The sequence below is a fragment of the Ochotona curzoniae genome, unplaced genomic scaffold, assembly GCF_017591425.1.
Source record: "Ochotona curzoniae isolate NIBS_2020 unplaced genomic scaffold, NIBS_Ocur_1.0 contig_908, whole genome shotgun sequence".
Classification (NCBI taxonomy): domain Eukaryota; kingdom Metazoa; phylum Chordata; class Mammalia; order Lagomorpha; family Ochotonidae; genus Ochotona; species Ochotona curzoniae.
In genome coordinates this window covers 8,291,803-8,363,371 of record NW_024466607.1, presented here as the reverse complement: position 1 = coordinate 8,363,371, position 71,569 = coordinate 8,291,803, and the positions used below count along the sequence as shown (strand labels likewise).

Sequence of the window (71,569 nt, the reverse complement as noted above, 5' to 3'; positions counted from 1 at the left end):
CTGGTGGTTGGCGAATCTAACATTTTGGTGAGCAGTGAATCTAACAAGGGGCGTGAGGATGACTCCCAGAACGCCTAGAAACCTGCTGACAGTCTCCCCCTAAGCTCCCCCAATGTCCCTCCTTCAACCTGCTAACCTGTAGATGGACTGGAAAAAGCGCTTCTGGCACTGAAGAGCCAAGATGGCTGGCCTCTTGCAAACACCTCTTCCCTTGCGGTAACCAGTAACCATTAACAGTAGGAGTCACCAGGACTTTTAACGACATCTTCTGATCCTTGAAAAATAGATATGGGATGCAGCATTCCCTAAACTGCTCCAACTCGGGACTCCTTTTTCCAGAACACCTTGAGGGATGAACCTCCAACTTCCACAGGTGCTGGCAATCAGCGTCATAACATCCCATTGGTGTGTGACGAGGCAGCTAACTGTCCACAAACTTCTCCTTCTTCCTGGAGAGCTAGACTCTGTTTCCCAGCATTTCTTTCTCTTTTTCTCTGAGACTCTCTGGGGAGCAAAAGCTCCTTTATCCTCCCGACGTACTCTCAGTGTGGTGGGAACAAATGGAGTAATTTCTGCCTTGTGCTTGGTGATTTGTGGCTTGGCACTGATGGTTGCTGTGGCTTTTTTAATGGTGGCTGTGCTTGTATCATCTGCTTTGGGTGGTTGAATCAAATTGGGTGGGACACGCAAAACCCCTGGGTTCAGCAAGGGAGCTGATAGGAAGCCCAGGAGGGGCAGGTCCAAGTGGAGGCACCAAAGGTGGGCCCCCATCATGTCAGGACGAGGTGGAGGGATACCTGGAGGTGCAGGGAAAGGTTTAACTTTGGTGAGGTCCCCGAGGTGAAGGGACAGGAGGAAGACCTTGGAAGTGGACCTCGGGGTAAATGTTGGGGTAAAATTACATACAGTTTTTCCACGTCCTGTGTAATCTGCTTGGGATCCTTCATCTTCAGAACTCAGCTTGCACCATCACGTGCTGTATTTTGTTCTTTAATTCTCTCTTCTGGGCTTCCTTTCAGGCTTGGTCTGTGGAATTCATAAAGTTTCCACTCTTGGCGGATGATGTAGATTTTCATCCAATGTTGACAATATGTATGGTTTATTTCTTCACTTTCTGTGGGGGTCTCCATTGGTTGCATTTTCTATCTGCTTTCGAGTCCCTGTTCACAGCCAAACTTGGTGCAGTGAGCCAATAGTCATACACGTGGACTGCTGAATGATGGTCAGTAGTTCTCCCAGCACGTCTTGTAGCTAGGTGTGGCCCATTAGGAGAGCAGGTTTTGCCTCATTCATATCTGACCCACACAAACCTCTCACTCAGGAACCCTTAGAAGAGCTGACAGCGCCACCATCAGCCAAGGCCTCCAGAAGGGCACAGAGAAGGCACTTCCTGGCTGAGCTGAGCTCCTACCCAAAACTGCTGCCCCACGGAAAGATGCATTTTCAGTGTGCGTAGCCAGGAAATGGTAAGGCTTGCTGCTGTCTGGCCTCGGTCTACACTGCCTTTTCTCTGCTCCCTGTCACGTACCCTCTGAGTCCTTACTTGCTGCAGACATGAGCCTTGAACCTTGTCCGTGACCTCTGAGTCACACCCTAGGGCTCTGTCCATTCCTTAGCTAATTCACATAGGTGGATGCTCTTGGCCACCTTGTCCTCTCCTCTGGACAGTGGTAGTTGCAAGCTGGCTCTTTCTCTTGATCTTAGGTTATGGAACATTCTGTTTTCTCCTACCCCTCCTGCTCACTTTGTTGGTCCTGGCTGTTCTAACACAGCGTCCTCTCTTATCTTGTGGCCTCTAGCCTCTCACCCTCATAGTCACTCAGGCCCTTAGGATGACGGCAGATTGTCAGGTGTATCCTTCCTGGCCCCCTGGCTGTTAGGTATACCCCTCTTGGCCTCCATTTGTACACAAGCTCCTTCTCTGTGGCCACACAGAAAGTTCTTTGGGATTGCCCTGCCAATCCCCACCTCCTTGGTCTCTGAGGTTACCTCCTCCCAGAAGCCTTTTCTGTGGCATCACCCTCTCTCTGTCCCCTGACCTTGTGGTACCCCAGAGCTCTACTGCCACTGATACACACACACACACACACACACACCATAATCTTGTTGGCGACTTCTTTGCTTCCTAGAGTATGAGGATTTCTTGTTTTGCTGTATCATTGGTACCTGGGACAAGCTTGAGGCAAAGCAGGTGCTTAATAAAACTGGGGTAGAGGGACTGATGCTCAAAGGGTCCTCAGCTGTGAGGCCTATAGTCAGTGATGGAATCCAGGCAGACAGAGCCTTCTGCCTCCATCTACTCACATCCAACCCGCAAGGTGGAAAGCAGGAGCTCTGGCCCTGGCCCATCTCCATCACGGACACCTTTGTCCTTTCAGGATCCCTGGCTGAAGGCCCACAGCCCTACAGGTGTCTCTCTGCCCTCGTTTGTCCTCCAGGTCTGAGCCTGTGACATCTCCTTTCTCTCTTCAAGGTATCTCCTTGCGGGCCTGGCACGATGGCTCAATTGGCTAATCCTCCACTTCCAAGTGTGATATCCTATATGGGCACTGGTTCCTATCCTGGCTGCTCTACTTCCCACCTAGCACCCTGTTTGTGGCCTGGCAAAGTATAGAGGACGGCCCAAAGCCTTGGGACCCTCTACCCACATAGAAGACCTGAAAGAGACTCCTGGCTCCTAATTGGCTCAACTCTGGCCATTTGCAGTCATTTGGGAAGTGAGCTAGCAGTGGATGCAAGATCTCTCCTCTCTGTAAAATCTACCTTTCCAATAAAAATAAACAAGCTTTTTAAAAAGTCTCCTTGCCCTTTTGTCTCTCATCCTTTGACCCTTTGTGACCCCAAGGAGCTGGCTGATTTTCCTGCTTCCATTTTCCATCCACTATAAAGCATCCTGTGACCTCTAAAGATGGATTCCACAGAGCATCTGTGGCAGGAGGTCTGGAAGGAGCCCTAAGAAACCGATAAGAATCCCTCTGATGATGAGGAACTGGGAGCTTCAGGAATTGGTACCCTCTTCACTGTGTACACTTTTGAATGGCATATACGTTCATCAGCTGCATTATTTATTTTGCAGTTTAAAAAAGATTTTAGTGAAAGTTGATTGTTCAGATTTATTTTACAGGCTCATTTTTTTTTTGAGAAAAGCATAACTCTCAACTCATCCAGGCTAAAGATGAAATGTGACCTCACTGACAGATAAAGCATGTAACCGTTTTAAAATGGAAGGGTGTGACCTGTGGTTAACAAGCTTGAGCAGAGGGCATCGGTTGGGCTGAACCATCCGTGGCCATCAAAAAGGCAATTTGCGCAGAGTGGTGAGGGCAGAGGCAGAGAGGGCACAAGTGGCAGAGATGACCACAACCTGCACAGGTCATAGGTCTTAAACTTCTGATGAGGAAAATTACTGGGAAGGGCAGCAGGGGGAACTGGGAGGTTTTGATAAGTTAAGATTGAGAAACTGGTGCACATAAATGGGAATTAAGATGTCATAGATGGAGCCTCTGTCCCTGCGCTGACCCTCCAAGGGACCCTATCTGTTTTACTTGCAGCTGCTCTCACCATCATCTGGCTACTCCTGGCACAGAATCGATGTTCAGTAAGTGTGTGTTAAGTAACTAGAGGAATTGAAACTGGTGTCAGGCCAGCAACCCATATGGGTGCCAGCTTAAGTTCTGGCTACTCCACTTTCAACCCACTCTCCACTAATGGCCTGGGAAGGCCGCAGAGGAAGACACAAGTCTTTGGATCCCTGCATCCACATGGGACACACAGAAGAAACTCCTGGCTTGGGCTCGACGCTGCAGCATAGTGGTTAAAGCCCTTACCCTTGCACGTGCCAGGATCCCATATGGGTGCCAGTTCATGTCCCCACTTCCCATCTAGTTCCCTACTTGTGGCCTGAGAAAGCAGTAAAGGACGGCCCAAAGCCTTGGCACCCTGCGCCTACGTGGGAGACCCACAAGAAGCTCCTGGCTTGGGCCTGATGCAGTAGCCTAGTGATTGAAGTCTTCGCCTAGCAGCCTTGCTTCCCATCCAGGTCGCTGCTGGTGGCTGGGAAGGCAGGAGAGGATGGCCCAAAGCCTTGGGACCCTGCAATGACGTGGGAGACCTGAAAGAAGCTCCTGGCTTCAGATCAGCTCAACTCCAGTTGTTGTGACCACTTGGGGAGTAATCAGTGGACGAAAGATCTTTCTCTTGGCCCTTTCTTCTCTCTATAAATCTGCCTTTCCAATAAAAATAAATAAATCTTAAAAGAAGGAGGAGAAGGAAGAAACAAAGAAGCTGCTGCTCCTAGCTCCTGACTTCAGACAGCCTCAGTTCCATTGTGGCCATCTGGAAAGTGAACCAGCAGATGGAAGATCTCTATCTCTCTTTCTTCCTCTATAACTCTAATATCTTATAAAATGCAACTAGAGAGATGGAGAAGGAGATGTTGCCCTCCCGATGCCAATGCCAAGGGATTCTAGGAACAGGAAAGGATAACATCCAGAAATCAAGTAGGCATTCAGAGAGGAACAGAGCTCACCTGGGTCACACTGCACTTGGGTGGTATGCTGTATTGCTGCAGCTTCTCTCATGCAATATGGGATGAGCATCTCTGCTCATGCTGAGCACTGGCAGATGGAGGACAAGGGCAGGGGGCACAAACATAGCAGGGACAAGCAGTGGTGGGCAAGGGCATACCTGGGGGAATGGAAGCTTCCACTGGTTCTATAGGAAAACCATTCATTTCCACAGATCGATTCAGGGCATGGTCCCTATACTAGTCTGCTAACTGCTTGCTATAACAAAACAGTCTAGGCTGTGAACAAAGAAGGGAAATGTGTCACTCACTGGGGAGGGGCTTTTAGCTGCATCTCAAGGACAGGCGGGCTGGGTAACTGTTCTGTGAGTGGCCCACACTCGAGATAATGAAGCCCCCCTCCACTACAGTTGCCTTCATTCATCGTTGAATCCAGGGTCCCACTTTTGGCACCATCATCACATGGGGCAATTAAATCAGGACATGAGTTCAGGAAGGGACATTCAAAGCCTGGCAGCCCTCCCATGTTGGTCCCTGGGGACACAGGATGCAGGGGATGGCTCTCTGTCCTGACAAAGCCCATCATCCAGCAGTGTAGGACCACTAAAGTACTATAGGGTTAAAGGCCGTCTCCCTGCAGCAGGGCAGAGCAGGAGTGCCCGGGGAACATGGGGGACAAGGGGAATGGCAGCGGCAACTCTGCTGAGGTCTCCTCCAGGAAAGGCACAAGGAAGAGGTGACATGAGTTGGACTTGGCGAGCAGCAAGAGGCTCCTGGGGACACTCACTCGTTTACTTGAAAATCCACTCTACATCAGACACTGGACTTGACTCTTACGTCTGACAGGTGGATGCCCAGAAACAGCCCCTGTCCTCCAACAGTTTGGAGAAGAGGCGCCTTCCTCTTACAATGCCACGAGTAGATGTCAACTCTATGCTTTGGCAAGAGCCAGAAGGAAGTGCCAGGCTTCAAGAAAGGGGAAATACATGAAACTATGGAGTGCTGGCTTTGTCACAATGCCCTCCTCCCTTCTGCTGAATAAAACACTGGCTACCTGATAGACTGCATTGCCCCGCCCCATGGCTTTGCAGCTGGGTCTGCCCAAGCAACTCAATTAAGGCCAATGGTCCAAGAGCAGGAGCAACACACAGGACTTCAGGTGTACTCTCAAAGTGAAATGCCTGTCTTCCTCTACTCCTCTTTCCCCTGTCTGGAGGTAACGGTGAACATGTGGACCAGGGCAACATCCAAGAAGGCAGATAAGAAAGGAGTAGCAGCCAGGCCTCCAGCAAACACTGGAGCCTTCTTTGCACCCTTGGAATGTTCCTACTCCAGCCACTATACAAGAGCAAAGTCACCGTACTCTGAGTTAGGGAACTCTCATGCTATTTCTTCGTTAGAACAGCCAAGCCTGCATTACCTAATGTGCATAGATCGGGCATTGCTTAGTAATCAGTCAGGCCTGAATTAAACAAACCATGTGGCTTTTGTTTCTAACAGTTTGAGGGATGGGCATTTGGTATGTTAAGATGCCACTTGGGCCATTTGCAGCCCACATTGGAACGCCTGACTTCACTCAGATTCCAACTTCCTGCTGTGCATCAAGGGAGGCAGCAGGTGACAGCTGAAGTACTCAAGTGTCTACCACCTGCATGCAAGACCCAGACTGAGCTTCCAGCCTTGGCCCTAGCCTGACCCAGCCGCAGCTGTCACAGCAATGTGGGGAGAGTGAACGGCCTTTCAAATGTATAAAATTAATCAATTCAAAATTCCTTAAATGAAGCAACTTTTGAATATTCATACACTTAGGATTTGGGGAATGGATTTGCTGAGGAAAATGAAATAGTCTGGGAATATGTCACAGAGTTTCAGCTGTTACAGAACCTCTTATCTCCTGGATGAAGCTATTTGTGGCCTTGGGTGTCCTGGGGTGGACTTTGTGCCGTGGCTCTATCACCACGGAACTGGGAACAAGAACCATGGCAGGTGGAGAACAACTCCATCCCCCACACGGCCTGTGATGTTTCTTAGGGGCAGGAGAGCTACCACAAGATACCTGGTCGAGGTCTCACCTCACAACAGGAGGAAATGATCAGCAAGGGATAACCAGCCAGGGATGGCCTCCCTGCCCATTTCAGAGGGAAATGATGTGATGTTCTATCATGGTTTATGTAAGCACACTTGCATCATTAACTCTCCCACTGCATCCCTTGATCATCTTCCTCCTCTGCCCTGGGGAGGTGACAGACTCTCAGCCACGAGGCCCCAGGAAACAGAGCAAGATGGGGACACACTGGTGCCCCCGGCCCAGCTTCCTTCTCCACATCACTGCACACTGTCACCATACCTAAGAGTCTACTCTCTTGTGGGCCTGAGCTGGCCATGAAAACAGGCCAGAGAAACTTGGTGGGGAGACATGACAGGTATGTGAACGTGGCAGCACAGGGGAGCTTCCCAGGGGAGCACCTGAGCCCTTCCGATCTGAACAGCCAGTGAGGACGCAAAGAGGGCGTCAGAGCTGCTGCAGGGCCTGCCCTCCCACGGGGACTCACGCTCCCTGTGTGTGCGTGCATACACACGAGACCAAATCCATCAGGCCAGCCAATCTGGCTTTGGAAGTGAACTTCAAGCTTCCTCGTCACAATTTTGACTAAATCATTCTCTTTGATGAAGAGTAATTCATTCAGGGCTTCACTCATCACCTAGCAAATGGATGCTTTGATAATGAAGTGATCAAACCCAGAATTTAAATTAGCCACACCCACACTCTTCCCTTCACACCCACTTCCTCCTGATGCAATTGAGAAAGGTGAAATAAAGCCATCTAACAGGAAATGAAACATCCTTTCACGCAGGCTGAGGACCCACCTCACTAACTTCATACAAACATCTCGGAAATCAAGCCAGGAGCAGGAACAAACTTGCAGGCACAGGGCAGGGCCCAGGTTCTGGGTGCTGGCAGGGGGAAGGGATGGAAAGCCATTGCTTAATGACACAGAGGATCGAATGGTGAATTTCGTGTTTTGTGTCTTCCCACAGTGGTAGTGGGGGCGGGGAATCATTCATAAGGGTTCTGGCACTGAAGATGGAGGTAAAGGGAGGACCCTCTGGGAGCTGAGCCCCCTCCCCGACCCACCCCCAGAGGAACAGCCTCATGGACACCTTCAGGATAATCTGGGGTGCATTTTGGACTTGGACCTGCAGGGACGCTCTGAGCTAATAAAGGTGCCGCTGACGCTAAGACCAATTTCCTTGTGTGCTGTTTTAAACCAGCTGACCTAATCCTTGCGTGCTGCTGCCCTAACCACTTGGGAGACGCGCAATGACCCTGTGCCAGGCTGTGGATGGCCAGCCAGTCCTTTCTCAGGACTCCAGGACGCCTCCCACCCCGGAAGCCTTGGGCAGAAGCCACAGGCTGATGGCTCAGTGAAGCTGCCAGTTGCTGCAAATAAAAAAGCATGACCGGAAAGAACTGAAGCAAAAACTGGAACTCTGAATGCGTGGTGAGCTAACTTTTCATTCAGTTTTGGAAATAAGGATACTCAGAAACACCTGCAGACAACTCCCCACCCCCCCCTCCCCTGAAGTGCACAATGAGCTATTGTATCTGGCACCCTGACCCTGAGGACTAGCCTTGAGAAGGTCATACACACAGGATCACTTCTGTGATTATAAAATAACAATGGGAGACTTGTCATTTTAAAAATATTATCTGAATTTTCTTGAGAAGTACATCCTTTTTCTGGAAGCAATGCTGGTCAGCAGGGTAAGAGTTTGTGCTGTCACGTGGTGCACCTTTTGCCTGTCATGGAATGGTGGTGTCCTCCCATGTACTCGGACTCTGTCCTCTCCACACCTTCTATTTATATCGCTCAGCCGGCATCGGCCCATATTGGGCAGTGTGGTCAGTAGGCCTGCGCCCTGCCTGGCCGGGAGCATCTGGCAGGTCCAGGCAGGTCCCAGCGGCGCCATAGCTGGCGTCCCTGCAGAGCAAGTGGGGCCGCACCTGGAACCAGCCCAGCAGTGCTGTAAGTAGGGGCCAAGCCATGTGGGCTGCAGGCCTGGGCAGACCTGGTTCCCAGCTCAGTCTCTGAGCCCTGGATACTGAGTCCCTCTTGTGTGGTCTGGGGTGGCTGCAAGGCCAGATACTGTCACCAGGTCTCAGAGGTGCTTCCCCCTGCTGGGTCCTCCTCCTTCCTGTGGCTTGCTTCTGCCTCCTTTCTTGCAGCCCCTGGACGGTAAGCGTCATAAAGGTAGGGACGCTGGGCCTTTCTGTTGCTGGTGTCTTCCTGGAACCCAGAAATAGGGCCTGGAGCTTAAAAACGGTTCCTTTAAATTCAGCAACCATCGGATGTATCCCTGGGCAACTCTCAGCACTTTAAAGCCAGGAAAATAATTGCCCTGCATTTTCCCCGCAGGATGTTAAGAGGAACTAATGAGCTGTAATGCGTCTTAGAGCACTTTGAAAGTAGAAAGCGCTGGGAGAATGCAAAACATCATGAGCTCAAGGCAGGGGGAACTGGGGCCACCCCCACCACCCCCACATGCCTGTGGTGGAGGCCAGTGGTTAGGGCCACCTTTCACCCCAGGGGAAAACATGGAGGCTCCCTAGAGGAGGAGTGGTTGCATGTGTTTGGATGTGAACAGCAGCTGTGAAGGCAGAATGCAAGCAGGATGGTGAGGCCAGGGACACAGTGGTATGAAGACGGGCTCCCAAGCTTCTCTGCAGGGTAATGCAGATGGGGAGGGGGCAAGGGAAGCAACAATCTAAGGATCAGTGAAAACTCAGGTATCAAACTGGAGGGCCGGGCCAGCACACCTGGAGAGGAGCTGGTGAGAAGGATGGCTAACCACACAGCTCACCGCCCTGGGTCCCTTGGTTGCCACTTTTTCAATAAATACAGGGATGCTTCAAGTTTGCATGTTGATGGATAATTTACTGAAAAAGTTCTCTGGGTAGCTGACATGTGACCTCCGCCAGAAGGGAGGCCCAGGCAGCTGGGACTTCAAGTGCTCCCCAAGCAGAAGACTGAACCCCAGGCAACAGGTGAGGGGCAGGGGTGAGGTGGGTGGGGGTCGTGTGGTGATCCACCCAGCTACCAACAAGGAAATCAAGGTAATAATGCTGAGTGCCTTCTCACACTTAAGCCAGAAATGAACAACTTAGAACATTAAATATTACTTTTCCATAGAAAAGAAAAGAAAAATTTCAGGATACTAGATTAATTAACAAATCTATGTAAGACCAAAATGACCCACCCCCAAACTTAACATGAACTTGAAGTTTAGGATAAAGCAAAATCTTAATTTAATTGAGCAAACCATACTGAGCATCTCTTATATGCTAGGTATCTCTTTGTAAAAAAAATTAATGTATGTATGTGTGTGTGCTTATATATATATATACATGTACTTGAAAGGTAAAGTGACAGTGAAGGAGAGGCAGACACAGAAATATTCCATCCATTGGTTCACTGCCTAAATGTTTTCCATAGCCAGTCCAGGCAAAGCCTGGGAGCTGGGGACTCCAACCTTGCCTTCCCAGTGGCTGGCAGGGGACCACGTACATGGGCTATCAGCTACTGCCTCCAGGACACACTAGCAGAAAGCTGGGATGGAAGTGTGGAGGGGCTGGAACTCAAATCAGGCATTCCTACATGGGCTGCAGGTGTCTCAAGCAATAGCTTAATCCTTGGTGCCACAGTACCCACCCTGCAGGTATAATTCTTAACAGACCCATTAAAAAATGGACACATGATTGGGATCCAATCTCCTGCTCTCAGCGGGCCCATCACTGAAAGGAGCAGGTGGGCAAATGCATAATCCACAGACATGACAGTGTAATAAGGGCCAGGCAAGGGGGCCCGGTGTGATGGCGTAGTGGCTAAAGTCCTTGCCTTTAATGTGCTGGGATCACATATGGGCGCTGGTTCTAATCCCAGCAGTCCCACTTCCCATCCAGCTCCATGCTTGTGACCTGGGAAGGCAGTCAAGGATGGTGCAAAGCACTGGGACCCTACACCCGTGTGGGAGACCTGGAGGAAGCTCCTTCCTGGCTCCTGGCTTCGGATCAGTTGTGGTCATTTGGGGAGTGAATCATTGCATGGAAGATCTTCCTCTCTGTCATTCCTCTCTCTATAAATCTGACTTTGCAATAATAAGTAAATCTTTAAAAAGATGGGGGGGGGGCAGGCAAGGTGGCCAAGGGCTGGGCTCTCTACAAATGCCACAGTGGAGCTGAATTGTGGACGTGGGGAGAAGGCTACTCCTGGCACAAAACAGCAGGTATAAAGGCATTAGCTCGTGGCTGTGATTTGGTGCTTTTACAAAGTGAAAATAGAAGGAAAGTAGGGAGAGCAAAGAAAAGGTGGGAGGCGCCATATTGTGCTGGGCACACCAACTCAGGGTAGAGGGTGCACGGAGAGGCTCAGGGTGAGTTTCTGAGACGGGGAGTAATAATTTGGTACATGGCAGCCACCAGCTTGTAGAAGAGTTTCTGTTTTATTCCCTGGAACTAGCACATTGTTTTCTCATCTAGAATGTTCTCATTACTTGGTTCGCTAGCGCAAGTCCGTCACAGGGAGTTTTAGGCTGTGGAACCGGGGTGTCCTGTCGGAGCTGTTTCCACAGTCTTCGTAAGGGCTTCCCTGACCAACATCAAGGTTTTGCATTGGTCAGCTCTGAGGATGGGGAGCCACCTGTCACACCACGCGCACCTCCGGTCACTTCTCCCACTCAAACAGGAGCGGGGGCAGCGGCAGCCCCTGCACTCCCTCCACCCAGGACGCTGCCATGGAGTGACAGACGTGGGAGGGTCCTCGAAGCTGCTCCTTCAACCTCAGCAAGCAGGCTGGACTCTCTGGATTTTCCGGTCATCCATCATTTGGGCTGCTTGCATCTTAGCGTGGGAAAAACAAAATTCAGAATGTACATACCATGAATTCCTCTCCCCATATATAAACACATACCTGTATCACAGCTATGTTGTATTCATTGGGATATGTGCATTGTATATGTATTATAGACTCATATGTATCAGATACATCTTATTCACTGGTTATATAATCATTAGACTGTATTTTATATATAAATATATATGATAGGACTATCAGGCAATGCAGAGTCTACAACACAGGTCTCCAGAAGCTGTAGGCAGCCTTGGCATTGATGTTTTTCTACCGTTAGTTTATTTTATGCAATTTTTAAAATGTGCACTTTCGCATCAGGAAGGAGACAGGAAGTACTGGACTCCTGTGTTAGCGCAGACAAGGCCCCTCTCCACCCCACAGCTCGCAGGCCCCCACCCTACGATCACTTCCACCCCCATGACACAGTTGACCCTCACTGCCCTTCCTCCTGTGCCACTGCTGTGGCATGGCTCCTTAAAGAATCATTTTCTAAACTTAAAAAAATAATAATCCCAAACTTAAGAAAAGCTCCACAAAGAGGAGAAAAAGCTCTTCTCTCTCTCCTGTGCCAGATTCCCTGAGGGTTTCTGGCCATGGTGTCTGACCAGATCACCATGCCTGCCTCACACTGCCCCACCTGTCTCAGACACAGGACACGCTGCAGTCTTCCCTACTGTTTCTGCCCGTGGAGCTCGCCCACGTTGACCCACACAGCTCTCATTCTGCTGTGCAGTGTGCTCCCGGGTGAATGACTACGCCACAGCTTATTTATTCTCCTGTGAACAGATGTGGAGGTTATTTTCCACATTTTTACCATTACAGACAGCACTGGTAGGAATTCGAACTAATGAGACATGGAGTTCTCGCAGGGAAGCACGCTCATGTGTCAGCCATTAGCTAGAAAAGGCAGCAACTGGAAGATAATGCAAAGACTATAGAATTCAACACTGTAAAAGCAAAATATTGATAGCTTAAGGAAACGGAAAATTTTCCACCACATTAAAATGTATAGACGTCCATTTGTCACAACTAAATATCGTGGACATGGGGTACGGCTGCACTTTGGATATGCAAAGTACTGAGGCTTTCTTCCCATGGTTTATATTCATCCCTGCTACTCATTTCTCTTCATTATTATGGTTCTGATATTATGAAGGCGCTAGTTCGGTCTTATTGGAGCACAGAATCACTTCCCATTGACAGCACTGAGAACATTTATACATTTTGTTTTGCTGATGAAAGTAGAAAGTGCTCCCCGCCTCATGACAAGAAAAAGAGTTGCTGTCAGTGCACTTCGTTTATGAGCTGTGCTGCAGCCAGCCAGTTGCGTTTGGGCCCAGACGCTGTGATGTGAAGTGTGGTGATGCAGGAACTTCCTGCCTTGGCTGTGCCGAGCAAATGTCACCACGTGCCTTACGTGTGGAGCCTGCGTGACCCCATGGGATTCATCCCAATCTCAGGTCATTGCCAGAATGAATCCCGGGAAGGGGGCTGTTGGCATGGCACCACAAAGCTGCATGGGATGCCCATGCCAGCATGCAGGGTTCAAGTCCTGACTCCCCCCTACCCCCACTCCCGCCCGCTTCCCGCTGAAGCAGTGCTGGGAGTCAGCAGCAACGACTCCATTAGCTGGATCCTTGCCAGCCATGCAGGGGACCTGGCTTGAGTTCTGAGCTCCAGCCTTAACTGTTCCAGGCATTTGGGGAACAGACCAACAGATGGAATAGATCTTCCACTTTGTCTAGTGCGTGCACACACTCTCTCCCTCTTTCTGTATTTTAATTTTTAAAAGCTTATTTTTAAAAATGAATCCTAGCTGAGAAAACTGAAAGTTGATGAGGTTTAGAGACATGTTTGGGTTGGTGTCGTAGCATAGTATGGTGTCGTGGCATGGAATGCCACCTGTAGCAATGGCATCCCATAGGATGGCTGAGTTCAAGTCCTGGTTACCCCACTTCTCATCCAGCTCCCGGCTAATGCACCAGCAAAGCAGCAAAAGATGGCTTGGATCCCTGTACCACGTGGGAGACCTGGAAGAAGCTCCAGGCTCCTGACATCAGTCCGGCCCAGCTCTGGCTAGGTCAGCCACTTGGGGAACAGGCCAGCAGATAGACAATCTCTCTCTTCATCTCTCTCTGTAAAGCTTTCAAATAAAACTAGATAAATCGTAAAGAAACAGAAACATGTTCATGTTGCCAGTTGGCACAGGTCTAAGCACCCCAGGTCCAAGTCCATGCTCCCCGTCTCTGCACTGCACTGTGCTCTGCACCTGCAAACTAGCAAAGTGCAGAGCATTTGGGGGCCAAGGACTACACTCTCTAGCTTGTTCATAGGTACTGCTGGCCTTCTGTGAGTGAACTAAGTTTGCGGGAGCTTGTATGATTTCAAGACTACAATAAGTAAGTAGCCAGTCTGCAATTCAAACCCAGGGTTGTGTCCCCTCAGAATCCCCATCTGCTATGCCAGCGTCTTTAGGGCATTGTACACATCCAAGAAAACAATTGTTTTGGTGCCCTTCTAAGAGTCTCGGTATTTCTTTGGGAATTCCACGAAATTTCTTTGGTCCATAAATCCACCGCCATTAGCGCAGCTTTGGTAATTGTTTAGGAGTCCGTCGGGAGGAAAGGAAAATTAGGGAGCACATGTGCCACACAAAAACCTTACGATAACTTAAGGATGTTTGGAAATAGTTATTTTTAAGAAGAAATTCTACTTTTGCTGTTTATCAAGGTCAATGTTTGAGAGAGAGAGCGCATCAAAGTCTCTATTCAAGAAGCTGATTTCTAAGCCTGGAGACAGGCAGCTGATCTTTGGGGAGTAGGATTGATCGGAGTGTCACCAGGAAGGTGGAGCTCTCTCACCCCCTCAGAATCTAGAAAACAGATTTATTCATGACATTAGAACAGGAGTAGGCAACCTACTATTTTTGCATAGTCTATGAGCCAAGAATGGCTTTTGTAACAGCAGTGACTTTTAAAATGAAAAGTAAATTTTTTTTCTTGACACATGGGAATGTGACTCGTGAACAGACCTGTCACGCAAGCTTCAATGCACACCACCCCCCATCTACCGGGAACGCAGCCCTGCCTCTTTGTTTACATGTTGCATGTGGCTTTGTGGGGGACAACCATGTGGAGGGGGGGTGGCAGGGGCTGCATGGCAGTGGAGCTCAGTACCCTCACTATTCTCTTAGGCACCTTGTCTTCATTTTTCTGCATATACCACTTAACTCAAGTAAGGATTTTAAAAAAATTATATAAGACGAAGAGACAGAAAGAGACAGTGCTTGCATCCACTGGTTTACTCCCTGAGAGCCTGCCTGGGCTGAGATTAGGCCGGAGGCTGAGGCCTAGAGCTGGGGACATAGCGCAGGCCTCCCAGCTGAGTCATCCTTGCTGCCTCCCAGCCTGTGTGGACTGGAGGCTAGAGGCGGTGATACAGCGGTGTCTTGGCAACTATCCCCAACACCTGCTCTGAGTGAGCATCCCTCATTACTCACAACAAGGAGCCTAGTGCAAACTACAAACTCTGCACCTCAAAACAGAAGAATTCAGCTAGAGCACATGTCTCCAACTCCATTGCGCCAGCTCCTCTCCCTCCTTGCCAAGGCTGGGTTTGTCCTCAGGCTGGCTTTCAGGGACAGGGTTGTAACAGTTCAGACCTGCCCATCTGAACAACACACACACGCCACTGAGGCAGAGTTCCGAGCTACTCTCTGACTAGGCTGATCTCGGGTCTCGAAGCGCCTGTCCCTGTGATCCGGCCTGGTGGGGAAAGTGTGGGAGTTGGCCCATCCCAGCTGCACCAGGGAAAAGCAGGTGGATTCTAAGGTGCACACCAGCACAGCTGTTTGGGGCATGTAACCTACAATGTGCTTACAAAGAAATCACAATTCATTTGTTTTTCTTTTTCTAATCTCTCTTTGAAATAAATGTCACCTGTGTTTTTTTAATTAAAAATAACCTTTATGCCAAAAAGCCCAACATATGAGTTGAATGGTGCCTCCTTTACAGATATGAAACTCCAGGGCTGTGTTCTTAACATCTGGATCCCCACAGCTCAGTTCTCGCCTCCCTCCACTGCCCTGGCAACCACCGGGACCAGCACTTTGGGAACTCAGTGGGTGGGAGCCAGTGGGAAACTGCACTTGGCCTTCAAACACTGCAAGAGCTGATGTTCTCTGGGGTTCTCATGAACTACAGCAAATGAAACAGGAGAAATCTTTAGACCTTTCCTCACTAGAAGGCATTAGGTATCTTGTCTCCACGTAAGAGCTGTCAGTGAAAGCAACCAATGTGTAGAGAAGCCTCTGTTGCTGACCGGGGTGGCTCACGGTGTGCCGCAGGAGAACTCAGAAATGTCAGGAGTCCTGAATTACTCATAACTGTAATGGGAAACAAATAAATGCAAATGCTCACACATAACCAGCAAGTAAGCCCTCACTGAGAAGTTGTAGGCTTGCATGGAAATAAAACAGGGCCATTGATGCAAGGCCCCCATTTCAACTACACAGCTTCTAATACTGACATGTTGCTATGTCATTCTGCATGCGTCAGCCCCAGTGCCTGTTACATCCTGTAGTTTCATTGCATAATTAAACATTCCTACTGGATGTACCACTGCTGCTTGAAAGCAACTTGGATGTAGCACACCAAGAAGCAACATTTCTCTGGAGATTCCTAATTCTTTACAGGTTTACAGAAATTTAGAAAACTACTAACCTTTACAGCTGACAAAATTTGTGCTCATGCTATATTGCACTTATGACTTCTTTTTAAAACTCTTCATGGATTTATTTTCATTTCCTTGAAAGTCAGAGTTAGGAGAATGAGAGTGTGTGTGAGAAAGATTTGCCATTTACTGGGGCACTCCTCAGAAGGCTACAACAGCTGGGGCGGGGCCAGGCTGAAGCCAGGGGCCTGGAACCCGGTCACTGGACCATCATTCATCACCTCCCCAGGTGCACTGTCAGGAAGCTGGACTGGAAGTGAGCAAGCAGAACTCAATACAGTACATGGAACCCGAAAGGCAGCTTAACTTGCTGTGCCACAACACCTTCCCAAACTTTTTGTTTTTTTCAACTTTCAATACTAACTACCATCTTTTTTTTTTTTTTTTTGAGAAGAGGGGGCAGCCAAAAACTCTATCTAGGCTTTCCACATGACCGGGGAACTCTACTGGCCACCATCTGCTGTCCCTCAGAGTCTGCTCTAACAGGAACTTTGAGTCAGAGGCCGGAGCTGGCAGTCAAGCCTGGAGCCTGGACGTGGGATCTGGACGGCTTAACCACTACACTAAACACCTGTTCCAACAGTGTTTCTTCTTACAGCCACCTTCCCACCTCATAGAGACTTCAGACCCCCCTCCTCGCGTCTACAAACGTCCTTTCTTTTTTATAAGATTTGTTTAATTTTACTTGAAAGGTAGAGTTACAGAGGGAAGGAGAGACAGGCAGAGAGGCCTTCCATCTGCTGGTTCACTCCCCAAATGGCCTCAACGGTTTTGAACAATTTGCCCCATAGCAGTGTTTGGCCAGGCTTTTCATAGACTTTTTCCTCCCAGTCTTCTCATGGCCCTATCATGTTTTGGCGGACCGCTCGGTGTAACAGCCACGTGCATTGTCTCAAAGGGGTGCAGGAACCTTTGGGGTGATGTGGCGTCTTGTCAGAGGAACTGGTCACAGTACCCTGCATGTCCTGCCTGCTGACAGCTGGCCTCAGTGCCTGGAAATGGAACCACACAGGGTGCCACCTTTCACTTCTCTCGGTCCTGTTGGGAGGAAAGAGTTGTCAGCCATGGGAATCTGCTGCTGATTAGGAAAAGACAAAGGTGGCTGTCTTCAGCTGCTATATCTGGAATGAGCATTGAGTGAGGAATACTTGTTAGGACTACGGTTGTATGCTTGCATTACAGAGGATTTTTTTTTTCCTAGAACATTGCTTTTTTTTTTTTTTTCCTTTCCCTCAGGAACATTCCCTGGAAGCAGTGTTGCTTTCTGAGTGATCAGGCATGCTCAGAACCCCTCAGGACTCAAGCTGAACTTGAAGCAGAAAGACTTGGAAATCTTGGAGAGTGAATCATGGAGTACAAGACCAAGGGAAAAGAAGAACAGCAACACAGCATGAGTTTACTACACAAAATCAAGAGCATGAGAGAACAGGCAGAAATGGTTGATGTGGTGCTCATAGCTGAAGCGGAGGAGTTTCCTTGCCATAGGCTGGTCCTGGCCGCGTTCAGTCCTTATTTCAAAGCCATGTTCACCTGCGGGCTACTCGAGTGCACGCAGAGGGAAGTGGTCCTCCACGACATCACGGCAGAAAGTGTGTCGGTGATCCTGGACTACATGTACAGTGCGGCCCTGGAGATAAACAACGCCAACGTGCAGACGGTGGCCATGGCTGCCTACTTCATGCAGATGGAGGACGTCTTCACTGTGTGTCAAAAATACATGATGGACCACATGGACGCCTCCAACTGTGTAGGCATCTATTACTTTGCAAGGCAGATCGGAGCTGAAGACTTATCTGATCGCTCCAAGAAGTACCTGTACCAGCACTTCGCCGAGGTGAGCTTGCACGAGGAGATCCTAGACGTCGAGGTGCACCAGTTTCTGACGCTCATCCAATCGGACGATCTTAACATCTCCAGGGAGGAGAGCATTCTGGACTTGGTCCTCAGGTGGGTGAATCACAGCCGGGACCTGCGCACGCAGCACCTTGTGGAGCTCTTGAAGCGAGTCAGGCTGGAGCTTGTGAGTCCTTCCTTTTTGAGACAGGCCCTGAGGAGGAACACGATGCTTCTGTGTGATGCCGACTGTGTCGACATCATCCAGAATGCGTTCAAAGCCATCAAGGCACCCCAGCAGCCCTCGCTAAACCTCCGCTACGGCATGGAGACCACCAGCCTCCTGCTCTGTGTGGGCAACAATTCCTCGGGCATCAGATCAAGACACAGGAGCTACGGCGACGCCAGCTTTTGTTACGATCCGGTGTCTCGGAAGACCTACTTCATCTCATCTCCCAAGTATGGCGAGGGTTTAGGAACTGTGTGTGCTGGTGTTGTCATGGAAAATAACACCATCGTTGTGGCGGGAGAAGCAAGTGCCTCCAAACTTTCTAGACAAAAGGACAAGAATATTGAAATCTATAGGTGTGTATCCAGTAACAAGGGTGTCCTTTTTTCACACCCATACCTTGAGAATGTGTCCAACTGCCACTGGTGGGAAAGGTGGGGCCCTGGATGAAGCCACAGGGATGGTGGCCGCTGGCAGCATGGGGACATGAGCATAGCTCTCTGCAGCACTGGCAGGTATAGACTGAGGAGCCAGGAAGTGGGATCCACACAGGAGAAGGCGCTGGGGTCTCCCTGGCAGGACTCCTTTGGGTCAGAGCCGCTCATATGGCACTTGCTCTTGTCTAGGTGCCCTTCTTCCCACCCAAGGGCTTCTTGGCCAAGGATGTCAGGTTCTTTAGTTAACTCTTATGCTTCCCCATCAGGGCAGTGCCCAGTTCTACTGGCAGAACACTTTCTACAAAGGAAAACCTGCATGTCAGAAGTCTTTTTGATCCTTCAATATCTATTCTCTTAACTTTCTCTCCTTTCTGATATCATGTCCAGTCACTTGCCTCCACGTTTCCCTTTTCATCCATCTTGAACTCAGCCAGGCTCTCTTCACCAACCAGTTCTTCCACAACCATGAGAACTGTGGGAAGAGTTACCAGTTATCCCCGCGATTTTCTCTAGTAATGAAATATCAGCAAGGCAAAACAATGGAAGTATCCCAAGCAGAGGCCTGGTGATTTTTAATCTGCCAACACCATTCCACTGCAGGTCGTTTTAGTGCCAATTTTGTGAAATGTGTGAGAAATGTACCAGCTTGAAGTACAGTCCTACGATATGACTGGACTTCAAAAAAAGGGGTAGAAAAATAGATTCAAAAGGCGAGTTTAGGGAGGTGTTAATAGCCTAGCAGTTAAGAGGCCTATGTCTCACATGGAATAGTCCCAGCTTGGGCTTGAGACTCTGGCTCCCCGCTCTCGTGGACCCCAAGGAAGCAGCAGACACAGCTCACGCCACTGCATTCCTAGCATCCACAGGGGAGACCAGAATGAATTGCACAGTTCCTGGCTTCGGCCCAAGCCAGCTGCAGCTGTTAGAGGCCTATGAGGCACGATTCAGCAGGTTGGTGATCTCAACCTTCAAGCTATATAGCTCCACCTCTGCCTCTGAAATAACTTTTTAAATAAACATAAAAGATGTTTATCTGGATGCCAAAGTTATGAAATCCATGCATAGTTTTTTTTCATGAACTTTCTGAAGACCCATCATAGGCACAGATTTCAACAGTTTTTGTACCAACATAATATTATTTTCCAAGTCCATTTGCCATGCATTTTTTGAAGAGTGCTGGTCTGTTTTCTTCTTTAGTTGAAAGGTAAAGTGGATGAATGCTGAGCTGGGCCATGTCTTCTCACCAAGCTGTGCCTTTTCTTTTGCTCTGTTAACCTGCCACACACTGGCACATTGGCAGCTGGGAATGTGGGAGCTGCCTCGAACTGTTGACCTTTGTCAACATGGAGCGATCTTGGTACCCGGGACTCTTTTTATGTCCTATCCATTTTTCTTCATAATGAAGTTTTAGATATTATCTGAGCATTTTCTCTCCTCATTTTTAGTTCTGAATTTAAAAGAAAAATCATATCGGCCAGTCACTCAGCAAACGTGTACTCCCCAACCTTCACGGGATGTATTTCAGCACGAGCCTATTTTCTAAACTGCGGCTCCAGAGAATCAAAACCCGCTATTTAGTTCTATTTATATTTTCATTCAGTTGGCTCTATTTTATTAGCCTCCACAAATAGACAACCAATCCTCCCTTCTCTTCTAAAACACATACAATTAAATGGATTGGTGAACAGAGTGGGCATTTAGCTTCCCAGCTAAGGTAGCCATGTCCCCCTCTGGAGTCCCTGGCTCGGCTCCCAGCGTCAGCTTCTGAGACCAGCTTCCTGATAACATGGCCCGTGGGAGACAGCACCAACAGCTGAAGGAACTGGGTTGCAGCCATCCCTTAAGGAGACTGGGACAGCATTCCCAGCTCCCAGCTTTGGCCCTGGGCCAAGCCCAGCCCCAGACTAGCCCCAGTTGTTGCAGGCATCTGGGGAGTGAACCAGAGCATCTGTTTTCCTGTGCCCTCCCCATCCATGCCTCTCAAAAATTAAGCACATACATGTTAGTGCAAACATCACCGTGATTCTAGGATTCTGGTTTCCTGTCTGATGACACAGTAGGGAGCCATGATAGAGCTGGATAAACTTGTGCCTGCAGCTGAGTTGGGTATGCTCCAGGGAGATGAACAAACCTCCCCATTGCCTTGTCAAGCTCCAGGGAAAGACTCAGCTCAAGAAGAGCACAGAGTCAGCCTACGGCCACTGGGAAAAACTCCCTCTGATGTGACTGTCACACATTTAACACAAAATAAGTAGTCTGTATTTCATTTCATTGCGTTCTGTTCAGAACACCCCTACCACAGCTGCTTCATCTGTTTTCAAACTGAGTAACTTTTTTCTTAGTACCTGTGTTTTCCGGAAATTTTTGCTCTGTTGGTATGGAATTGCACATATTCTTTCTGGATGTTCTGAGCTGTTGTAATTTCACGTATTTCATCCCACATTCCCCAAGAGTACTGACTTCCTCCAGACTCATGGTTGAGTCAAGACAAAGGATGGCTACAAATTCACAGGCAGAGTGACAGAGTAATGTCCCCCAACCTCCCCTCCCACAAACCATCAGTTAAAGTGCTGGGCTCCAGAGGGCATTGAAACACCAGCTATCCTAATATCCCTACCTCCCAATGCTCTCAGACGGCCACAATTATTCATGAAATAAATTACCAGCATTACCATATCCATTAGATTACAATAGCTGTGAAATGCCCCACAGGCATCCACAAGTGCATTTTTATACAGGGCTGCTGACCCCATTGGAAGCCAGTAAAAACTATAACAATCTCCAAATTCTGCATGTCCTGTGCATAATCCTGTTAGAAATCCTAAAAAGCTTTTCAGATCTGCTGCTTAATGCTAAGGTTAAAGTGATGCATCTCTTGGCCACAGAATAGCGCAACTTCAAAGTTTTGTGTGTTTTTTTTTTTCATCCTCTTTTTATGGCAAAATCATAGAGGACTTGCTTGGGAGTCTTCACTGTTTTCTTGAGTTCCTGTCCCACAATCAGGAAATGAACGCTGACAGTCACTGGGTAACTTTTAATTGCCCTGTATGCCGTTTTCTAATGTTCTTGAGGTAGATGAGGTTAATCATTTTGAAGTCTATTATATTTTGTCCATAAGTTCAAAAAAAATTGAGAAGCAAATGTGTACCACTCTTGCACTCATGAGGCACAGAGAACCCCACGTCATGACATGAGCATATGGATTTCTGGGTCGGTGGTTCCCATGTTGATGCTAATCCCAGTTCTCCCTCTGTCTGACTCACAGGTATCATGACAGAGGGAACCAATTTTGGGAAAGGCTGTGCACAGCGGAGTTTCGGGAGCTCTACGCCCTGGGCACTGTGGGTAATGACCTCTATGTCATAGGAGGGCAGATGAAGATTAAAAACCAGTACCTGATCACCAACTGCGTGGATAAGTACTCCGTGGAAGGGGACACGTGGAAGAGGGTGGCTCCCCTGCCGCTGCAGCTGGCATGCCACGCCACGGTGGCCGTGAAGAACAAGCTGTACGTGCTTGGAGGCTGGACTCCTCAGGTTAGGTGACCCCCTGCACCCGGGATGGGCATGGCTGCGCAGGGCTGGGCCGCCAGGCAGAGAAAAGCTGCTGTGTGATTTAGGCTTGGGCAGGTTTCTGGCCTTACAAAGACTGAGGTGTCAGATTTTAGGGTGCTCAGACCATCTGGGGGAATGAATTCACAGGCCACAACCTACAGACGTGCCTGCCTTCAGCCAGTGTAGACCCTGTGTTCAGCACAGTCGCGCCATCTTCTCTGTAACACAGGCGAGAGCTGGATCTGCATCTCCATCCTGGCCACTCTTCAGCAGCTGTGTAATCTGGGGCCTGGGTTTTTGCACATGTAAAATTCCTCTTCTTTGGGGGAAACCAGAAGACCAGTCCCGCTAGTGTACTGGCAGTTCATATTTTCATGAGTGTTGGCAGAGAGGGTGACCAAAGACCAGAGTCCAGTGCAGTCCAGCGGAGCCGTGGTCGTGACACTGAGAAGGCAGCCGAGGAAGCACGGCATCCCCAGGCTCTCGCAGCTGCATGCTGCCCTGGCCACCCAAACAAAAACCACCTGCCCTCATACTCAGCCATCCAAGAAAGGACATACAGTAACTTCAGGGTCAGCTGTTTCTTGCCTGTCTTAGCTCTTATTTCTCTAGATTTGCTTCATAATAAAACTAACACCTAGGCATTCATTTCATGAGCTTGGATTTGCCATCCCCTAGAATATGTCAGACTTGTTTGAAAAACTCAGATTTCACACTTAATACATTTCCTACTTGTGATAGCTATATATAAAAAAAAAGGTGCAGATTTCACCACAACTAGTAACTGAGATCTGACAAATCCTTTGTAATTAAGTTATTTCCAAAGGCCTGGTGTGATAGCTCAACTTGCTAATCCTCACCCCTGCAAGCGCTAGGATCCCATATGGGCAGCAGTTTCTGTTTCGTCCGCTCCATTTCCTTTCCAGCTCCCTGCCTGTGGCCTGGGAAAGCAGTCCAGGACGGCCCAAAGCCTTGGGACCCTGCATTGGTGTGGGAGACCCGGAGGAAGCTCTGGCTCCTGGCTTCGGATTGGCTCAGCTCCAGCTGTTGAAGCCAACTGGGGAGTGAACCAGTGGATGGAAGATCTCTGTCTCTCCTTTTCTCTATAGATATGACTTTCCAATAGAATAAATAAATCTTTAAAGAAAAAAAAATTTCAAAATATCCATTTAGTTTTGCATGAGTAAATGCCAAAAGCAACTTGTAGGCTTTTCTTTTACTACAATAGAGATTACTTACTTAAAGTAAAAAGAAAATGGAAAGCATAAGGTAGATATTTGCTAGTGGACAGCCTTTCAGCAGAAGGCAGGGGAACACTTCCTACGTAGCCAGGGCTACCGCTACTGGTCCGAGTACTGACCAGTACAGCCAAGGCAAGACAGCACCAGGCCGTGAGGGCAATGGAGTATTGAACCCAAACTAAATGTGCGCAGCTCTCATAATTAGTCCTCCTTGTTTTAGATTTCTTAACTAATTAGTGATTTGAAACACAGGGATTTACTACTCACTGGTTCACTCCCTGAATGCGTACAACAGCAAATGCCAGGCTGAAGCCCCAAAGTCACAAACTCAATTCGGGTCTCCGACATGGTGGTAGGAAGCCTCTGGGGGGGCTGGAGCTGAAGCCAGGACGGGAACCCAAGCACTCCAGCACAGCCTGCAGGCACTGGGGCCAAAGGGCTGCATGCCCTGCCCTCACAGCTATCTCTTACTTGAATGCTTGCACCCGCAAGTCCTCGGGAGCTGCAGGTCCACTGTCCCCCAAAAGCTTCATTTCCCCTGTGGCTTGTGAGTGGGAGAAAGCGCTTGCATCTGGGTGAGAGTAAAGCCACTCAGCTTGCACTGTTTCTAGTCCTTCCAAAATGTAACGAGGTACGTGAAACAACTCCTGAGAATGCGCACTAATCCACGTAGCTTGAAAACTGAACTGAGAACATGGCAGATAGGTCCCAATTACCATATAAAAATAGTGTGATTATAAAACACCAAAGTATTTTTTGCTCCTTCATTCCATATGAATTAGAAAAGTATAAAGAAAATGGCTTGTATGTCATTTAGATTAGTTTTTCACAAATACTAAAATCCATGACTCTGGAACAGAATTATGCTTTAAGAACTGTTCAAGGGAGCTGGCTTTCATTTTTAAGGCTTTATGACTGCATCATTAAAAAAAAAAAGCTACAGTGTCTCACAGCTAAGAGCACAGGTTGTCAGCTCTAACGTGGCACCTCAGCCCGGTCAGAACGGAATATACACTGCCCGGATCCTGGCAGCATCGCGGCCCCGCGCACGCGCTTCTGACTGAGCCGCCACAGCCACCCTCCACCTGCCTGCCCGGCTGCCTGCTCTGCTTCCCGGCTTTGGCGCGCTCACATGGCTAAGTGCTGGTTATGACACTGGCTGTCGTACCTCACGCAGATGGATCTTCCTGATGAGGAACCCGATCGATTAAGCAACAAGCTGCTGCAGTACGACCCCAGCCAAGATCGATGGAGGGAGCGGGCGCCCATGAGGTACTCCAAGTACCGATTCAGCACGGCCGTGGTCGACGGCGAGATCTATGTCCTGGGTAAGAGGGGCGCATCGCTCACGGGGGTTGCCGCTGCGACTGTTCTCGGCAGTTTGTTTCAGTAAAAAGGAAATATTCTCCTTTCCTCTTCTAGCCTAGTTCCCACACATACATAACCCGCCATTTTCTTTCATCTAGTATTTTTTTTTCTCGAGTACAAATAGGATTACATGAAACTCCATTGACTTTTTACTGAGAGCAAAATTATTCTTATGGCATTTTCAAGTGCCCTGCAATGAAGCCGTGAGTAGCAAGTAAATATACTCAGAGGGGAATAAACCCTTGGCTGCTCTTAGTCGCTAAGACCCTGGGCTTTGCAGGCGCCTGTGACTGCCTGTGCGGTTAGAAGACAACACAGCCTGGGGGCTCTCTGTTCTCCTCCTGTTTAACTCTCCACGTCTCCACCGAGCTGTTACCAAATACTCCTCTGATGCAGCTCTTTCTTTTTAAAGCTTTCCAACTGCATCTCTTTAGATGTATTTATTTGAAGGTGGGGAGAGTGAGAGAGAGAATCTTTTATCTGCTGGTTCAATACCCAGATGCCTGTAAACAGCCAGGGTGGGAGCAGGAATTCACTCCATGGGGGCAGGAAGCACTTGGGTCACCATTCCTTCCCAGGCCCATCAGCAGGGACCTGGCTGGGAAGAGGAGTGCCCAGACATTCCTGTGTGGTATGTGGGTGTCCCGAGTGGTGGTTTAACCCTTGTCTGCCCCTCATGCATCTTTCCTTCATCTCTTGAATATGTACCATGTTGTGCTAACAAGCAGGGATTAAGGAAAGACTTCAATTCGGTTCCACCGAAGTGGACAAAAACAACTCCAGAACATCCTTGCATGTCCTTCTCTCCATCCAACTGCGGAAAGGCAGGAGAGCAACCTCCTGGCCTGACCAAACGATAGCCATGCCACCTGACTTCAACCCACCTGCACCGAATGCCGAAAGGCAAAAACACGGGTGAAATGAGGGACAGCAGGGAAAAGAGGAAAGCAAGAAGAGATGAGAGTAAACCAAGCGTTTGAATGGTAATGGCTCTTTCTCCAAAGGAGAGGCCATTATCCCTTGGCTGTGTTCACAGCATGAAGCAAAATAACTCAAGTCCTTTTGTATTAATCATTGACTCATGATTTTAAGAATAAGAACATTATGCACTATAATGTATGACTACCTCAGTTAAGGAGATTCACTTAGAATAATTAAGCTTTTTCTCTTTGTCATAACCATAGACCATGTGACAGGCCTAGAAGAAACAATTACTGAGTTATAATAGGTTGCTAAGGAGAGGCACACAACTCAAGGGTAAAGGTCCAACCTACTGTATTCAAGTGGGAGGTAACCTAAAAGAGCTGTCATCAACTGAACCAGAATGAGATGCCCCCTACTCTAGAATCAAAGCTAAGCTCCATGTGGACTAGAATGCAGAATATCTTTTTCCAGTAAATCATACAGGAAAAGGCCTCTCAGGAGTGTCCCATCGTGGCCATGTCTTCACAGAACAAATGAAAATAAGTGAACTTAGAGGACATGTAAGATTTAAGTGAATGAAATGGAGAGAATACTGGGAAAGGGAGCAGTGGGAAGGGGCAGAGAAGAGGGAAGGAGAGGAGGAAAGGGTGGGGAAAGGTGGAAAAAAGAACAGGAAGGAAAGGGTAGGAGGGTACGAAGGAAGAGAGAGGCTCTCTGCAGACCTAGAGCCTCCCAGCAATCAGAAGGTCTAGATACACTCCAAAACCACTCATCATACAGAGCGCCTTGGAGATCCTAGATCAGAAGGGGAAAGCAACCGGCAATGGCAACATGACACAGACGGTCTTAAGGCAACTAGTCCAAAGTGTTTTTAAAAAAATCTATTGAGAATATTCTTGAAGTAAATGCTAACATTGAAAATCTCAACTAAGACACATAGAAGATATAAAGAAAAAAACTGGAAAATTTGTAACTGAAAATACTACAACAAAAATAAAAGATGGATTGGATGATGGAGATGGATGGAGATGACAGAAAGTGGACTGAAATGTGGACCAATGGAACCTCTGCCACTGGGCGACAGAAAGGCACTGAAAGGAACCTGTGGGACAGTGCCAGCTCTCCTGGTCAGGTCCTTGGAATCCAAAACTTCGAGGATTCTAAGAGCAGTGATGAGAAAAAAGCTTAAATTCTGAACAAAGGCCTGCACCCTTCCGCACGCAGTCATAAACTTAAATTTTGAAGAAGCCAAGCAAACCCCAAATAGAATAAATCTATAAAATCCATACGCAGACACATAATCAATTGAACAGTTGAACAATTAAGGAAAAAAACCCCTACAAGTAGCCAGACAAAAACATGTGCATTACCCAACACGGAGTTTGAATAACAAGAAATTCCTAGGCGGAGATGTGGGAAGGGGCCGGGGGAGTAGCCGAACAGTGAAGACACCTGCATCTCCGTCACAGCACCTGGGTTCAATGCGCTGCTCTGACTCTCTCCTGCCAGTGCAGACCCTGGGGGACAGCAGGGATAGCTGAACTCGCAGGTTCCTGCCCCCCACGTCAGGTATCCTGGCTTGAGTTCATGGTGCCCAGCTTCAGTCCGGCCCAGCCCTGGCAGTTGTGGGCATTTAGGGAGTCTACCATCAGATAACGGAGTGCTCTGGCTCCCACTGAACTACGAAAGTATGAGAACTGGAAGGCATTGCAAATATTTATAATTTTTAAAGTACTAAAGGAAAAGAGCTGTCAATCCTTGAAATGAAAATCCTTGAAATTAAAATATCCTTCAGCAATGAAGCTGAAATCAGTATATTCAAGGATAAAGGGAAAGCGAGAGAATACATGGAAGGCAAGTCTACTTTGAAAGAACTGAGAACATTCTTCAACCAGGAGGGAAAGGACGCCAAAAGGGAACCTCGCACAGGAGGAGTCAATTAAGACCAACAGAAATGATCACTATCGGGTAAATGAAATAGAATATTCCGTGGGTTTCTAACACAAGTTCGATGACTAAGCATTATTACATCTATGGGGTTTCCAGTGCACGCAGATGGAATCACTGATACATACTTTCACACATCATAAAACAGAGACCTGACAAGTGGAAAGTTCCAGCATCCCAGTTAGAGTAGTAAAGCCATGATTCTAAGTAAACTTCACAGTCAGATCAACTGGTCAGCTCTAGGAAAAAGAGATCCTCAGCCAAAACCTCACACCTTATGCAAAAATTAATTGAAAGGGGGAACACAGAGGCAAATGTGAAACATCAAATTTTAACATTTGGAGTCCAGCACAATAGCCAAATGGCTAAATTCCTTAACTTTCATGCACTGGGATCCCATATGGGCACTGGTTCATGTCCTTGTGGCCCTGCTTCCCATCGAGCTCCCTGCCTGTGGCCTGGGAAAGCAGTCGAGGACAGTCCAAAGGCTTGGGACCCTGCACCTGCATGGGAGACCTGGAAGAAGCTCCTGGCTCCTGGCTTCGGATTGGCTCAGCTATGGCCATTGCAGCCACTTGGCGAGTGAATCAGCAGACAGATTTTCCTCTTGGTCTCTCTTGCTCTCTGTATATCTGCCTTTCCAATAAACATAAATATATCTTTTAAAGATATAAATTTGCAGAGGATAATAGAAGAAAATGGTGTGACCTTAAGCTCAGCAAAGAGTTCTCAGATAAAGGGGTTATCAGGGGTCACCCCAACTAGGCCACAGCATCTGCTGGTATGCATGAAGACCAGACCTGTGGCAGGCTGTGCTGGGTTAGGCAACTGCATCCATCCGTTCACGTGAGATATGGGGATGGAGCAAACTGAGCAGGCAGCTGCATCCACTGGTATGTGTGTTGGCTGGTGCAGGTGATGGACTGAACCTGACCCTGCTTTGACTGGCACACACAAGAGTCAAGTCTGAGGTCACGCCAGGCAAGGTTTCTTGGAGGACTCCCCAACTAGACCAATGGTCACAGGGAAAATCACAGGATGGGGGGTCCAACTGTGGAATACACGTGTCACGACTGGCCCCCTCAGTTGCAGATGCCTGTGTAGTGACGTGACGAGCATGCCCAGATGCGCTCGGGGGCCATTATGACTCACTAGGCCAGCAGGGGATATCAACTGCCTCGTCATAGGAAGAAAAACAGAAAAAGTAGGACAGCTCTCCTGGCCCAGCTTTACAGCATCTACCTGGATCTGTGGGTGCACTAAGGTGGACTTTGTCAACCAACAGACCTTGGAAAGATTTTCTCAATCCCAGTGCAAGGAAGCTGACGATGTCTCAGAACTATCAAAACCACTCAACTAACACCCTTAGAACTTTCTTCCTTACACTGGGGTCTCTAAAGTGTCATCAGAGGACTGTCCCCCACCCCCAGGAGCTGATGTGGTTTAACAGCAAGGAGTGGCCCCCTACCTTTCCCCCCAGAGGACACAGGAGGGAAAAAAAAAAAGAAACATTTGTCCCACCCACCTTTTTCCATATTTTGATCTTTCTACCTTAATTGGAAGCCCACATGGGCATGCATCTCTCTCAGTCATGTAAACATTATCAAAAATAAAATGTTAAAATAAAAAAACTAACAGCAATAAACAATTTTCCCACAATTAGTAACTTATGCTCTATGAATCAAGCCTGTAACACACATCTGACAGAGCTTGCTTCCCAAAATTCAACAACAAAGAAGCAGAAGACATGAACTTTACCTAGCGAGGATAAAATATTCAACATCCTTAGCCATTAGGAAAATTCAAATTAAAATCAGTTAGGAAAAGGTACAATCCAAAATAATACAAATATATTAAAGGTTTAAGGATATAATCCCAAGAAACATTTTGAGAAAAAATATGAAATCATTACAAAATTATTGCAAAAAAAAAATTCTAAAATGACTGAGGTCATTAAAGGAGTTACAGATTTTTAAATATTCTATTTAAAAATAGATTCAGTGTAAGAACCCAGCACTAGTTTGATTGCATCCCTTTAACACACTGTACTTTGTTGTCGTATTCAAGTGCAGGGCTCTTCAATAAGTTTATAGAAAATGCATATTAGGAAAATATGATGTAAGGACTTCCAAATTTTGTGCACCAAAATAATTTTTGACATATCTTTCTGTCGTGGTTGTTGTTGTTTAAACAACTCTTTACACTGCATCATGAAGTGATTATTCCCAGCGCTCGTCATTGCTTCCTGTAGCTGCAGGCTTCCAACCTTTAAATTGCTTCTTTAATATCTGTGCTAGTGCAAGTCTGTTCATAATGAATTTTCTTGGCGTGTGGTTCTCTGCGAACGTGTTTTGTCTTCATTGTTGAAGCATATCTTGCTGGTAATAGAATTCTAGACTGACAGTCTATTTTTCTCTCAACATTTGTAATACGTCAATCTATTTGAGAAGCACAGTGTCGGGCCCGCTGTGGCCCCCTGGAAGCTGACGCAGCCCAGCCTGGTTCTCAGTGAGCCCGCCACGGTCTGCTCACGTGTGGCTCCTGGTTTCTGCTCTGCTTGTGACTTGCCAAGCTTCTGTGATTTACAGACTGACATTTTCATCAGTGTTGGAGAAATCTCAGCTCTTACCTTTTTGAATATTGCTTCCACTTTCTTCTGTCATCTTTCCTTGTGAGACTCCAATGAGTCCTCGGCTAGGCCTTTAGCTATGCGTACTACATATCTCTTAGATTTTATCTGAATTCTCTGTGCATCCTGATCTCTAGCCATAGTTCATTGTAAAGGTGTTTTTTTTTTTAATGTTATCTTTAGATTCACTATTGGGTGGGGGGGTGGTCTCCTATTTTGTCCAGCTGCGGCTAATTCCATTCAGGGAGATCTTGTTTTCAATTACTGTATTTTTCAGTTCTAGAATATCCACCTTATTCTTTCAAATTCCAATTATTTACTGAACTTCTGCAATGTTCTCACTCATCTTTTTCTTTCTTTCATTGATCATCTCTTTCATTTGTCTGCCAAATTCCAGCATCAGGATAACATGTGACTCTCCCTCTCACACCTTTCCTCCTGTAGCAGTCCTGTGTCCCACTGTCCCCTTGCCTGGCAGCCCTTTACTGCGTGCTGAGCACAGACCCCTGACACCATCCTTCGCTGCAGAGGCACCTGCCTTCCCTTGGTCCCTTGGGCACTGCCTCTCACCAAGGATGAAGTTGCATAGGCCTACATTACAGCCTCAGGCAGCCCCAGCCCTCCTGGCTGGCAGTCTGTACCCTGGCCCTCAGGCTCCGCTCTCCCAGGGTACACCTGTGAGCCTGGCACAGTTCTGCCTGCTCCATCCTGAAATGTAACAGGCACCCAGCTCATGCCTCCCTGGCAGCTAACTCCAAAGGAGCTCACTCCCTAGTGTGTGGGTTCAAGGTCCTTGTCCCGGGCCAGACTCACTCACCTACTGGATCAAGTCCCCAGGGAGAGATTGCTCAGTCCATTAGGAGCTCTGCCCCATGATCCTAGACTGCCCTGGTCATCAGCACTGGGCGTGAGGTTCCTCTCTGCAGATCCTCTTGCACCCTGTCTGTCATCCCAGAGCCCTCCCGACCATCACCACACACTGCTCTGCTTTCGCTCCCCTTCCCTGGAGTCCTCTGTGACAATCAGGTCAGAATGAACCAACACCTGGGGGCAGAAGCCCATCTCGGCAGGGCTCCTCCCTGTCTGCCATCCTGGCTCTTCCAGTCATCCCCATTTTTCCACTCTTCTCTCACAGCCTTCAAAATGTGCTTTCCTAGTTGCACTGTGATCACTGGCCTGGCATGCCACCAAGCAAGGGAAAGGATGGTTACCATTACACATTACAGACACACAGTTCTTGTTTAAACTTCTATAAAGGCGAAAAGGCATGGCCTGTCAGGGTGAGGTATGGGGTGAAGGGGATCAGTACTTCATTCCAACCGTTGACCATGAAATGCACAAAGCGACCAGGAGCAGGTGTCTGAGGGCAAGGCCATGGCCTCCACCCTCCTCCCTTCCACCTGACAGCTGCCATCTGCTCTACAGGTGTACTGTGCTTGCGCCAGAAGCCATCCTGAGCAAGTGGGCCCTTGGGAAAACACCGGGTTCTGCTTAACCCGGAGTCCTCTGCGGGCAGGGGCGCTGGCCCTGCACTCTGGCACCTCGATCCTCAACATTCGGGTTCCAGAACTCTGGCATTTCCTTATCTTGTATCAAAGATCACAAACTAGGCTTTCCCCACAGGGACTAACTTGAGGGAATGGCTCACTGTTATGGAATTCTGGGATGTTTTCCCACGGGATAACTCACACATCCCAGCACAGCTTTATAACTCCTCACTGAATACTTCCGCAGCAGGGCCACTCCCAGCCTCCCTTGGGGATTAGCCCTGAGGCCCAAAACCAGGTGACTTCTACCTCCGGGAGAACAGGCACATTTGGAGCCACATTCCCAGATTATCCTTGAAAGGGTTTGAGCCCAAACTAGGATTTAACAGTACAAAACAAGCCTAGGTGTTGAAAAGAACTGAGGAATGAAAGAACCTATTTTTTTTGAAGATTTATTTTATTTTTATTGGAAAGGCAGATATACAGAGAGCAAGAGAAACCAAGAGGAAAATCTGTCTGCTGATTCACTCACCAAGTGGCTGCAATGGCCAGAGCTGAACTGATCCGAAGCCAGGAGCCAGGAGCTTCTTCCAGGTCTCCCATGCAGGTGCAGGGTCCCAAGCCTTTGGACCGTCCTCAACTGCTTTCCCAGGGAGCTCGATGGGAAGCGGGGCCACGAGGACATGAATCCATATGGTATCCCGGTGCATGAAAGTTAAGGAATTTAGCCACTAGGCTATCATGCTGGCCCCATATTTTTTTAAGCTGCAGAACAAGCTGAAATGTCCCTACCTTCAACTGTTCTAATTTAGTGCCCTTCTGGCACATCATTAGGACCTGATAAACACGTGACAAAACACTGTAGTGATCGATTTTGCCTGGCCCACTTGCAACCATTATCTGTTCACTGGGATAGACATTCCACAAAATCCTGCTCTTTAGGACCCTGAGCCATGTCCTAGTGGCTGAAGTCCTCACCTTGAACGCACCAGGATCCCAAATGGACACCGGTTCTAATCCCGGCAGCCCCACCTCCCATCCAGCTCCCTGCTTGTGGCCTGGGAAAGCAGTCGATGATGGCCCAAAGCCCTGGGACTCTGCACCTGTGTGGGAGACCTGGAGGAGGTTCCTGGCTCCTGGCTTCAGATCAGCACAGCACCAGCCATGACGCGGCTGTTGTGGTCACTTGGGGAGTGAATAATCAGACAGAACATCTTCCTCTCTGTGTCTCTCCTCCTCTCTGTATATCTGACTTTGCAATAAAAATAAATAAATCTTAAAAAAAAAAAAACCTGTTCTTTACCAAATGCTGGAGGGAGAGACAGCAGAAGTGTGAACATCAACTACAGAAACCTGGGCGGGAAGACGCATGAGGCAGAGTTCAATGTGCTGACTGCTATTTATAGAGGTTATAACAAGCCCAAGTTATCAGAAAAGGCTTCAGGGAGGTGGACCATGAGCTCACCCTTGAAAGAGTAATGGAATTGTTCAACAGACTAGCAGAGACAGAGGGAATGACTTGGTACCGACGGCAAGCTGTGAGAGCCAACAGTGCATCCGATGTTAGCAATACCTGGGGCAATAAGAGGAGATGGGCCGGAGCTCAAGCCGCGGAAAGGAATAGAAGCTTGGCGCTTTTCAAACGAATTCAATCGTACCTGCACTCAGCTTTGAGGAACTTCAAAGGCCAGGCCTATTTGGAATTTTTAAGCCTGAAGACTGTGACAGCCTGGGGTCTGCCTACTGCCTTCTGCCCTGCACAGCACTCTGGAGCAGACAGATGGGCAGTAGTTCTCTCTCTAGAATGCCACGTTACCCAGGACAAGCTGAGAAACAGAATGGATAAAAATCTGAAGCTCTAGGAATTCTCACTTGTAAAGACGGAAGCAAGTGAAGTCCCCGCTGATACAACACTGTTGCATAAGCCAGGTATGAGCCAGAACAGCAGGGGAGACGAAACTCACTAACTTTGCTCTCTGACCTTACTTATGCTCTTATAAAGGGCAGCCCAGGCCAACAGCCAAGTACGGCTTTGAAGAAGTGTGTATTTTATGATCTGTGCTTCTTTTGTCCTCTCTTGGCATTGGTTTTAGAGGTTAAGATAAGATTGTAATACAATTTCTGTGACATTTTAAGACTTTTGGATTTTGCTCATGATTTTCTTAACCTACTGTTATTTTTTGCAACACATAGGAGAATCACAACATGTGCCAAGGAAGAAATAAAGGGAAGGAGAAAAACACATACTGGGAAAAGAAAATATGGTTTATAAATTCAAAATGATAAGTGAGAGGGGTGGGAGGAGAGCAAGGCCCCAAGCTGGTGATAAAGAAGAAACAGCCTGAGACTCAAAGAAAACCATCCTCAGGCACTGGATAAGCGAAATAAAGTTTGACCTCTTGGAACTGAGGGAGGAGATAAATGGATGGAAAGAAAGCCTTTCCTAGTAACAGGTGAAATTCAATTGAGCAGCATTAGTGCCAGGGAGACCAGCAATTTCCACTGGAAAGAGACTGAATTTTCTTATTATGCTATAATTTGATGAAACAAATACTTGTTAGGGCAAAGAACAAGCCAGACCCGGGCTGGGTGCTAAGAAGCCAGAGAAGAAAAACAGTCGATGCCCAGAGGGACTGGCAAACCAGGATCAGATGTGGCCAGGCTGGCTGTGCATGCAGGGAATGGCACACTCTGGGGACAGCATGGCATTATCTGCCAGCTCACTTCACAGGGAGCAGTCAGTCAAGTACAGACAAAGGTGTAGCTGACACCCAAGAACGAGGGATTCGGACAGAGTATGCCAGAGTTCCTAAGACAGCCAATTCATCTGCTTTTCAGCAAAATGCCAACTGAAAGCCAAAATTCTGAATTTACTTCTTCCTTGTCCCAGCACGGGTGAGCTGGTCAAAGCAGGCTGGTCAAGTGAAGCAGGCTGGTCTCACGCAGGGCAGTGAGCAGGAGTTTGGTGTAGGTCACCGTTGGTGACAAGGATGGGATGGCTCACTGTCATTTATAAGTGCGGCTCATGCTCACTTCCCAGACAAGAGAATGTCCACTTAGCCTTGGAAGAGTCAGCCAGCGGTGGGCTCCTCTTCGGAGAGGCAGGCCGTCTCCATCTCCTGACATGGCTGACAAGCAAACAGTGACTGCTCAGGCTGGAAACCAGCTCTGACACCGACTTGTGATGAGACTGTAGGACCACTGACTTTTCCATACAATGTGGGCTACCACTGACCCCCTACAGCTCCATTTTAGCCTCCCATCAGCCACAACAGCAGGAGAGAAGGTGACGAGCAGGCCAGAGACTCTTGGCTGCTGCCTCTCCCCACACACAAGGTCTGCTTTGTGGGGCTGATGCTCAGTTTGTCAGGAAAACGGCTGTGTAGATTTTAGACTGGATAAACACATCAAGCTGTGCAACAAACAAGAATGTTTACAAGAAGGGGTTAACGGGCAGCCTGATGGAACAATGGAGATTGCCCAAATCTGTCCACAAAAACCAGACTGAGCCTTCCTCAATGACTGGTTTGCATTTTTTTTTGCTTGGACAGCACCTGTCATACCTCCTCCATGGCAGTGACACAGGTTCAACCTCAAGTGTCAGCAACAGCAGGACCCACTCTGGGCAGCACAGAAAAGCCAGGCTACATTACCATCCAGAACTACGTGGGAAGAGAAGTTTAGACTGGGTTGTGATGTACCAAGAACTGGACTCTCAGGTCTTCTGTGTCAGCCAAAGGTAGACGGGGCTTGTTTCCTTGGGAATCTGCCCTGCAGAATTCTTGGGTAAAGTCCTGCAGAGTAGGGCAGGAGGTGGGGTCCCCTGGGGAGGCAGTTACCCCCTTGCAGAATCTGACAGACTGACCAGCCAATGAATCTTCTCCCTAGCTGGCATCAAACAGTCTGACTTCCACACAGGACCTAATAAGATGGGGTTCACACCTGGGTTCTTGGATCTCATGAGGATGCACACATCTCATGAGGATGTATTTCCCCTCTCTCAGCCCAGGCCTTTCTTTCTCACTCAGGTATGGATCAGCACTACTGCCAACTTTCCTGTAGCAGTCTCCATACCAGACATCAAGGAGATGCCATGGTGCCCTACTGAGGCTCAATCTAGACATCTCATCTTCCTTGTCCTGTGTGGTTCAGTTGGGAAGTGTTGCTGTGCTGGGGTCACTCTGTCCCCAGACCCGTGGAGCCAGAGGACCAGAATACATACTCAGGGTGGCCATCCTCCTCCACCAGACACACATGGGTAGATCGGCAGAGAATGGACATTCACAGAGCAGGGCCCATGGCGCTGGGAAGGTTCACTCGAAAGCCTCACACACAAGTGGGCTTTGGGAGGCCATCTCCTCGCCCAGGGATCTTCCTGCAGACCCTGGGCCTGTGGCTGTCTGGAAGGCTTTGGTTCACAGCCCCTGGGGGTGGGATCCAGCTCTGCCCACTCCCCAGGCCTGATGGGAACTCACACAGCAGTAGCTTTCCATTCTTGTCAGCCGTTTCCTGAGGCTCCCTCGTCCTGGGCTTCGGGATCCCTCCCAGGCGGCTGCCTGCACGCTCCCTGCGGTCCCCAGAGTGCTCCAATTCCTATTCCTGTCTGCCGTCCTCCCATTACTCATCTGGCGCTTCTCACGCGACATCTGCTTCAGGCTATAGGCTCCTCACGCATGCGCTTGCCTAAGCGGATAAAACTCAGTTCTGCACACCCAGTCTCTCTGCTTTCTTCCTTCCCTCCCCTGTAAGTCCATGCCATGGACATGCTGTATGTCCCCAAGACCAGCTTTTCTGGGTAGGAGCGCGCACACGTGTTCATGTGAGGAACACACTGTGAATCGTGAATTCCACAAGAAGCTACCAGGGGAACACAGAGCGGCTGGACCTGGTGGCTACCACATACCCCTGGAGTTCTGCTTTGAGCTGTAAAGATGTCAGGACACTGGCCCTGAGTTAATATCTGCCGTTTTAAACTCTGGAAAGAGCTGGCAATAGTGCACACAGTCTCAGACCATGCATAACTTGAATTTAGACGAAAACGGGTTCTGGAGTCACGACAGCCTAGCCGAGGAGCACACACTAGTTGTGTGCTGGATGGCGTATCCTGGCCATCCATCCAAAGCCTTCTTGACACAAGCATAAAGTCAGGCTGGTCAGCTTCAGCAGCCCTAGAGTTAGTGTTGGGCTTGTCAGCTTTACCACCTCCTAACCGGCTCTTCTGCTGGGCCTCTTCCGGAAAGGCCAAAAGAACACCAACTCTCATAAAGAAGTGACAACTGCAGTGACTCAGCGATTTCAATCGGGCTCGAGTTCCTTCCAGCCTCTTCTGTCGGCCGCCCCTCCCCACTCATCCCCCCAAGGATTCTCTGCAGAACAGGTGATGTTTGGGGCAGAGTGCTTCTGGCCAGGCATTTTATGGTGCCTTCCTTTTGTCACTTGTATACTGGAAGGTCATGATTCTGCGAGACAGCTAAAGCCACCTGCATCCGCATTGCAGCCTGGTTTCTCTGGAAGAAGCAGCGCAAAGGATGCTGGTTCATACGCAGGAACATCAGAAAGTGGTGGAAAGTTCAGTCAAAAGACAAATTCATTTTGGTGCAGAAAGTTTTGTGTAACGCATGCAGGCTTTTTAAAAAAGATAATATGCATTCTTCATGCCTTTTCCCGTTGCTATAAAAACTGTTAACTCATTTTCAATCTTTAAATCCTGTTTTTATGAGGTAGACAATAATAAACACAGATTCCCGTGAGTAAAGTTTTCAGACCAGGCATCCTGGTTCCACCTAGGTGTCAATGGAGCCCCAGGGGAGGTCTCTGCTGCAGGATGCTGGCTTAGGGACTGTTCCACGTCAGATAAAGTAGCAGGCATTTTGGATCTCTTACAGTAATAGCTACACTTCTTATATTTTTAAAAGATTTGCTTTGGGCCCGGCGCGGTGGCGCAAGTGGTTAAAGGTCCTCGCCTTGCACGCCCGGGATCCCATATGGGCGCCGGTTCTAATCCCGGCAGCCCCGCTTCCCTTCCAGCTCCCTGCCTGTGGCCTGGGAAAGCAGTCGAGGACGGCCCAACGCTTTGGGAACCTGCGCCCGTGTGGGAGACCCGAAAGAGGCTCCTGGCTTCGGATCGGCATAGTATCGGCCCGTTGCGCTCACTTGGGGAGTGAATCATCGGACGGAAGATCTTCCTCTCTGTCTCTCCTCTCTGTATATCCGCCTTTCCAATGAAAAAATAATAAAAAATAAATCTTTAAAAAAAAAAAAAAAAAAAAAGATTTGCTTTTTCTTTATTTGAAAGGCAGAGTAACAGAGGGAGAGAAGGGAGACACACAGAGAGATCTCGTATCTGTTGGTCCCTTCTCTAAATGACCTCAATGGCCCAGGCTGGGTCAGGGAGAGTGGATCTCCACCCAGGTCTCTTGCATGAGTGGCAGGGGTTGGAGTCCCTGGGCCATTGCCTGCTGCTTTCCCAAGCACATCAGCAGGGAGCTGGATCAGAAATGGAATCGCAGCAGGGACTTAGACCAGCACTTCAAGATGGGTTAGGGTTAAGGTTAGGGTTAGGGTCAGCATCACAAGCGGCAGTTTAACCCTCTGCACCACGATGCCAGCCTTGCTCACTCTTCTCAGGAAACTATGCTTGCTTCTGAAATGAAAATGTACTCATCAAAATGCCTTTGTTCTCCATCGGGCATTTTCTAAAAGTCGGCCTATTCAGGAGTTGCTTTGGCTTGAACAGTTGGGCAAAACCACATGTGGAAAGTGGGTGCCCCAGGAGTCATTGCATGGGCCCTGCCACCTTCCCAGCCGCCGTCATCTCAGTCCATGCCCCCTGCCCTCCAGCCACAGGTCCCTGGTCACGTCCTGATGATACCACCCTTTCAGACCCTTGTCCACCCTCCTCCACACAGTGAGCAGCATCGGTTAGCTCCAACACAGCCCCGTAATTCCATCTCTTGGGTGCCACCCCGGTTGGGGAGAACTGCGGGTATGTGGTGCACCCTGCCTCACTTGCCGCTATCTTGTCACACCATCCTCACACAGTCCCTGGGACCCCCAGCCTTGGTCACCTAGGCTACCAGGCAACCTAGGGCCTGGCTGCATGTGACAGCTGCATGTGATGTATTCTGGGGAATACACGCTCTTAGAACAGTCTCCCCAACCCCACAGCCTGTCCTGCTCATGGGGCATGCCACCAGGGTCATCAGCTGTGGGCATGGAGGGCTCTGCATGACTTGTGATTCCCGCTCTTAATAGGAGCCAGCTGACATGCCTGGCTTCCCACACAACTCAGGTCCCAGACTGTCAATGCAGTTTTCTGTGAGAAACCATTTTGTGCCTTGCTGGCTGACTGCAAACCTAAAGGCACTGTGTGTGTCTGGCTCTCAGCTTGAATGCCATTAAGAGAAAGGGAGGGAGCCGGTCCATTTATAAAAGGCTGGGTTATTACGGGAAATGCATTTCAGAGCTTGCTTTGGCAGTGAATTATTTTATGAAACGAGAGGGCCACGCTTCACTGTGGTATGATTTCTGCCCTTTTCATCCTTTAATAAAATCCCAAGCCATCTTTAAAAACTAGAAGGGTTTCTGCAATGACTGAGGTCGTTTATTAAAATGGTGGGTGCCCAGCTTGGCCCTGGCAGATGGCAAGACGGCAGGTCTGAAGTGGGACCCGGGGAGCAGAAGTGTGGGCCTCCAGGTGATTTCTGGTGTAACACTGGGGACCACAGAGACGGCGCAGGGAACAGCAAGGTCGTGCTGCTGCATCAGGCATGGGATCTACTGAGGGGCACACTGGGGCAGTGCAGGACAGTGCCAGGTGCCCAGATGTTCCAGGTGGTTGGGCAAGGGTGCTGGGCATAGTTCCACAGCATGAATCAGTTCTTGCAGCAGACTGTCCAGGGTGTTCTGATTCCTAGAGGTTTCCCGGCTTGCACGTGCATTTTCCCATGGTCGGGATCAAGGGAGAAATGAGCATGGTGGGGAACACAGCTGGCAAGCAGGATGCCCCTAGTGCCTCCTGGTGTTGTGAGAAGTTGGAAGAGAGGGGTTCAGCAGCTGAAGAGCTGGGTTTGAGCCAGGCTTCTGCTTAACAAGCCCAGCACACAGATTTCCGGTTAAGAGTACCAAGTGCCTGAAACATTTATCATCTGATATCCTTGCACGTGGTACTCAGAAATAACAGCCAAATGACCAGCGCTTGCCTGTGACTCCCAAACTGCGACTTAGCTACATTGATTTATCACCCATATCTCAAAATGTGCGATGGGCAGCATTCTACACTTCGCTGTGCCAATGAAAAAGAGAAGGCACTTCATCAATCCGTGTGTAGTTCCACTGCCTCGTTATATTTGACTTCTCAACTGGTTTTGATTGCCCATCCATCTGACTCGGGGTAACTCACAAACGTATTCTGTGACATGTCATACAAATATGAAAAGGCTATCCCAAAATCATACTTTTAGATGACTTCAAGCTAGCCAGAAGCTTGAAGTACTTCTGATTTTTCAGGCAGAATGCCTGGAAGCTTCTATGCTGGGGAAGCTGCATAGGCAGTGCCAATAATGGCATGAGAACAGACGAGGAGCGTCTTGGGAGAATGGCGCAGCAGCCTCCGGCTGTTGTGTGACCCACAGAAAAAAGCAGACCACTAAAAAGCCAGGTCAGTAGGCAAGAATGGTTCTAGTTAGCAGGTGACTCCCCAGCTGCCTACATTTCAGATATAAAACAGCAGATCAAGCACTACTCCCGAACTTCTAAGAAAACATGACATTTGTTATTTTTAGTTCAATGGGGGCAGAGAGGAAGGTAACAAATATTTTAAAACATCATAAAGGCTTGACAATTTTTTTCATGCTTTAGAGGAAAATACTTATGATCAAAAAACCCTGTGAGTAAAATGTGCTTCTGTGTAGCAAAGGAAATGATCAGCAAAGAGGAGAGGCAACCAACACTTTTGCACACTTCACAAGATAGCGACTAATGTCCAGGATTTACGAAGAGCCTCAGAAATGCAACGGCAGCAAAACAACCCTGGGAAGAAGTGGGTGAAGGAAATGAGCAGGCATTTTTCAAAAGGACAAATTCAAATGACTAATAAACATAAGAAAACATGCTCAGGCTCCCCTAGTTATCAGGGCAAGACAAATAAAAACCACATCGAGATTTCAAGTAACTCCAGTGAGATTGGCCTACATTCACTAAAAACAAGCTGCTGATGTGGATGTGGGGAGAAAGGTACCCTACTCCACTGCTGGTGGGAGTGCCGGAAGTTCCACATTGCACAGAAGTCAGCATGGAGAGTGCTAAGACAACTGAAAACTGATCTGTCACTGAGCTGTCCCACTGCTGAGAATATAACCAAAGGAAATGAGATGTGTCCACAATAGTGAAGACATGGAAATGACCCAGATGCCTGTCAAGAGGAACGGATAAAGAAACTGGTATATGTACTCCATGGAATCCTACTCAGCCATCAAAAAGAAAGACATTCTACCATTTGCAACAAAATGGTCCAACTAAGAGACCATTACGCTAGGTGAAATAAGCCAATCTAAAAAGAACAAATATCATATGTTCTCTCTGGTATAATACAATCTTCATGCAAAATACAAGATCAACAGATATATGGGTAAAAATGTATGTACATATATATTCACATAGAAGAACTGCACAGTGGAGACCAGCATACAAGGGAAGATACGTTGCAATATGCATCTGTATTGCTGAATAAAAGGAGGACTCCCAGTGAAACTGCTAAATAGATCTTGGCAAGAGGATACTGGACTTTTACCATTGTCTATACCTACAATGTCATGATGCACATAAATAGCACAATAATGGACTTGAGATGGTTGCTGAGGGACTACATTACTGTAAACAATCCAGGGAAAACGGGGGGGGGGGGAGGGAATGGGGATGCGGAAGGGAAATCCCCGAGTCTGTGCAATTGCGTCATGACAAATAAAAAGTTTTTAAAAACGCAATCTGACAAGTGTTTTTGGCACACGTTTGCGAGGAGGAGCTTCAGTTGTAGCCATACTTATCTCCTCTCTGCACAGGGTTTTGTCGCTGGGGTAGAATATCCTAAGCGTAGCCTTTGAGTAGCAGCCTGAGTTGACGTTCAACTGCTTGAACTTTTATACTAGACCTTGAAACCTAAAGTAACATATCCCCAAAAGATTATTCTTTGATATTTCACACCTTTTATGTCCTGTATCAGAAAGAATCTGTCAAGGGTTATTAGTTTATTATGGGAATACTTTGACCTCATAATAAAATGCTTAGTCTCATTGACTGCTGTTTCAAAATCCTATTTCATATCTTTAAAATTCCATCTTTTATGTTCTCCCAAACGCATGTCTCATACCCTCAGATTCTTAAAGTTGTCATCACAAATAAATTCTTGTTAGCAAGGAATCTGTCTGCCCGAGTCTACTCCCAGTTTGACCCTTAGATGTAAGAACCAAGTCATTCCATGTGAAATTCACTTTTTCTGCCTTAAGAATGAATGTCCTATGTAAAATATTGGATGCAGTGTATAAAAACACAGTGACTTCAGCTTAATAAATACATGGCTAGTGTTAGAGTTATCTACATTTATTTTAATCTTTTAGATTGGATTGTTTGCTATTGCTTTATGTGAAGATACAGATCTTTCAGTAAACTACACTTTTAACTTTTTTAAAAAATGCAATCTTTGCAACAATTTTTAAAATTAATATCATCCTTTATATGCAGACATGAAAATTGAGGCTTAGAGAAAATTTAGCACCTCCATGCAGCTGATAAGTGGTAATAGGAAGCAGTCTATTTTCCAAAGCTTGCTCCATACCACACAATGCCCACCATGGTTATAAACTGCATGTTCTACCCGAGGGCTTCCTCAGCACCTGTTCTAGAAGTCTCAGAACCATGGCATGGTTCCCTCCTATCCCGGATCAGCCCAGGAGAGTGCAGGATCCACCACCACCTGGTGGAAGCCTGCTAGGACCGGTGCTGTCACATTCAAGGGTGACTTGAACACAAATCCTTAGGGCACATCAGGGATGAGCCACCACCCTCTGCCCTCAGCCAGGCCCCTGCCAGGCTTCAGGAGAAGGGGTGTCAGTGAGAGGTTCTCTCCTGCAGCCCCCAGGAGGGACTCTAGACTGGCAGAGAACAAACTGGGAACCTTCATCCTTGCAAAAACGAGTGAGGAGAGGGGTCGCAGTCCTTGTCTATCATCCCTTCCCCTGCAAACCACCGCCTGGGTTCTACACTGGAGGTTCACTTGGGTAGGGCTTGCGAGGATGTTTTTTCTAGCTGTCTGTTTTTTGAACAAATGAAGAGTCACGCTCAAAGGTTCTGGTGGCATATCAAGACACGGCGGCTTCTCATTGAAATTCTACCCAAGTGTTGATCCTACCCTAGGACTTCTCTCATCAAAGGACCTCTCTGGTAGCACTAGTGCTGATTTATTAATAAAGAGCCTGCCTGTGTCTGATTATTTATCTAATCAAGATTCACCTGCAGCTGAAGCTCACAGAGTCGGCTGCCAGCCTAGTGTAGCTGCCGCTGGAATTACAGCTGAGTGACCCAGAGTGTGTCCAGGCATTAAGGCCCAGAAATGGAAGCAGACTCCCCCAGCACTCCCTGTCACTCTGCTGCAGAGCCTGCGAACTGCCTGCTGGCCAAGAGATAAGACACCTACCTCAACGGCTGGTCTGCAGGGTTGGGGCTGCACCTTATAACCAAGCACACTCAGCATCCCAGCAGCAGGGACAGCAAGCCAAATGTCCCCATGGAGCCAGGGAGTGATACCCACTTTCTATGTGGCCTACGCCAACACACTTTCCAACACACTTTGAAGCAAAACTTTTGCATTACGTTCAGGAGGGTGGCTGCTTGGGGCATCCTGAACAGAGACCCCTGCCACTTGCTTCCACCTACCCGTCCCCTCAAGTTATGGCCAGGGTGCAAGGCAGCTAGCAGCAGCTCTCCACATCTCCCTTACAGCTAAGGCAGCTTAGTCTTACCTTGGGGGTGGCTGCTGAGCTCACCGGCAACAGACAGATCTTCTTAAGATCTCCCTCCCTGCGGACAGGAAATCCTCACTTTTTATTATTAGGCCCGGAAACCTCTCACCACCGCAGCCCCGCTGTACAAGGTGAGCTACAGGCTGCAGCGCTTATCGCCCACCAACGCCAGCATGCCCCCTCCCTGCAAGTGCTGCACCTCAGGCCCGGCTCTGTGGCCAGCTCAGTTGTTTATACACTTGGATAGAGAGAAGACAGCCCAAGAGCTTCCTGAGTTTACAGGTCCAGTCCCTGGATTCACACTGGGACAGGACGCAGGGCAGGCCCCAACCATAAAGACACTGGGTCCTCTCCTGTTGCCACCCATGTCTGGTAGGGACCTAACTGAGGTGAAAGCAGGCTGTTCCCATCGGTCTGTGTGGGGTCCCTGAGTACTATGTGACAGGTTCTGGGACGCACAGGGAGCACAAAAGGTGGCCTTTGCCCTTGGCAGGCACAGTGCTGTCCCACTAGACAGTCAGGGATGGCAGAGGCAAAGTGAAGCTGGGCACCACGCTGGGTAAAGGGGCTGCAGGGCAGAAAGCCACAGAACCATGAGCAAGATGGGAAGGCAGGTAACAGAGGAACGGGATCCTGCCACTGCCCTGAAGGGTGAAAGTACATGGTTGGGGACGACACACACTCTGTCTTAGCTCACATACGGGCAATGCCACTGCCCACACTGGGGACCACTCATGAAAGCTGGTCTGGCAGCGGCCAGCACAGCCTGGCTCCTTGGTTGGCCATGCGGATGGGGCCATGGGTTTGGATGGAATAAAGTCACTGACCAGAGCCGCATCTGTGACACAGGAGAGTCATCCTTCTGAGGATTCACCTCAGGCACAGGAAGCAAGGCCCTGGGTTTTACCCTGGTCACTGTGGGCTCAGGAGGGAAGAACCTGCTGACAAACCTGTGCTTCTTGCTGCAGTGGGCTGAGGAGTCCATACAATTGCCTTTCCCAGGGAGGGCAGGGTCCAAGGTCAACTTGCATGACTCTTCCCACCTTATTCATTTCTGAAGGGCAGGAAGCTTTTTATTTTTTTATTTTATTTATTTTTTTTTTGGTCTTTTTAAGCTCCTTGTCACTGAGCACATTGTTTTGCATCTTATTGGTGGTTCATGAACAAGCACGGAAGGAACTGTGAATCCGAGGATGCACCGAGCATTCGGGTTTAGGGCCTCGCTTGTGTCCTTCCCCTCCCTGGTCGGCCTGCTCAGGAGGTCACTGCAAACAGTTCACGGTGAGGCAGACATCCAACTCAGGTCATCCCCTCTTTCAGTCCTGAGATTCCTAAGGTGAGGAGATGCCCACTGGGTACCAGCACTGGATGTTGGGGAGCCATGGGTCTGTCGTAGAATCAGTCTTGTGCACGGACACAAATAGGGGCAAGGCCACAAATACAGATGACATTGCATTCTGACAACAAATTGCACAGAAGATATCCCTATTGCTTAGAAATTCTCTTAGAAGTAGCATCAGGCAAGAAAGAGAAAAGCCCAAGACCCAGAGGCCTGCCTGTGTGACCCACACCCCATGCAGAGGCCTGCCTGTGCGACCCACATCCCATGCAGAGGCCTGCCTGTGTGACCCACACCCCATGCAGAGGCCTGCCTGTGTGACCCACATCCCATGCAGAGGGCACTGTGTACGTTGGGGATTCAGTTCTAATCTCTGCGCATGCTTCTCTGCAGGTGGAATTGGCTGTGATGGTCGAGATAGAGGCCAAGTTCGAAAATGCCTTGACGTGGTGGAGATCTACAACCCAGATGGTGACTTCTGGCGGGAGGGCCCACCCATGCCCAGTCCCCTCCTCTCGCTTCGAACCAATTCTACCAACGCAGGAGCAGTGGATGGGAAGCTCTATGTCTGCGGGGGATTCCATGGAGCAGGTATCAGTCCTGTTTTAAATGTCCTGTTGCCTCCCTTTGCTGACCCCATCACTAGCAAATTCTATGGAGGGCAAGGTGAGCGCTGGCACAATCAAGGCTTTGATTGCCCAGTGACCCTGAACAATCTGCCAGCCTCTGGACCAAGGCTTTCATAGCCACCAAATGGACCAACCAGGTCCACAGTGGCTATACAGATTCTGCAAGGTCTGGTTCATAACGCATGTGACATATGGCAGACACTCCATACACGGTCATGGAATATGATCAGAGGAGATGTGGAAAAGGGAGAGTAATGCTGGGCAACTGGATCGATGAAGTTAAACCCAGGAAGCAGAGGAGGGCCTACCAAAAGTCTTGGGATTCATTTTCATCATGGCCAAGTAAGAATCACGGGACTCATGACTTCCTATTGCATAACTGCCAGTAGAATGAATTGGTTCAAAAGCCCTCCTAGAACAGTATTCAACACTGAACCTGCTTTCCATAAATCCAGGTGTGGAACTGGTTCACTATACTGCATGATTCATGATTTTCTAACACAACAGGCAGACTCTGAACCATTCATAAACCTGGAAGGCAGACGCCACCCAAGTTTGGTTAGCTGTGTCAGTGCGGTTCTGTTTTAGGGGACTGCTGAATTCTAATCCCACTAACAGGAGGCACAGGTCAGCACATAACCTCGGCTTGGAGCTCTTGAGGGCACATGCAGTGGTGGAAAAATCTCAGATTAGAATAAAGTCACCCCGGTGGCAAACACAGCCTTTCCTGAATCATCTCCATTTTCTTAAGATTTCCTTATTTTTATTGGAAAGACAGATATACAGAGAGAAGGAGAGACAGAGACTCCCCAAGTGGCCACAATGGCCAGAGCTGAGCTGATCCAAATCCAGGCTCCAGGAGCTTCCTCCAGGTCTCCCACGTGAGTGCAGGGTCCTAAGGCTTTGGACCATCCTCAAGTGCTTTCTCAGACCACAAGCAGGGAGCTGGAAGGGAAGTAGAGCATCCAGAACACAGAATGGAGCCCATATGAGATCCCGGTGCATGAAGGCAAGGATTTAGCCACTACACTACCATACCAGGCCCCACCTTCATTTTCTAAACACATAATCATATGCAAGTTAGAGAATATGGTTTTCATTATGAATTGCAAGAGACTCAGGAAACACAGGAACCAAATGCAATGAGTGGATCTTATTTGGGTCTTGATTGCAGCACATTTTCTGTGTAAAAATGTTTTTCAGGTAATCTGGGAAATTTGAACATGGGTAGGGCTGTTAAGTAGTAAATATTAGGAAATTATTGATTTTGTTTGGGATGATAATGGTGCTCTATTTTTATATTAAAAAAAAGGCAACCATTCTGTGTAGTAATAAGCCATTTGAAAGTAGTTCTGAAAAATAAAAAGAGAAAAAAGAAAGCAGTTCTGAGCAAAGATGACTGGCACTTGCTTTGATCTATTTCAGCAGACATTTCTTGAGAAGGAAGGAGGGATAAGAACAGATCTGTCAGCAACGGTTAATGGTGGGAGCCGGGAGAAACTGGGCTGAATTTTACTACCTTTACTGTTTTATTTCATTCTGCTTAAAAAGTTCCATAATAAAAAGCTTTACTTTCTCTCTCCATCTGTTCTTCGGAGGACTTTCTTAGGCAGCTTTGGCACGTTCAATATCATATGCCATGCTTTGGTGAAGTCAAGAATCTCTCGTGGCAGTAAGAAACCTGGCCCTGCACGAGGCCTTGTCAGGCTCCGCCTGGAGTCAGGAACGGCAGCCCAGGCACTGAGCACCCACTCTGCAGGCTCGTGGGTTGGCAGCAGGGGCACTCCTTGCCAACCCCTGGCTTTTGGGCAGAGAATGTGAAGGCCTTGGAGGGACGGGCACCATCGTGTCTGAGGTCCTGGAAGGAGCACTTGCCATTCTTCTTCCTTTATCCTCCTTTGCGGAAAGCTGAGCCAGAGAACCATGGTTTTAAAAACACGTAGAATAAATTCATGTGATGAGCTGACCCCACTTCTTGGCGCTCTGATGGACTAATAACACTTTCAGCCGACAGAGAGGGATTTACTACACGAGCTCTCAGAGCCCGTTTTAATTATTCGGTTCTAAAATGGCAGACTGTCTGGGATTAGCTGAATGAACTGTCTCTGGGACTTCATGCAAAACAGAACAATTATGTAACAGCGCGTTGTGATCCAGCAGTCCCAGCACCATCAGACCAAAAGCAGACAGTGAATTTTCTCTCCTCGGGTGACACAGACCTACTTGTCCCATTTATTAATTCAGAAAACCATCATCAAGAGATTAATCCCTGGTAATACAATTTGTCAATTTTTAAAAATGCAATTGAGGGCCTGGAGTCATGGCCTAAGGCTAAAATCCTCACCTTGAACTCGCCAGTATCCCATATGGGTTCCGGTTCTAATCCCAGCAGCTCCATTTCCCATCCAGCTCCCTGCTTGTGGCCTGGGAAAGCAGTCGAGGATGGCCCAAAGCTTTGGGACCCTGCACCCCTGTGGGAGACCTGGAGGAGGTTCCTGGATCCTGGCTTCAGATCGGCATAGCACCGGCCATTGTGGTTACTTGGAGAGTGAATCATCGGACGGAAGATCTTCCTCTCTGTCTCTCCTCTCTGTATATCTGACTTTGCAACAAAAAAATAAAATATTTTTTTTTAATACAATTGAAGCCTATCTTGAACAGGTAGTTGGGATACAGTCTTGAGATACTCAACTTCTGATGAAAAAGACAGACATGGAAATGGACACGACATGCACACACTATCAATGGAATAATTTAGATCTGGTTAAAATAGGAGTAAGTTGAGTACCTACTTCTGCTTCCCCACCAAGCCCCACTTAAAGCAACAAAGAAAAGAAGAGGGAAAACAGTAGTGAGAGAATTCTAGAAGCTAGAAAATAGGTGAATATGAAACTTTAGTCCCAAACTGGCATCAAAGAAAAACCCTGACTTGTGGCACAGATGCCCCAAGTAATCTCAGAGTTGGTGAGCCTGGGAGAGGAAGGGCAGCTGGTACAGGACCGCAGTTCTGCAGTGCGTCTTCTCCCATGAAGTCTGGCCCTATGGACAGGAGTCCAGGTCAGGCACGCAGTCCTAGAGACAGAGGACTTGGTGGAGGCCTGCACAGGAAGCCAGCAAGTTTAGGAGATCTCCTGCAGGGACCTGCCCAGATAACCCCACAAGGAATCTCAAAGAAAAGGAATATCAAAGAAAAACATACCACAAGACTTGCATTAGCCCATAGGAGTAAAGCGCGGGCAGCTAACTGTATAAAGGAAGGAAGGTCGCCATGCTCACTGTGCGGGAGGCTGGAGGTTCAAGCCCAGGCAACCCCATTGCTCTGGACCCAGTGGGGCCCCATGGCAGAGGAGCGCCCACAAGGGAGTGACCACGTCACTAGACAGGAAGCCAAAAGCCTCCAGGGGCCAGGCTCCTGCAGCAACCTGCTCTCAAGATGTTCAGGGTCCCCTGAGAGCAACCTGAACCCTCTGCAGGGCAGCAACCCACTGGCCTAAGGACTTCCCACCAAGCCTCACCTTTATATTCTGCCATCTCCAAGCCATCATCACTCCGAGATGCAGGCTTCTGGCACCTGGGCCTTTGGAGACACCCAAACCACAGCAGTGCCTGCTCTCAACAGGGGCCACACAGCTAAGGATTACCAGATCCTGGAGGAAAGCATGCCATGAAACACAGAAACCGAAATACCCACAAGAAAAGCCACCTGGGGGAGAGAAGAGACTAAGCCATGAGCAGCAGTCACCCCAGGAAAGGGAGGGACACCGTGTTGACAGAAGGGAAGAGAGGCCTTTAAAGATTTCTTTAAAAAAAAAAAAACAAAACAAAAATGTTACAGCAGGGATTAAAGCCACAATGGAAAACCAAACTTTGAAACTATAACATTGGACATATACGAAAACTAATATATTAACACAAAATCAACGTAGAAATTCAAGAGGCCCAGAATCTCTAAAACAATCTTGCAAATGAAGAATAAAGCCAGAACACTCACACTTCCTAATCCTGAAACTTACTTCAAAGCCACAGTAATCAGGAATGTGTGGTACCAGCCCCATAACAGATGTACAGGTCAGTGGACAGATGGTGGAGTCCAGAAACAAGCCCCCCTATTTATGGTCCACTGATGTTCAACAAGGCCTCCAAGACCACTTGCTGCAGCAAAGGAGCCAGAGTAACTGGACATCCACATGAAAAGCAAGGACACTGGACCACTAGTCTACAACAGGCAAATAAATAAAGATCATAAACATAAGAGTGAAAACAATATAAAAAGATGAGGAAAAAAGCATAGGCTTAAATCTGTTATCACACATGAAAGCGGATTCTGTGCACATCAGAATTTCAAACTTTTGTGCCTCAAAAGATCCTCTTGAGAAATGCAGAAGACAACCCACAACATGAGAGATTGCATCTACCGGGTCTAGAGTGATGACTCAGTGGCTAAATCCTTGCCTTGTGCTGGGATCCCATATGGGGGGTGGTTTGCAGCTCAGCTGCTCCACTTCCATCCTTCTCCCTGCTTGTGGTCTGGGAAAGCAGTATAGAAGGGCCAAAGTTTTGGGACCTTGCACCTGTGTTGGAGACCTGGAAGAAGCCCCTGACTCTTAGCTTCGGATCAGATCAGCTCCGGCCATTGTGGCCACTTGGGGAGTGAACCAGTAGATGGAAGATCTTTCTCTCAGTCTTTCCTTCTCTCTGTTGATCTGTCTTCCCAATAAAAATAAATCTTTAAAATAAAAAAGAAGATATCTGTAAATTATTCATGTTAAAAGAGACTGCTATCTAGGATATATAAATAAATATTAATAAGGCACATGTAGACATCCTTTCAATGAATGGAGGCAAATGGACAGTTGGCTCACCCTCAGCCATGAACTACCACTTTACAGTCACTAGTGACTATAATAACCAAGACGGATGATAACAAGTGTTGACAAGGATCAAGGATTCAAGGCCCTCAAGCTCTGCTGGCCGGAAGAGTACACAGTGCTATTGTAGGAAGCAGGTCTGGCAGTTCCTCAGAGGGCTAAACACAGCCTTGCCATGGGACCCAGCAGCTCCACTCCCAGCTGCTCCACTCCCAGCTATATGCCATGAGAAATTAAAACATCACAGGCAAAATTGAACATTCTTAGCAGCTGTATTCCTAACAGCCAAAACACAGAAACAAGTGTGTGTTGGTCCACATTCACCCATGGGAATGTCATTTGTTCAGCAGTAAATGAGGTGCTGATTCACGCTCCTCTATCAACAAACCTCAGAAAAATCAGGCCAGGTGAGAGACAACAGTCACTAGAGGTTGCATGGCATAGGACTGGAGTCCACATGATGTCCAGAAAAACACAGAAGGCGCATTTCTGGCAGTTGGGACCAGAACAGTGACTGACGAGGACTATGGGATTCATCTTGAGGATGAGGAAGATATGAAATCACATGGTGGCGGTGGCTGCATGGCTTTGTGAAACACTAAAAATTGCTGAACTAGAAACTTGAGCAGAGATGTGATGTATTAATGACAGCTCATCCCCTGCCTCCCTACTCCGTGTCGCTGCAGGATATGAAAGGAATGAGGGGAGCTGGGCTGAGCCGCCCACCAGGAGAGTGCCCAATGGTGGGTCTTGGAGTAGAAGTGGCCCATTCTGGGGATCCCGTGAGATTCCTGACACTGTGGGGGCAGAATAAAACTGACAGCTGTCAGTCACCTGCCAGCGGCTCTGGGCCAGGTGCAGCTGTGTTATTTCCTTCCTCATGGCTTTCTGCAGTGTGGGTCTGTTCCCACCCTTGTTTTATAAGAGCAGAAACTGGGATCACCTAGCCAGGTCACACAGAAGGCAAATGTCGGATTTAGGATTCCAATCTAGATACTCTGACCCTAAGGTCTACTAAGGTCTAGATTGTTTGTCAGCAAGCTCAACTCTCTCTCTCCATACCAAATTAAATCAAAATAGTTGGGGATGAGGTCTGAGCATGTATGCATGTATCCATCTACCTATCTATGTAATTTCATAAGGGCTTCAGATTATCCTAATACACAGTCAGGACCAATTCCCTAGCTGAATGTCTGTTAGTTTCCATTCACTCAACAGACCTTTATCAAATGCCTTATAAGTAATAACCCCAAGCAAGCCCCAGAATACAGGTACAAGTGTGTTTTACTGCAGCCCTAAAGGAGCTAATGGAAGGAAAAATGAAGAAATGTCTACATTAGCAGAATAATGGAGTTCACCAGCTTCCGGAAGCGTGGCCGTGCCCTTGGAGAACAGCCTGCTCCAGGTCTGGAGCGCGCAAGCTACAAGGCGGGTGGAGGATGCCTCATCAGCCCCATAGAGCAAGGCTGCGTGGCAAAGACCAGGGGCAGTGACTGCCCAAACGTGGAGTCATTCAGACATCAGAAGTCAGAATGGACTCAGTTGGGACAAAACGCTGCTGATCAATGTAGAAAATCTGACAGAAGGACAGAGATCACCATCATGGCGTAACCGTCACTGAACAACCTGTTCAAGCAAAAACCCTAAAGGGATGCGAAGAGCTCTGACTGAAAGGTGATAAAGAACCCGAGAGTCACAGGCACCACTGCCCAATAGATCACAAGCTGGTGGTGATGAGAACAATGGAGAACTACAGCATTGTCAGCAACTATGGCGCCCGGATAATACAGTATGAAGCCCATCTGTCCTCATGCCACCCAAGTGGTGATTAGCTTGCTTCTTATCAAACCTCTACACTTGACTTCCAATTTATAGGAAGTAAGAAAGAAACAAGGTCAGGGTTCCTGTGATAACACACACATTCTGATCGGGATGTCTTCCATAAGAAAACTGGCCTGGACTTACCAAGCGATCCAGGTTATGGAGGAAAATCCTGAGATGGGAGTTATGCTAAATGAAGGGAGATGAAAGGGGCACAGCAACAAACATAGCGTGTGATGTTCCATTGGATGCTGGTCTGAAAATAGAAGACATCACGGGGACAGAGGGGAGATGAGAACCCAGGTGGTTGAGTTTGTGAGTTACTGCCATAGAATTAGTGTTATCTTTTCGGAGGTCTCATCACGCACGGCTTCTGGAATCATGAGGGATAATATCATCATTCGTAGAAGCAATCTGCCGAGTACTGTGGAATAGTTGTTCCAATTGCTTCCGAAGGGTTCCAGGAAAACTGTGTGCGTGTGTATGCATATATGTGCGTGTGTGTACATGTGTGTATATGGCCACTGGGTGAGAAATGTTAACTATTATTGAACCTAGATGTAGAAAACAGCAGCATTCATGAACTGTTCTTTCATCTTCTCTGTCAGACATTTTTCAGCATAAAAACTTGAGACAGGGACAGTGCTGTGGCAGTCACCACACCATCAGCTGTATCTTACACTGTGACTCCTGACTGCCAGGAGAGAGAGAATGACTGTGACATCGCTGGCTTTCTCCCTCCCTGGGGATGCACTGCAGGACCTGCGATATTCTAGAGGAGACTTGCTACTTTGCAACTTCATATAATATGGCCTGTCTGCTCAAAACTTCTTGGAAAATGGAATTAGAAATGGGTTTATTTTGGTGCAAAACATTGAGATTCATGGTTTTCTCATCACACACATTTTCTATAACTTTTAAAACACCTCCATCGGTGTAGATTTCAAAATGGTTTGTGTACCAAGATCAGCTGATTTTAATTCATTTTTTGAAGTATTGTGTGTATGTTTAGCATATTACATGCTGTACATGCCATTATGTATACCACTTCTGTGTCCAGAAAGAATGGAGAAAACATAGAGACAATAGAAGTGAAAACATGCTGAGTAGTCAGTGGAGGGAGTAATTACATCAGAAGCCTAAGCTAAGAGCCGTTTCTGGAAGTCTGGCTCATTTTCCAGCCGCCAAGGCCAAGCGGGAACGTGAGGGCCGCGGGCTCTTGTTGAGGGAGGCATCCAGATCTCGGCTCGGCCCACGTCTCCTCCCCAGTCTGCCTTCTGCTCTCCTCTCTCATCCATCTGTGTTCCTGTCGGGGGCCTCCGTGACACCATGCAAGGTGTCAGAAGCACCTACGTCACCCCATGTGGCCACACTCTGGCCTAGCCACCGTGCTCTCTTATGGCAGCACTGGCTTGGGTGGTGCACGCACGGGCTGTGGGGAAGGTGACACTCAGCTGAAGGCCTGTACCCTCAGGTCCTGCAGGCTCACTGGGTCCAGCTGTGAGCCAGCTGCAAAGGAACAAGCTCCTGGCTCCCCAGCATCAGCCCCACTCCCACCCTCTCCTCCATAGTATCTGACTTCATGTCCCAACCACGTTTCCAAAGGATCACCTGTTTTCGTTGGGCGTCCTCTGGGGTCTGACCCCGAAGCCGGGGTCTGAGTGCAACCAGAGCCAAAGAGGATACAGGAAGCCAACTGCATCTGACAGGTCCCTGCTGTGGCCACTAGTGCTTGGTCCCAGCACGGCCCTCCCAAAGGGTGAGGGATTAGAGATGTTTGTCCTCAGACTCACTTCCTGCTTCTTCCTATTTGTCCCCTCAACATGAGCAGAGAGAAAATCCTCAGCAAAGAGCAGCAGATGGAGGTAGCCAGTATGTTCTGGAACAGCGATGGCACAGGAGACACGGCTGGCATCTGATGGGCCAGCTGACGGCTCTGACACTCGTGTCTACGTCATCCTATCCACCCACCCTCAGATGGTGAGGGTTTCCTGCGCTTCACCCAGAATCACATGAGACATCGGGAAGGCGCCAGGGTCGGCAGGGACAGACTGCACTCGTGGGGGTGACACCGAACCCTCGTCCTCTCATCCCACTCGGGCCGCTGCTTCCCAGGGCTTCCCATCCTTTTCCTGGAATGCATCTGAGCCTGGGAACTCCAGCTCAGTGCTCTGTGCTGTGCCAATGCTTGCATCTCTAGAGTTGATATGTAGGTCCTTGTAGTTGTGTGAGACTTGGCACCCCTGGGAGACTGACAGCGACTGCCCAGCCCACAACAGGATCTTTTTCCTGATCTGAGGGACTTAACCGCTGACTGAGCTTCAGGCGGCAGAGAGAGCCAGCAACGGAGTGACCTCATGAAAGAACAACTCAGGGGAACTCTTAGTTAAAGCTTCTTCTTGGAGATCGTTTCAGACTCATAGACAGCTGCAGCAATAAAAAAAATAATAATAATACTGTGAACAGCCAGGTCCACCCCCTTGCTAACACTGGGCCTTGTCTGGATTGTTCAGCCCTGGCTCAGCTGTGGCATTTGTTGGTGTGGCTGTCTGCACCCATGCACCTACAACACACAAGCCGAAGCACGGTCTGGTCATGGCACTCTGTGACCAGGCATTGCATTTTGCTGACACGTCACCTCAGTTTTCTTAAATCCAGAACATTTCTATCCTACAAATAGAGACATTTTAAAGTAATATGATTTTCCTTCATGTTCCTGTTTTGAGGTCTAAAGACTCGCCTTGAGGTTAAATCCAGGTCTTGTATTCTTGGCTGTAATCTTACGTAACTTATGTGACAGCTGCGCTCTGCTCAGGACACCACATGTGGAGGCAAATCCCGCCGGCAATGTTCATTGCAATTACCTGGTCTCTGTATTGTCTTACCCCTCTCACTGCAAAATGACTACTTTTTCCTTTGCAACTGAGACAGTGGAGAGGAGACCCTTTCAAAGCATGCATTTTGCTTTATTCACTTATGGTGTTTCTAGAAAAAATCCTTCACGTTAAGCGGTGCAGGTCACCTTGCAGGTACAAGATAAACAGCGGGCCCAGCCCACAGGAACTCCAGCCCCCGTCTCTGGCTGCAGTGAGACTCCACTGTCTCTTTAAACCACAGCCTAGCCAGTCCCTGCTTCAGCAGCCGACTGGTCCAGTAAGCACACTCCACCTGGAGTCCTGCTGCATGCAGGAACGTGGGAGCAGCCAACGGAAGCAGGCGGCATCTTCCAAAGGCTGCCCTCCACTAACAAGCAACCTCACATACTCAGACACTTTTTAAAATGAACCAGCAGCCTCCTCTACTGGCTGAGGCCATCATCTGCGGGCCAGTCATGACCCCTTCTTGCCACTTGAGTGGGACAGCTGACGCCCCTGTCACTTAGAGGCGGCTCCTTCATCTCCACAGGGCAGGGCAGGGTGCCTGGTCAGTTGACACACACTCTGGTCTTTGTCCATGTACATTCTAATTCAGAACAAAACCAAGACCTCAGAGAGCCATCCTGGTGTGGGTACCAGAGGACACACATGCACAAAAGGTATATATATATATATATATCTTTTTTTAAAAAATCAGGAAATAGAATGAAAAGGAAGAGAAAAAAAATCAAATGAGACAGGGTAGAGTAGATATGTAAGTGTGTCCCAAGCTTTCAGGCCGTGGCCCTAGATAGGTTGCCAACCAATCTCCAATCTTGCAAGAGGCCAGGCTACAGGGGCAGAGCCCCTCCTGTTCTGGATTTACAAACCTCCTCAAGGCAACAACAAACCACAACTCAGAAGACACCCATATCTTAAACACAAGAGACAGTCCTCCCCAGAGACCCATGGTGGGCAGAGGCCAATCTGGGCAGTGGCAGACTGAAGACCACTCTCCTTGGCAGCAGACAGACGATCAACAAGCAGGCAAGTGCAGGGGCTATTTGCTTCCCTGGCAGAACCCAGCAGGACGACGTGACAGCGGCACTGGCTACCTGTGACCACCTGTGGTGCCAGCCCTCTCACAGTCCTGTTAGGCTGTGGTACCTGCACCTGCTGGGAGGCTGGAGGTCTTCCTGATCCCCTGAGGCTGGTCAACCTCTCACTGCTGGTACAATGGCCAACTAGAGAAGGCAACAGAAGGGGCAGCAGGAATCCCCCCCTCCCAGCTCTTCTGGTTGAGCTGCCCTGGGCTCACAGACACCAGCCATAGTGGTTTCCCCTATGGCTCCTAGGTGCTCTGGCACAACAGGCCCTGGTAGCACAACTTGGAAACAAACAAAGGAGAAGGCACTAAAGACACAAAGGATAAACCCACAAAACCCGCATGGAGTCTAGGACACAGTCTCACACAAGTGCAACCCACTCAGATGAAAACTAAAGAAGAGCTGTCCAACACAACATGCCGGGGCACATGGCTGGGAGGCAACTTCACACTATTTCAATAAAATCAGGTTTAACAGTCAGTCACTCCGCCCAGTGGCCGCTAACCTAGGCAGTGTCTCTCACCACACTTGTATGAAGGACTTACACAGCACTGAACGTTTAATTTCATTGAAACACAGAAACTTGTGCCAAACACACACACAAAAATGGCCATTCCTCTCTAACACTTCCAGTATCGGTAATCATAAATTAAGGCAAAAGCAAATTTCAATATATTTCCCAAAGTAGAAGTTACAGGAGCTACACGTCCTATCTATAAAATAGGTGAGTTAGAAATTCACAACAAAAGGACAGGCTAGTATGCATGTTGACACTCACGAACACCCAACTGGAAGTTTATAAATGGCTTCCTAAATCGACCTTGGCTTCCTAAAATTTGAAATTGGGGATCTTCTAAAAACCAACATGCAGAAGAAAATGTGGAGCAGGTAGTATTAGAAAACACTGAAAATTTTAAGTAAATGAACTAAGCACCCATTTAAAAAAAATAAAAAATAATCAACTCCCAGCTGGATTTTCCACCTTGCTCCAAAGTACTCCGTGCCTAGCACTCAGGCTTTGCACTGGAGTTGAGAGGTCTGGTCTAATTCCCTAGTCTCAGTGATGACACGTTTTTAAAAACAAATTGCACTGGGAGATTAAAAACAAAAAAGAAACAAATAAAAAAAATACTCGCTTAAACCCCCAATTTGAGAAAACATACCATGCTCTGTTTAGAAAACCCGTGCAATGGCTATCCCATCCCAATTCCAGTTCTGAATTCAACGTCAACCCAATCAAAACCATACTAATTCTGCTTTGGATCTCCAGCTGGTTGGTTCGTTCACTCGCCTTTAGCTATTTCACATCTGCACCGAGCCAGCAAGAACGAAGCCCGTTTGGCCACTGCAGCTTGGACCCTTTTTTATCTATGCCCCTGACAAACATGCTGCTTCTCTCATCTCCTTACTCTTCTCAAGTACTTGAAAACGAATGCAATATTGAAGCCTTTCTCCCACGGATACCTCCCCCTCCATCGTTAAGTGGAGGCCCCCCTGATGTCAGCCTCACGGCTGGCAGAATAAACATGATTCCTCCCCAGCACTCACTTCGGAGCCAGCTGTCTCGGGACGCCTCTGTCCCGCTGGTATTCTCTTCCCAGCAGGACCACCAGTCAGCAGCTGCACCCTCGGGCCAGTTAATGAGCTTCTCTGGATGGGTTAGCTTTTCTGCAAAATTGAGAAAATAATGAATCTTCCTCAGATGATTGCTCAGAGGAATAAATGCTAATACATCGAAAGCGCCTAACAGTGTCCAAGAAGTAGGAATTGTTATTCACATAAGAGATTGTGATACAAACAGAATTGTCTAGGGGCTAGCTCTATGGAATAGTGAGTTAAGCTGCTGCCTACAATGTGGACATCCCGTATGGGCACTGATTCAACCACTGGCTGCTTCACTTCCAATCCAGTCCCCTGCTAATGCACCTGGGAAAGCAGTAGAGGATGGATCAAATACATGGGCCTCTGTGCTCACCCAAAAGCAACTCCTGGCTTCTTGTTCCCACCTGGCCCAGACTCCCATCAGACTAGTATTTCTGTAACGTTCATCTTAACAGGCTCTCGAGGCTTCCCATGGGCGCGTATGAAAATACTCAGATAATCCTAAAATCAGTCCTGCAAGGCAGGTACCAAGATTAGATCCATCTTACAGGTGAGAAGTAAGAGGCACAGAGAAATGAAGTAACTTGTACAAAGTCACCAGATTCCAAATGGCACAGCCAGGATTCAAACCCCATCCCGGTGGCTGGGACACCCCTTCTCCCAACACAGGGACCTGCCCCAGCAACGTCTCATCCGTCACTGTGTCTGTTCTAGCTGAGCTCTCAGGCACACGGCACATGTGCTTCCTCAAGCACCAGGTGACTGACTGAAAGGTACATGGGGTCAGGGGTACAAGTGGCCCCCAACTCTCCTGGTCTGAGAAGACTTGAGAGTGGCCACAGCTGGCCACTGCTTTGTGTGGAACACTGCACTGTCCCCACACATCTTCCTGAACCCTGAAAACACCTGTCAGCTATCCTGGTCCCATACTCTCTGCAAAGTGCCCAGGGCCAGGTGCTTTCTGTGCCCTGCTGAGCTGGTCTTGGCTGAACACTAGCACCTGACCCGAAACTTAAGTCGGGGGAGTAGGAAGTGACAGGATGTCACAGGACACACACTGCTCCCTGGTGCTACTTGAGTGATGCTGGGACTCGGGCTTCTGAAGCATTCAGGATGTTGCATTTAGAGCATCTCTATTCAGCTGTTAATACGTTTCTGGCGCTTGACGCCGTTAAGAGGAAGCCAGCTCACTGACCGATGAGGGCCTTAACACTGTGCTCTTCCTTTGCTGTTGTTCAGATCGCCATGAGGTTATCTCCAAGGAAATCCTGGAGCTGGACCCCTGGGAAAACCAGTGGAACGTGGTGGCCGTCAACGTCCTCATGCATGACAGCTACGACGTCTGCCTGGTGGCCAGGATGAACCCCCGGGACCTCATCCCCCCGCCTTCAGACCTGGTGGATGAGGGCAGTTAGCAGGAAGACCACCCCTGTCAGAGGCCCTGCCGCAGTGCCTGGGCACCCAGCCGACACTGACATACGCACGCTGCATGTGTAGGGGCTCCTGCCTGAAGGTTATGCTGGTGCCGGGAGGGATGGGGAAAGTTGAGACCCTGTGGGTGGGACAGCTAGAATGGCCACCAGAGGGGGACAAGAGGTGGGGACGTCTCATTCTGCTGCAGCCTCTTATCTGGCCATGATCTCTTAGATGCAGCTGATGGTTAGGACACAAAAACAGTTAAGCAGAGGCCCAGCACCGGAAAAGGCTGTGCATGTTTGGGGCCTCCCCGCGGGGCCGGATTGCCTGGAACACAGGGTTTGCTACTAAGGCTAGGAAAAGTGGGTGGAGCTAAAAGTCGGGGGGAGTAGGAAGTGACAGGATGTCACAGGACACACACTGCTCCCTGGTGCTACTTGAGTGATGCTGGGACTCGGGCAAACCCCTGGCAGGACAAGGTGTTAGGAACTGGTCCCTGAGCAGGGATTGTCTGGGATAGGGATGTTCAAGTCAGGCGTCTCTCTTCGGAATCCATGCTGTCTTAGGTCTTATACATTCTACAACACTGCCCAGAATCAGGCTGGCCGAGACATGCTGCTGACAGACAGCAGTGAGCAGAGACTTCGCTCGGAGCTGAGCCCCTGCGCATGCAGGCCCAGGCCCTCTCAGGGTTGGTACTAAGGATCCTGGGTAGGGCTTGCCCAGGCTACCTCCATCGTCTCTCACACTAATGTGACTTCTGTGGGCTGGTGCTGGCTGAACAGAACTGGTCCAAATCAGCCAATCCAGGCACAGAACAGGCTCTGGAGTGAGGGGACAGGAAGTGACTTCAGGGCTCCACCTGCTGCTGCCTTCTAGGCCCCAGCCTTCAGATACCCTTCCTGGTTCTGGAGACAAGGATGGTGCCACAGCTGTCAACCCACAGAGAGTCATCAAACACATCCTCCAGGGACATTTCGATGACACATCAGAAACCCACCTGGTTTACTACTATCTGTATGTGAGGTCTGGGAGCACAGTGAATTCTAAGGATGTATGTCAATGGCTGTTTTCTCTCAACTGCATCTTGGAAGTTCACATGGCACAAAGCACTTCTGGAAGGAGCGATTACTCAACTGACCAGGAAACCAGGTTTGGCTGTCCTGGAGTAGACCAGACTCTACGAGGGCAAAGCCCCATCTGTGCACCCCAAGTGTCTCCTTGCAGAGTCCAGACTTTGAGTGGCAGATGAGGGCAACATCTCTGAGCAGAGCTAGGAGCTGGGCTTCAAGCAGCTCTTTCCTCTCCCTCTGGGAGTGTTGTCACCTATGGGTTCTCCTGACTGCAGACTGAGCAGTTACTCCAAGCCGAGTGTGCTGACTGCTGGTGGTCAAGGTCAAGGGTAACCTCCCTGGGATTCACAATCACTGTTCCTGGTCCACCCGCTGGAACGTACTAGAAGGTATCACATTTCCCTGGATCAGGGCAGTCTTGTCCATGTGCCAGTGCCCCTATCTAGATGCTTTAGGCCCAGGTACCAGCTCAACTTGGCTAGCAGCTTGTTGGCAGAATGGGGAAGAAAACACAACGTACTTTACATACAGGGTCGGTGTGAGGACTGAGTAGGAAAACAGTAAACAAAATACCTGTTAAATAGAAAAGCAATAAAACGCTTCAGCTGCCATCATCATTGTTGTCACTGTCAGCAGTGTGGCCATCAGTGCTTCTTGCAGCAAAGTGCCCCCTCAAGGAGACCAGTGCTCTCCGAGACTCCGGGCTCATAGGGACACACGTGGAGACCTGCGTGTGGCCTGAGATGTGTCTTCATTTCCACGCGCAGTCCCTTGGCTCCTCCAGGGGCTGAGGAGCAAATGCGGGGGGCCTCCCCGATGGGCACCTGCAGGGAAGGGGGAGACGTGAGGCAGATAGGATACAACCACCACTGCTACCCGGTGAGCGGTCTGGCTGGGCAGTGAGAGCCGAGCCTTCCAGGGAATTCCAGGAGAGGACAGTAGAAGGCAGATGGCCTGTGCCCGGAGCTGTGGTCTTCGGGGCCCCTGAGCTGGTTCACCCTGGAGGACAAGCCCGTGTCAAGAGGACAGAATGCCCTCCACCGAGACCCAAACACAGGCTGCAAGGCTTGGGAAAGCACCTGACCCAGCTCGCCACATCATCACGTAACAGGCAACTTCCTTGCTGTGGTGCTCAGGCTAAGCTCTGGGTGCTTCCTATCTGGCTTTCTTTGTAACTAAAAGTCACCTGCCCTTGCCCCTTGCAGGTTAAACACTGTCAGAGATCCAACTATGAAATGGTTTCCTTTTTCCTGCTGGAACAGATGGCTGTCCCAAAATTGCACGGCAGGCTCTCCCCCAGCCTCCTCCAGCCGCCGGTTCTCACGGTGGTGACACAGGACTGTCGGACGCAAGGCAAGGCCACACGATGGCGAAGCATCTGGATGCTGAGGCTGACAGAGCCTGCAGCTGTCTGCCCTCCAAGACTCAGTTTGTGTTCAACTGGAGAGCGTCATTGTTCTCAGATCGACTTCATAATGAGTGAAGGCTTTAACTTTGAACTTGCAACATAAATTTTTACTGACAAAAAACCGCTTTCATCTTGCTTTTCTTACTGCAATTCACTGTCAACTTGTGGCAGGGGCACCAGGTAGCCCTGATCCCAGGAGAGCTGAAGCCCAGAAAGATGTCAGGAAAGGGGATGCAGCTGACTACCCAAGACCCAGCGGGAGCCAGGTGTCCATGCACAGTGATGTGGTTTCAGGGTTTGAGGTCCACAGATCCCTGTTGCCACCAGGACAGGAGCAGGTGCCAACAGCCAGTAGGGCTCACATCAGGAAGCCCGGTGTGGAAGGAGATGGTACTGTTAGAAGAGCAGTGCAAGTCCCAGGCAGCCTGGGGCAAAGGATGCCAGCCCCTGCTCGCAGGGTCAGAAAGCGAGGTGCCTGGTGCCTGACCAGGCAGCCAAAACCAATGACCAGAAAGCCCACGAGGGAGCCACTCCACCAGTGTTCCTTAGAGAGCAACCACCCAGATGGCTCTGATTCCTCAACCCAGGCCCAGTGGGAGTGGGGGTTCACCAAGAAACAGGAGGCCCTGCCACACAGGGTCAAGTCTCCCTGCTTCCTTGACACAGTCAAGTGGGCTCCACAGCCATGCCCCTGCACAGAGACCAGGGCCTGCCCACAGCATCAGTCAGGCCTGACGCCACCTCTCCACTCACCAGCACTCAGTGCAATGCAGCCTCCGGCACCGGCACCCTCCTCACCAACATCCTCCTTTCTTGCTCTTTGAAAGAGACATAGAGGGAGGACCAGGGAACAGCTGTTCTCTGCTCAGGATCTGCAAGTTGACCTGTTCCCAGGAGCAATGCCAACTGCCCATGGTCCTTGGGGCATGACAGAATGAGAAGAACCCAGGGCCTGGAGGATGCCACCAAGCCACCAAACCAAGCAGCCAGGCACCTGGGTTGTGACATATGCTCCTTCCTGTTCAGGCCCCCGTGAGCCACACCTGCAGCCCAGGATTTGCTAACTGATACTTCAACCTTCTCTCCAAAGTCACCATCTGTTAAGAGGATGTGTGCTATTTCCACCAAGGGGGAGGACTCAGTCCCTGGTGCCTGGGGTGGTGAGAGGACTGTCACCCACTGCAAGGGGTAAATGCTGCCTGCAAGTACTGACAAGCCCCAGTCACTTCTTAGCTGTTTGATTGCCGTCTCTGTCTCTCTCAGATCTTCAGCATTTATGTTGGTTTACTGTCAGTCCACTGCCACTTGCTTATGTAGATGACAGCGACATTTTTCAGGCACCCAGCCACACCCATGCATTTTGGGGTATCTGCAGCTGCTTCCTGTGCAGCCCAAGGCCCTTGAGGGGAGGACTTGCTGACCTCCGGGGCCCCTGCCTAATTTCCTTGATGTACTGAGCTAAGGGAATTGTAAATGATCTACAAAGCTTCAGAAGTTCATGGAAGATGAATTGAAACATAAGAGCATTCTGACACCAAAAAAAATATATAGACGTCAATACATAATTTTCCATAATATGCATTTCTATGACCTGTTAAGATTTACTTTATTTTTATCTGAAAGACTTAATTCCAAAAAGAGAGATGCAAGAGAGAGGAGAAAGAGAAAAGAGGATGAAAGGGTGGGGGAGAGAAAAAGTAGGGAGGGAAGGAGGGGAGAGGGAGGGAGAGAGGGAGGGAACGAAGGGGACAGGAAGAGAGAGACCTTCCATTAGCTGGCTCACTCCAGACCAGGACAAAGCCAACAGCCAGAAGCTTCTTCCATGTCTCCTAAATGGATGCAGGGGCCCAAGCACTTAGCCCATGTTCCACTGCTTTCCCAGGCACATTAGCAGGGAGCTGGATCAGAAGTGGAGCAGGGCCCGGCGCCATGGCCTAAGGCTAAAGTCCTTGCCTTGAACGCACTGGCATCCCATATGGGCGCCGGTTCTAATCCCGGCAGCTCCATTTCCCATCCAGCTTCCTGCTTATGGCCTGGGGAAGCACTCGAGGACGGCCCAAAGACGGGTTCCTGCACCCACGTGGGAGACCTGGAAGAGCTCTTGGCTCCTGGCTTCGGATTGGCGCCCCTCCAACCATTGCAGTCACTTGGGGAGTGGATCATGGGACGGAAGATCTTCTTCTCTGTCTCTCCTCCTCTCTGTATATCTAACTTTGCAATAAAAAAAAAAAAATAAATAAATCTTTTTAAAAAGTGGAGCAGGACTCAAAGCCGTGCCCTTACAGGATGCTGGCATTGTAGGTAGTGACTGACCCCTTATGCCATGATGTCAGAACCACTGCAGACTTCGTGAAGGTTCCTCATATGCACAGACTTCAATGCTTTTACATTACAATAAGCTTAGCTTTTAATTCTATAGTCCATGAACTTTCTGAAGAACCCCCTGTAAAGGCATACTCCCCTGACTTTTTACATATAGCATGGCTCTGACCCACTCATGGTCAAGGATGTATGCTATAGACTGTGTTCCATACTGGTGCACAAAATGGCTGGTTTTTTTTTTATTTGTTTGTTTTGTTTTTTTCTAGCACCTGCAGTCTCCTATCACGGGGCAGTCTGATTTGCTTAGCCAGCCCCTCCTCCCCTGCAGCTCTTATTCTGGTGGACAAGAAAAGCCACACTCGGCCTGCGGTGCTGAGAATTCCGTGGTCACTGACTCCTGCTGGCTGTGGAGCCAGCACCTCCAGCCAGGGAGCACCTGTGGGTGCTCAACATGGAGCAAGGTGCTCCTGGGACACCCAAGCACAGCAGGAAGCCACCCTGGCTGTAAGGAGCGTCTCCAAGGGCAGACAAGCATGACGGAAGATGCCAGAGCATCAGCTGCAGGATCAGCACCTCCCGAGCCCACTGTCTGCCCTGGATGCTGTGCCGGACAGAGGGACGTGACACCAGGTCCTGCTCCCATTGAGGTTCTGCAGGGAAAGGGGGCTGGAGTGAAGGGGAGGGTGGAGTGAAGTTACCCTCTCTGAGGGGTGAGCACCCTGCCCAGCAGAGCAGGCAAGATGCTACAGGGCCCAGGCCTCCCTGCCTCAGCTGTAAGCAACCATAGTGTAGCTGGGGGATTCAGTCCCCTACAGGCCAATGGCTCAGAGACCTCAAGGGACTTCAATGAGTTAAAATCAAGGTTGACAAAGGCAGGCTGTGGGGAGAGCCCAGGCCCTGGCTTTCTCCCTGCATTAGAGCGCGCTGCCGGCGCTCGGCTCCTGGCCCCTCCTCTGACGGGAAAGCCCACAACTGCATGGCCTTGATGTGCTTCCATCTCCCCCTCCTTCTCGGGGGGCCTTCCCCCGCAGGGGCCCTGTGATCACCTGGGGCCCACAGGCACCATGCAGTAGACCCTCCCTGGTCAAGGTCTGCCGGTTAACCACCTAGGGCCATGTACAGCCCTAACTCCCCTGTGACATGTGACTTCACACACTTGCCAGCTCTAGGATTCAGACATGGATATGCCAGGAAACCACAGTTCTGCCCATGACAGCCCCCAGATCCTGTTCATCACCCATGTCGTAATACAATATGTACTGATACTGTTTACAAATTTCACATTGTCAGACAAGTCAGGCACTGACCACAGAAAGGAACCAAAGGTGTACCCTGGAGAGTACACACCCTAGGGACACCCATGACCACAGCCAGGCAGGACCTGCTGAGCAGTTCTGGTTGGAGGTAACATTCGCCCTGGGGCTGGCTGGCATCCACACGAAGCTCACTCCATGGAAGGGAAAAGGCCAGCAGATAGAACTGGGTCAGGGACAGCATAGCTGTGCCCTGGGCCCTGGTTAGGCCAGCCCTGAAGCCCACCCCAACCCTGGCTTCCCAGTCCCCCACCCCCAGCAGGACATCCGGCTAGCCGGTGCAGGGAGCAGGAGCCACAGGCTCACACTCCCGAATGAGGCTGTGCTTCCACGGTTGTGCACATGCTGCTTGAGCCGGGAGCAGAGGCTGAGGCGTTCCTAAGGAACTGGGCAGGGGATCCACGATCGTCTCAAACCAAGTTTAATTACAGAAGAGTGCTGGGCGCCCGCTCGACCCCTCAGCCTTTAGACTACAGTGCACCTGCTTCCCCGGGAACCTGGTTGGAGCACAGCAGCTCAGAGCAGGGCTCTCCATGCCTGGGCCTTTAACCCAGCCCCACTGCTCACCAGTGGTAGAACTGTGCTTAGCTTGGATGTCCAAGAAAGGAGAGCTAGAAAGAGAGAGTGAACCTATGGAAGACCTAAGCCAGAGGAGGCCAGAGAGCAGGAGCGCTGTGAAGGGATGGGGCTCGGGGAGGGGCAGGCGTCCAGCCTGGCAGTTGGGGTACCTGTACCCCATGTTGGAGTTCCTGGGTTCGATGTCCAGCTCTGCGTCCCATGCCAGCTGCCTACTAGTGAGTGGTGCCCAGGTTCTGGGGTTTCTGCTGCCCACAGGCAACCTGGCCAGTGTTCCTGGCTCCCAGCTTGGGCCTCCACTGTCGCAGCCACTTAGGAAGTGGCCCAGCTGATTTTTAAATGACCCAAGCAGTGGTAGGTTTTCCCTAGAACTTGCCTGAAGGAAGCTGCCTCCTCCAGCAACCACACGGCAGCACATGTGAGCACCACGCTCCGGTGGTGCTGCCCACACCTGCCCGTGTACCTGCACCACAGTGCCCGGGAGCCACACAAAAGGAGGAAGCTGACATGTGGGACTGTGGGACTGACTTCAGATTCTCCCAGCAAACAGGCTAAAGCAGACCACCATGTCCATACAAAGAGGCAGAAATGAGCACAGGGATGCACAGAACCTTCTAGAATAATGCTTAGGAACCAAGACACTGGAAGACTACAGAAATAAGAGAATAACTAACTTTCCAGCATGCACCAATTCAAACCATTTGGCTTTTCTGCATGTATGCAAAATAACAAGGGTGAGCATGCTGGCACAGAGGCACTGCTGCGCTGGAAAGCAGTTGGCTGTTTCTCAGAAAAAGGAAATAGTATTACCATATGTCCCAGCAATTTCATTTCTGGGTGTATTCCCAAAAGACTCAACAACAACATCATCATCAAAATGGGGACTCAACCACATACACACACCAACATTCACAGCAAGATCACTCGGCAGGAGGCTGTGACACACCCCAGCATGGATGCGACTTGAAGTAAAATAACCCCAGGTCAGAAGGACAAATACTGCCAGTCCTCTCAGATGCAGGCCCCAGGGTGGCGAGAGTTGGAGACAGAGGAGGGCCTGGGGGTGCCAGGGGCCCAGAAGGAGGAAGCAGGAGTTGGCATGAATTGAGGAGAGAGTTGCAGTTTGGGAAGACGACAGAACTCTAAGACACATGACAGTGACGCTGCCAATGGCCACTGACCTGGACAGGCCGGACGGTGACCGTATCACCGTTACTTAACGGTCCATTTACCACGATAACGCGTTTCTGGAGACATTCTGGAAGGCAGCCAGACATTCCACGCCTGGGCAGCTGTCCCTCCAAAACGAAGCTCCGAGGAGGAGAAAGCGGACCCTTTCCCACCTCCGGAACCCTCAAGGCGCCACCACAGCGGGCCTACTGGCCCCTGCTGGGGCCTGACACACCTGGGAGCTGACCGTTGTCCATCTGAAGACACACCGTTCTGTCGTCTGTGGCCCCTGAAATAAGGCAGGGTAGCCACCCTGTGGTGGCCACTGGGCAAGGGCGAGGAAGGCCAGCCATGAGCTCGGCAGCAGCCACTGGGCAAGGGTGAGGGCGAGGAGGGCCAGCCATGAGCCAGGCAGCCAGGACTGACATGTCCCTGGGCCCACAGCGTGTCACCTGAATTGGCCTCCCAGCCCAGACAGGCTGGCAGGCTGGCACGCTGCTGTAACAGAAGAGCCGGACACGGCCACAGTTCCACACCGACATTCCAGCCTAGACGTGTCTGCACTTGCCTAAGCCAGCCCTCTTGGCACCGGCCACTGGGCATGGGGCAGGCGGAGGAGCCCAGGTTTCTGCAGACGGCAGAGCAGAGTTCTACACGAGTCACCTCTCTGGGCTTGTCCAGACCCCATGGTCATCCACACTGGGATGGGTGGCTGCTCCCTCCTTCTCAGCGAGAGAGAGAGAGAGACACCACCTACTGTGACTTCACCCACAGCCCCCACAACTCTTAATAAAACAGGAAAACACAGATTCTTTATTAGCATGACTTTTTTTTTTCAACATGCAAAGGACTACTAGCCCTGCAAAAATAACCAGACTGCCCTCTGCTTCCCCTGGAAAGCCCTGTTCTCTGGCACCAGACACCACAGTCCCTGGGCAGGAAGGGAAACCCAAGCATTGGCTGGGCTCCCCGCTGCAGGGCCAGCAGGGGACTCATGCAGAGCACAGGGACAGGACAGGCTCCTGGGAGGCCGAAGAAGCCACAGCCTCTATGACACAGCACAGCAGAGGCAGGACTGCCGGGGTTTGCACATGCCCAGTGTGGGCCTGATGCTGGGTGCCTCGGTGACATTCCATTAAGGTAGGGAGTGACAGCTGAAAACTCCCCAGGGCTCACAGCATCTTGGAGGTCCAGCCAGGAGCACAGGCCCCACTGAACACGGGGGTGCTTAGCAGAGGGCCACCTCCCAAGAGGTTGTGCCTTTAAACAAAGCCCAAGCTGGCCTCACCTCAAAGGCCCCTCCTGGTCCCATGTATTAGAGATGCAAACAAGCCCACAGAAACACAGGGCATGGCAGGACCCAGCTGGGCCACCTGTGCACAACAGTGACGGCTCACAGCAGCCAGACACCATAGCCAGGAGAAAACTCAGGCCGCAGAAACAGACCAGAAATTAACACAGACAGGTACTGAGGTGCCATGGGATAAGCCTCTGCCTACAAGGCTGGCATCCCTTCATAGGCGCCAGTTCGAGTCTAGGCTGCCCCACATCAGATCTGACTTCCTGTTAATACACCAGGGAAAGCAGTGAAGTGACAAGGACCCCGAACCCCCATGGGAGACCGCGATGAAGCTCCTGGCCTTTCTGTGGCCATCTGGGCAATGAACTAGCAGATGGATGGCTCCTCTCTCCTCTCCTTGCTTACTCTGTCTCTGGGTCTTTCAAATTAAAAAGAAAAAAATAAATGACAGAGCTGATGGTATTATCAGACCTAATAGCTTTAAAACAGCTGTTACAAATACATCCGGGGTACTCAAGAATTTAAAGAAAAATGGGAACATACTGAAGGGAGATACAGAAGAGTAAAAAAAAAGAAGAATCACGGTGCTCACTTCGGCAGCACATTTACTAAAATTGGAACAATACAGAGAAGATTGGCATGACCCCTGCGCAAGGATGACACGCAAATTCGTGAAGCTTTCCATATTTTTGTCTGATGTATGTGTGAAACAATGTTGTTGAACAATAAGCTGGAATCTTTTTTTAAAAAAAAGAAGAATCACGACAGGCATTTGGCATAACTGTTACGATGTTGGCTAAGATGCCCACCTCGCAGTACCTGGCTCCGGCTCCTCACTCCAGGGAGTCAGCCCTGATGCCTCGGGCTGTCGGCTCCTGTCCCCCATGTCGGAGACGGAGACCAAGTGTGCAGCTCCCAGCTTCAACCGCAACCCGTAGACAGACACACAGACGGAAACCATCTTTAAACAGGAATCCAGTAGAACTTGTAGAAGTGGTAAACACAACTTCCAGAAGTAGAATGGAAAACTGGTGGGAAGGGATTAGCAGCCAATGAGCTTGCACACTGCGCCAGGGAAGCCAAGCTGGGCAGACGGAAAATTTAGAGAAGTAAAAGGCTCCGGCCTGAGGACGTTCCCTGTGGGACAGTGCACCCCAGGGTGTGTACCGTCAGGGTACCAGGAGGGGACACCAAGAATGCTGCTCCGAGGAGTTCAAGCGCCCCCTCGTGGCAGAGAGCGGTGCAGCCAGTCTCCACCCAGCATCAACGTGCCCAGGAGCCGTGGGCGCGCAGGCTGCAGGGCGCCCTCTGCTGACCGCTCTAGCGGGGACAGGCCCTGGGTTCAAGCTCACATCTTACAAGCCCGGTATCAGGCTGCACACATTTGGCTGTAGCTGGGACGTCCCAACGGGCAGGTCTTGCTTCACAGCCCCGTGAGGTGAGAGAGTGCGTTGGCCCTGACCCCAGTTCTGAGTCACAGTCAAATCCTTCCTCAGCCTACCCCTTTCACAAGTGTGATGAACACTTCGCAGTCCAAACTCCACCTCCTACTTGCTCCCCAGGAACCCAACCAGCACACACAGAGCCAAGCGGCCACAGCACCTCCTGATCCAACGGCCGGGGAGGAGGGCCAGAGGGGACAGAGGCATCTCCCAGAGGACTCTGCATGCCCACAGATCAGGACTCAGCACCTAAAAGAACCAGGACCCTCCCACCCATGCGGTGTAACCACAGACAACAAGAGCACCCAGGGAGCCGAAGCAGTCTGTCACCAGCAGGGCTGCAAGACAGAAAGGTTGAAAAGAAGCTCTTCAATCCAAAGATAAATGAAAGCACATTAAAAAAAAAAAAAATGGAGTTAAATGAAAGCATGGAAATTTCTAGAACCAAGAGATGCATCATGCAAACTTTCGGTGTGGTCTGGCCTTGGAGCACATGCTGCAAGACTGTGGGACAGCTTCATTGCCGACTCCCGTGCGAACTTGAAAAACATACCCAGATGTCCCTCCAAGACAAGCCAGTCAGCTCCCCAAAACCAAGAGAAGACCTCAGGTACCCTTCAACGGGGTGGGAGGAAAAGCAAGCTGAACCACTGGCCAGACCAAGTTTCACAGCAAGCACCTAAGTCAGCGGACGCTGAGGTGGACAGCGATGGCGAGAGACGCACACACAGAGATGTCTCCATCCGCTGCTTCGCCCCCCAGATGTCCACAAGGGCTAGAGCTGGGCCGGCCCAGGGACTTGGGGAGACAAGCGGCCAACGCCCGTGCCCACCTCTGCGCCGTCGCCTTTCACGCGCGTGCGAGAGGCACCAGGCCCCTCCACAGGCCTCACCCGTACTCTCCCTGCCCCTTCTCCTTCTGGAACCTTCTCCACCGCACACTCCCACAGGGCACCCCTCCCCAGGCCCCCCGCCTTGGGCGCCGTTTACCTCAGGGTGGGACCCCTGACGTTTCCGCGCCGCCCTCCCCCCTGGCCGGCTTACCTTCCCACTGTGCGCAGCCGGACGGACCCCGGGCACCCCGGGGTGACTTGGCCGATTCCCCGCGTTTCCTGGGTGCGTCTCTGAGGAAGCCGCCGCCACCATCTTGCTGAGTTCCGGCCGCCGCGAGCCTCCAGGTGGCCTCCAGGTGCCGGCGCCCGGCAGGTGCGGAGAATCCGAGGGCGCAATCACAGTGCGAACCGCAGCTGCAGCTCTGAAGGCCCCAACCTTTTAAAGGGGAAAATCGATGAGCTTAATGTTCTAGTTAGGATATACCGTGTGCCGTTATCTCACAAATAACTCCTCCAACTCCACATATCCAAACACTTGCCATGTGGACACAATCGATAAAAATGCAGACAATGGAATAAATACATACTAGGTACGTACAATGCAGTCCCCCACGCCACGTCCTGGGAATCCAGGAATGCTTGTCACAGCACATCTCAAGAGTAGCAGTTC

General features: G+C 49.5%; 1 protein-coding gene and 1 non-coding gene across 2 annotated transcripts; both read left to right on the top strand.

Annotated features, from left to right (window-relative positions):
* Positions 1 to 17,406: 17,406 nt before the first annotated feature.
* Positions 17,407 to 59,463, top strand: KBTBD12 (kelch repeat and BTB domain containing 12). The gene is made up of 5 exons (XM_040994916.1): positions 17,407 to 18,582; positions 21,929 to 22,199; positions 24,636 to 24,786; positions 45,560 to 45,757; positions 59,287 to 59,463. The coding sequence occupies exons 1-5, from the start codon at positions 17,513 to 17,515 to the stop codon at positions 59,460 to 59,462; spliced, it is 1,866 nt and encodes a 621-aa protein (XP_040850850.1). The 5' UTR covers positions 17,407 to 17,512; the 3' UTR covers position 59,463.
* Positions 59,464 to 69,209: 9,746 nt separating this feature from the next.
* On the top strand, positions 69,210 to 69,316 carry LOC121166186. Its single transcript, XR_005885350.1, has one exon. It is a non-coding gene; the product is annotated as a U6 spliceosomal RNA (small nuclear RNA).
* The last annotated feature ends 2,253 nt before the right edge of the window (positions 69,317 to 71,569 follow it).

What these genes read in the sequence shown, in the direction of transcription:
- KBTBD12 (XM_040994916.1), top strand. Translation starts at nt 17,513, where the DNA reads ATGGAGTACAAGACCAAGGGAAAAGAAGAACAGCAACACAGCATGAGT. An exon ending in CGGCGAGATCTATGTCCTGG is followed by an intron (nt 24,787 to 45,559) that starts GTAAGAGGGGCG and finishes GCTTCTCTGCAG; the next exon opens with GTGGAATTGGCTGTGATGGT. An exon ending in CGGGGGATTCCATGGAGCAG is followed by an intron (nt 45,758 to 59,286) that starts GTATCAGTCCTG and finishes GCTGTTGTTCAG; the next exon opens with ATCGCCATGAGGTTATCTCC.